Source organism: Lactuca virosa, chromosome 2, assembly GCF_052849685.1.
Source record: "Lactuca virosa cultivar CGN04683 chromosome 2, Lactuca_virosa_CGN04683_v6, whole genome shotgun sequence".
In the NCBI taxonomy this organism is placed as follows: Eukaryota; Viridiplantae; Streptophyta; class Magnoliopsida; order Asterales; family Asteraceae; genus Lactuca; species Lactuca virosa.
In genome coordinates, this window is record NC_136427.1 from 98,734,088 (window position 1) to 98,806,176 (window position 72,089).

At 36.8% G+C, this 72,089-nt stretch overlaps 2 protein-coding genes across 2 annotated transcripts; one reads left to right on the forward strand and one right to left on the reverse strand.

Moving 5' to 3' along the window:
- The first annotated feature begins 9,136 nt into the window (after window positions 1-9,136).
- On the forward strand, window positions 9,137-10,511 carry LOC145159327 (reactive oxygen species modulator-like protein). The gene is made up of 3 exons (XM_079078270.1): window positions 9,137-9,305; window positions 10,102-10,139; window positions 10,265-10,511. Exons 1-3 carry the CDS (start codon window positions 9,233-9,235, stop codon window positions 10,376-10,378), a joined length of 225 nt encoding a protein of 74 aa, XP_078934396.1. The 5' UTR covers window positions 9,137-9,232; the 3' UTR covers window positions 10,379-10,511.
- Window positions 10,512-13,818: 3,307 nt separating this feature from the next.
- On the reverse strand, window positions 13,819-21,937 carry LOC145159328 (PH, RCC1 and FYVE domains-containing protein 1-like). The gene is made up of 9 exons (XM_079078271.1): window positions 21,400-21,937; window positions 19,790-19,876; window positions 19,581-19,670; window positions 19,191-19,271; window positions 18,865-19,059; window positions 16,665-18,770; window positions 15,891-16,037; window positions 15,291-15,694; window positions 13,819-14,309 (listed from the first exon to the last, which is right to left on the reverse strand). The coding sequence occupies exons 1-9, from the start codon at window positions 21,475-21,477 to the stop codon at window positions 14,177-14,179; spliced, it is 3,321 nt and encodes a 1,106-aa protein (XP_078934397.1). The 5' UTR covers window positions 21,478-21,937; the 3' UTR covers window positions 13,819-14,176.
- Window positions 21,938-72,089: the final 50,152 nt, after the last annotated feature.

Below are 72,089 nucleotides of genomic sequence, written 5' to 3' on the forward strand. Positions count from 1 at the left end.
TTTAGCCGACATAACTTGAATGAGAATTGAATATTTCATTAATAGGAGCTCAACGATATAAAGATAGTCGAAAACGGACGTCGGATGAAAAAGTTATGAATTGAATATTTCATTAATAGGAACTGCTTCCTCACCAAGGCTTGGCACCAGATGATGACACCTGGCCATGAACGCCCAGCTTTCAGCAAGGTAACGCCTCACGTTCGCACTGGACTCAGCCTATAAATAGAGGCGCAAATCACCCCAAAAACTCACACCTTTCCCATTCTTTCTCTCTCAAACGCCTCTCTTAGCCCCTCCCATTCCCTAGCACTTACCGAGTGCTAGAGGCGAGTCCCAGAGGGCCAGAAGGCTCCGAGAAGAAGAGTTTTCAACTCGGAAGTTCTGCCCCCGCAGAGCCCAGTTCCTAGCCAAACCTCCTACTAAGTGAGTTATGCTTACCCTACTTTAAGTATAGCTTATGTTTAAGTTCAATATCGTTATTATGAACCTATAATATATATATATATATATATATATATATATATATATATATACACATATATGATAAAATATAATATACAAAGTGTTATTACAATATCTTTTAATTACTCGCGGTACGGGGAATCTGGTTTGAATGGTCGCATAGGGTTGTTGGATTTCAGAAGTGCTATAATGCCAAAATGGTCCCGCCCTCCGGTGTTTCATGTATGGCCCCTGTCTGTACATAGTGGTTGAAAAGTATTGTTTAACAATTATAAAACAATATCGCTCGTAAGTAGTCGCAATAGATATTAGAATAAAATCTAGCGGTAATGATACTAGGTTTCGCCGAAGGAAACTAGAATTGTTAGAAGCGAAGCGTTGCCCAAGTTTGGAATCATCACTTTAACAAGTGAGTGCATAGTTACTTTCATCTTACACATAGACATGAAGTATTTAATATAAATTACGTGCTATGTGTGCATATTATCTGTGTTCTTGTTATCTATGTTGGATGAACAAAATATACATGTTTTATTCGATTTAAACTGTATACATATTTTATACCTATTATTATGATGGGTAGATTAAAGATGAAATGAGATGAGAGATGAAAGATGAGATGAATGATGAGATATGAAAGATGAGATTAGTGATGAAAGATGAAAGATGATATATCACACCCCCAAACCAGGACAGCGGAAATGTCCGGGGGCGGATGACGTCATTGTACAGTATCATAACAATTGAATATGAATGAAACATAGCATTCCAAGCGACATACATTGAAAATACACACTTACATAGTTTACATTTTGTACTTGTTCATCAGTTACACAAAAGTGACAAGAAGTAAAATTTCATGAAGTCGCACCACTTGATCTCATAGCAGAGCTGATTACCTGTTACTGGTTCCCTGAGAATACAAGTTGTTTTTAAAAGCGTCAACTAAAAAGTTGGTGAGTTCATAAGCATTTTTGTATAAAAATGGTTTTGCACTTGTTTAGAATAGTTCTCGTAGTACTTTCAGAAAATCCGATATTTTCTATGAAAATGATTTGTAAGTCTTGTTCCAAAACTGTGAATATATGCATGCATGTACTTTGTTATCTTTTGTTTGTAAAAGTAAAGCGAACGTTCCCAGAAAATCCAATATTTTCTGATGTAAGAAAAGCTATAGTCTTAAACCCTAAGACTGGAAGTGTAAGAGGCTGGATATTTGAAAAATGATTTGCAGTTTTATAGTTTAATAAACCAGTGAAGTGTAAGCTTCCCGTAAACCAAAATCGTATTGTTAATCCCTATGTGAGTCGCTATAACCATGCTTGATTGTGACTGATATGCCTGTCATGACGTTCTTCAGGCGTCGGTTTCGGTAAGATATTTGTCACCCTAGACTGGCCCCATCTAGCTGTAGTGAACAGCTCAGGTATGGGGTGTCAACCCCGTATAGATCTATACACAATTACCTCGCTCTCCCTCCAGGAGACTGTAGTTATAACTACAAGTATTACGGTGTATGCTAGGTAGGTACGGTGAAGGAAAGTCTCGCAAGAGCATTAACAGATTTACGTGAACTATAACTCCCTTTTACTTGCAAAATAAGATAATTATGCCTTTAAATAATTATGTGTACTTTTGAAAAGTGTGGTTTGTGACCTCCAAACTATACCGATTATAGTTTATTATGTTTGTTTGTCAAGACAATTTATATAATCATATATATAAATACATATAAGTTAACATATGTAGATGTTTTAAAAGAATATATCATATAAACTTACATCTAACACAAGTATAAGAACTTTTAGTATGATAAAGACAATTTCTAGTTTTTGACTTTTCTGTCCATGTTATTAGAAAAATTATAGAAAAATAACCGTAAGTCAAATTTTGGATCCGTAAGCTCTGAGAGTTTAGAAAATGAGTCTACTTTGTTCATAATTTTTATTATAATTTTTAGTGGTCTCAAACCAGTGTGAAAATGTTCATCTTCACAGACTGGTCCGAAATCATTTCTGAAATGATAGGCGGTTTTGTAAAAATCGTCAAAAATTGTAGAAAAATCGTATGAATGCGTGCGAGTAGTCTTTAGAAAGGTATAAACCTGAAATATTTGTATATTTAACGGTTTTGAAAAATATTAAGTTTAAGATGGTCAAAACAGTTCGTGAATAGACCATAACTTTTCTATTGAAAGCTGATGTTTAAGTTTAGATTATGTTTTGGTGTTGTAATTTGTATTCCCCCCTAAAACTTGAAGAAAACATGAAAATGTAGGGGTATGAACTCACCTTGGTGATTTTCAAGCCTAGTTTCTTGGTAAAAGCTTCAAGAACTTCTTGGAAGGATTAGTGTTCTAGGAAAACTAACACACGAAAATGTGTGTAAACATGGTGATTTTAACTTAAGAATGCACAAAACACTTAGGATACACGAGGATGCTTACCAGAAATTTTAAGGATGAAATTGGGTTTAAATCTTCTTTGAAACTTGGAAGAGAATTCTTGAGAGATAAGGAAAGGTTATAGGAAGAAAAATGAAGATATGGTGGGATGAATTAAAGTGGACGTTTTCAAGATAGGGAGGTACAATGAGTTGATGCTTGCTTGGTAATCTGGTGGATAATAACATGGGTATTTGTTGGACAATTTGTGGTTATCCGTGAGTGCATTGGAATGGAGGAAACTTCCCATCATAAAGTCACTTTTCTTGTCTTAATCTCCTTATATGACCGCAAACACCTTTATACACTTTAATATGAAATTGTTTTTGGCCTGGGTGCTTCCTAGGATGGTGTTTTCGGCTATAGTGGGGGTCCTTAAGTGGTCTAGAAGTGTGATTTCGGCCTAAGTGGGCCTCTCATGGAGTTTTCGGCCATAATGGAATAACTTGGGGGTGATTTCGGTCCTTAGCTCATCCATTAAGGGATGATTTCGGTTCTAACCTTCTACATATGTTGCTTTCGGTCCTAATCCCTCTATATAAGTTGATTTCGGTCTAAGGGTGTTCTAGGGTGGATGGGGTACTTGGCTAAATATTATTTAAACCATGTTCAAATTTCATGATTTCCATTCCCACCATTTGACTAGTTTTGCTCTATTAAACTTGTTTACTTTCGAGGGGTTATTTATCATATGGTTTTCAAAGTTTAAGTATACAACAACTTACATAAAACTTGCCCTTCATGGCTCTCAGTGTTCTAGGGCATCAGGTTATGTTGTGAATTCATTCGTGTAAGGTTAAGGTTTAGACCTTGCTTGATCCAAAAAATTTCGAGTTGTCACATGATATAAATGATGAGAGGTGAAAGATGATGATAAGCGATGACCCAGTCATCTAGAAGAGTATAGATGACAACCACAGACTATTCTAGACAGTCAAGTGGAACACTAGCAGGCTCGCAACCTGTAGGTGTTGTGAACGATGTGTTCACCAAATGTACTCAAAAACCCAATTGACATGTATTATGGGTGGACTCCTTAAAATAATATTGTCAATAAAAGAGATAAACCCTGGCAGCTATTGATTTAGTGTCACACCTCGAAACCAGAATGGCGGAATCGTTCCGGCGTGGAGGACGTCATGTTTAGCATCACAACCATTGAATAATAGGAAACATAGCAAGTCAACCAATACAGTGGATACATATATAAGTAAAATGTTTACATTAGTTTGAAACTTGTTTTAAGTACATCAAAAGTATGTAAAAATATAAAAAAAAACATGACCCTTATTGCTCCGGCTTCTCTAAATCCAAGGAGTACCTGTTTACTGATTTCCTGAGAATACAAGCAGTTTAAAAGAATATCAGCATAAAGCTGGTGAGTTCATAAACATTTAGTTTTGGTGGAAAAGGTTCTTTGATTCTTTTGAAAAGTGTTCCTCAAGAAAATCCCATATTTTCTTATGAAAAGTAGTGTTGAAAGAGTATCTATTAGTAGAAGATAAACCATCAGTTTTAGAAATGCCAGTGTTATCTTGGGAAAATCCCATATTTTCCTTAAAAACAAGTTATCCGTCCTAGAGGTAGAGATGTAAGTTTAGAAATCCCTGATTACTATCAGTGTGTATATGAAGGTAGTTTTATTACTAAAAATAAAACAAATGAAGAGTAGAGTCTGTAAACCAAAGTTAGTTTATACTTATTTTGCGAGTCGTATAACCATACTTGATATGACCTAGAGACCTTTATAATGTTCTTCAGGCGTTAAGCTAAATGACATTTGTTCACCCCAGGCGTGCCCGCCTAACTGTAGCTAGCAGTTCAGGTGTGGGGTTGTCAGCCCCGAATAGATCTATTCACAAATCTCACGCTCTCCCTCCAGGAGACTCTGGTTATACTAAAAGGATTTATCCCTGTACACCTAAGGGTACAGTATTGAAGTAGCGCCTCACAATTCGGTATAATCTAGTTTACTAGCGGGAAACAGTATAAAACAGTAATTATCCTTGAATAAATGTACTTTATACTTCTGAGAAAACATATAACATAAACTAAATCTACCATAGTTTATATATATATATATATATATATATATATATATATATATATATATATATATATATATATATATATATATATTCATCCATGAAATCTGATTTGGTAGAAACTGCCTAGAGGGTTATCCCAAACTATACCCATTATAGTTTATTAGAGTTGATATGGAAAAATGCTTTGTAAAACCTTTCTGAAAGCTATGAAGTTAGATTTCCAAAATAACAGTTTCCCTTATGCTCACCATATTACAAAAGGGATAAAGTATCCGAGTATGTTATTAAACGTGGAAATCGTTGGACTGTATTAATAAGTTTAAAACTTAATAAAATACTTTGAGTTTGGCTTGTATCCCCCACCTGAAAACATTAAAAACACGGAAAATATAGGGGTATGAACTCACCGTTTGACGTGTGATTCGAATGTAAGATCGTTAGGGATGTTGAGTGTCAAGTGCAGCCTCGAGCACAAACGGACCCTATTTAACATATAACGATACATGTATGGACATAATTAGTGTATAATACAACTAATCATGATAAGTGACACCCTACGGGACTAGGAAACACTTGGGATAACTGTTACAATCACATATGATTGTATGAAGGGAGTGTAAGGCCACACAAAAGAGTGTGTGGTCAGAGTGTGTGGTCAGATTGTGCGGCCAGAGTGTGTGCGGTCAGAGTGTGCGGCCACACACTCATGAAAACACGCAAAAATGGTGATTTAGGGTCAGATCTAGTAACCCTGAGTGTTTGCGGTTCCATTCCTGTAGTATAACAAGAGTTTTAAGGCCTAGATGGGCAATAAACTAGGGTGTGCGGCCACCAAGAAGGTGTGCGGCCGTACCCCTTCATGATCATGCTAAAGTGGTCGACTTTAAGGTGAATCAAGGCTCAAATCATGAAGTCTTTCAAGTATAGCAAGCTAAAAGGATGGAATACTTACATTTTTGAAGTCTTAGAAGTGTTTGTGGATGATAAAAGTAGAGAGAGAGAGAGGTGTGTACGGTTGAGGAGAGGGGAAATGAAGTGAAAATGAGCCTCATCTATATATAGATAACGGGTGTGCGGCCACACACTCGGGTGTGCGTCCACACACTCCTCTTGATGGAGTGTTTGGCCTTTTTGCAACCCCAAATCTTAAACCAACCCATCCCTAATTCAAACTTTGGTTGTACAAGGCTTTAGATCATTCAAACAGGCTCAAAACAATGCTAAAGATAGCTGAAACGAGTTTAACATTGATAAAGTTTGACTAAGGTACAAGATAGAAGTTTCGGGTTATCACATTTAGTGCCCTATAGATGAACATCGGCAGCTATGAACTTAGTGCCTGTTAAATAAATCCTGGCAACGATGGACTTCGTGCATATTCCTTAGGACAATCATTAGGAATGAATGAGTGAGTGATAGATGATTCTTAGGGTAGATCCTTAAGAAATAAAGAAGATAATGGGGATGGGTAATTGGGTTAATTGTTTGATGATGAAACATGATAACTTTATTATTGTGGGTTGAAACCTTATGTACTCGCCAGGTTTCCCAACCTGACCCACTCGGTTTATTTGTATCACAGGTGTCGATACGAAGCTATATTACATTGAGAGATTAAAGGAGATGTAAATCACTAGTGTAAATGAATGTAAGGTCTGTTTATGCTTATGTTTATGTATTGATGATGACATCCAAAAGTTTTAATATAAACAAAATACATTTCTTCGTAAATGCTTTGATAATATTGTTATCATGTTTTTCTGGGAACAAATTCCGCAATATTATTCTTCAAAAAGAATACTCTGATTTTTAAATAAGCATAAATAAAGTTTTTAAAATGACCGTGAATTTGGGGATGTCACAGGATGTTACATGTTGGGGGAGTTAAGGGCCACAAAACATACATGTTGGAAACAGTGACCGACTGCGATATTGAAAACATGAAAAAGTAAAATATGACGAAACTTATTTAAATGTGAAGCATTAGTGGATATAAAAAACGACTTAGGGTAAAAACTACAAAAACTTGCAAATTTAAGGATTTTTATAACATTTGACGTTCTTTAAAGGACAAATTGCAAAAAAATCACTATATTACCACAAAATTTTAATTCTGACACCGAGTTATTTTTTTCTCAATTATGTTACTATATTTACAATTTTGTTGCAATATCAACCAAATGACCTGTTATCCTTGTTCTGCCCGATAACCACTTTCTCCAAATTGCAATAAAGTCATTAAGTTTACCAAAATTTCGATTTTGACACAGAGTTTCAAATTGCAAGAAGTCACTATATTACAAAAAAAATTCGATTTTGATACTGAGTTTTTTTTCTCAATTATGTTATTACATTTACAAATAGTGTTGCAATGTCAACCAATTAACCGATTCATGAGATGTTATTGTGGTTTAGAAGTTCGATTTAGAATCTTGATTTGTACAACAAATAAATGAGGGTCGGTCTAATGGTTCAAACTCACTTACAAGTTAGTGAAAAGGGCATAGTCACCCTTTCTGGAGATGTTATTATGGTTTAGAAGCTCAATTTGTACAAAAAGTAAATGAAGACCCATGTAAGGTCGATTTAGTTGTTCAAACTCACTAAGCATCTCCTAGATTGACCTTGTAAGGGTCTTTATTTACTTATTCTACAAATTGAGCTTCTAAACCACATTAGCATCTCTTGAAAGGATGAGTACGCCATTTTCACTGACTTTATGTGAGTTTGAACCACTAGATTGACCTTATGACGCCATTTGTGAAGAAATACTCTAATGAAAATTAAACATTATAATAAAAAGTGTCACCTAAAAGGGTGAGTACGCCTTTTTCACCGACTTTTAAGTGACTTTGAACCAATGGATCGACCTAAAAAGATACGTGACATTGGATTCAATGCAAAACCTATATTTGAAACTCAATCCTACCACATAAGATCAATCTTACGTGGCTTTCACATCACAATATTGTCATGTCATTTATTTACTAACCTACTAGATTGATGGTAACCGATCAATTGGTTTAGAAGCGAGTTTGTAGGGATCTTCATTTCTAAGGGTCTTCATTTATTTGTTGTAAAAATAGATCGACCTTGTAGGGGTATTCATTTATTTGTTGTACAAATCAACCTTGTAGGGGTCTTCATTTACTTGTAGTACAAATTGAGCTTTTAAACAACAATAAAATCTCTTGAAATGGTGATTATTCCCTTTTCGCTGACTTGTAAGTTAGTTTGAATCATTGGACCAACGTTCATTTATTTGTTCTACAAATTGAGCATCTAAACCATAATAACATCTCTTGAATCGGTCAATTGATTGATATTGCAACAAAATTGTAAATGTAATGACATAATTGAGAAAAAAAAAACTCGGTGTTAATTGAAATTTTGTGGTAATATAATGGCCTTCTTGTAATTTGAAACTCGGTGTCAATCAAAATTTTGGTAAAATTAATGACTTTATTGTAATTTAGATAAAGTGGTTTAATAGGAGAACAAGAAGAACCGGCTATTAGATTTATATTGCAACAAAATTATAAATATAATGAAATAATTGAAAAAAAAATACTCTCAATGTCAAAATCAAAATTTTATAATAATATAATAACTTTTTTATAACTTGACATTCTTTAAACTGTCATAAATATTTAAAATGACTAAGACCACATGGTATGAGCCATAACGAGAACGGGAGATGCTGGTCTGGATGCCCATAACGCGGTCTTAATGGGGGGAACACCGCCCCCTAACTCGTTGCATCTCGTCGTGGCGAGTCTCGTGGGCGTTGCGACGAATTGAAACGGCATGATTTTATACCGTTGGTTTTAATGACCGTTGCTGTTGCATCTTGTTGCCCATTTCCCCACTTGGTGTTATAACATCATTTGCTTATGTGACATGTGAGGTGACACAATTTGGTGTTGCACCTTGTTGCCCACACCCAAAGCTCTAAAAGTAATTATTAACTTTAAATTACGATAAATATTTGACGAGATCTGGCAATTTCAATTAAAAAATACAATTTTTTAAAATATTCTCTGAAAACGGGTATTGATTTTCTCACCATATTTCGATTTCAATATTGAAATCACAACTTTTTTTTTTTTTTTTTTTTTGTTTAAAAATCTGAAAAAAATAGGAACAAAAAAACAGGTTGGTGTCAACCCTCGTATATAAAATCTGTTTCTGAAAGTCTAAACCTAAAGCTTCTCTTCCTTGTCTTCACACCTTCATACACCAATCGCACTTCTAGACGAGAGAGATAGAAAGAGAGATGGCAAGGGACAGCTGTCTAGCTAGAATAACCGCCGGAGTCGCCGTGGGTGGTGCTGTTGGAGGCGCTGTCGGTAAAATCTACTTTCCAACCGCTATTCCTCATAAACCCTAATCATCTCCAATGTTATCTTGTCTTAATCCGTCAAACTCCATCGAATTAATCTTCTCTAGCTTACTGAATGTGAACTTTTTAATCTAATTCACCGTTTCGAGGCCTGATACATTCAATTGTGTTAAGAACTTTTCAATTAATTTGATACTTCGTTTTTAGCATATGTTCCTAGGGATTGTATCTGTGTTTCATGATTGAGGACTGGAAAAATGTTCATTCCTTAGGTTTATTTCATAGGTCTCCACGAGTTCAAGTAGAACCCTAACTATTTGGCCTATAAAATGCAGTAATCTTTGTATTTAGTTAGTTGGATTTGCTGATAGGTTCTTGTAATGTTATGTAGTCCATAAATATATACTTAGGAAGCCTTCTACCCCTTACCAAATATCCATATGAGGTGCTTAGGCCCTGTTTCCTTTTCACCATTAAGTGATTAAGTGGTGTCTCAATGAAGTGTTGTTGGATAAATATATTTAAGAAAATGATTGCCACTTTAGGAATAGGAAGAAAAAAATTGATGAGGGCAAATTTGTAAAAGTTTAGGACATAGTGGAGATGGCCTCCTTAACAAGTTCTATTAGTAGAATGTATGATATAAATCTGTTAAGAAATCTGTTTTACATTGCAAAAACTTACATCTAGATTCTAGAAACGTCTTTTGTTTTATGTTTTGGAGACATGTTAGTATTATATTATTATTAAGCAATTGTTTATATATCTATTCTGATTGTATATATATATGTATTAATTTCCAGGTGCTGTTTATGGAACTTATGAAGCTGTTAGGTACAAGGTACAATCTTATCATTCTTCTTAAACCTTTTAGGCCAGGACATAACAGGTTTCCTTCCTCTGTCAAAAGACATAAATACCCTCATCCTCATGAGTACATTGGCATTTTATGAACAATATTTACAGGTTCCAGGACTTATGAAGATCAGATATATTGGACAAACAACACTCGGGAGTGCTGCCATTTTTGGTCTTTTTCTTGGGGCTGGGAGCTTGATACATTGTGGGAAGTCGTATTGAGAAGAGTTCTTTTGATATTTGAAAATAATAAATATTAGTTGCGACTTTGATAAAATCTTATTGCTCATATGCACATTTCTCTTATTAACTTTGAAATTAAAAGTCAAGCACTTTTATTGCCTTTTTTTTTTAATCTGTATAACCAAGTTTGGATGAGTTTGAAGAGTATTGCATTGACATGGGGTTTAGTTTGTTTTTTATATCAACAAAGTTTTCTTGTATTGTGCATGATGTGCATTGGAATTGATGCCAATAGGACAAAATTGCAATTTTTTTTTCTCTCAGAAAAGGTAGAACAAGATGAGACAGAAATGTAACTTGGAATTTAATTTGATTTTGTTCATGTATTTGGTTGCAAGTGAATATAGAATTGAATTTTGTTGGGGGTAAGATTTAAAAATTTGACCCATGGATTCAACATTTCAAGGTTATTCATTATGATGATGAAAGTATTTTTTTTCTATACAAATAAGAAATAATCTCTTTCTCTTTTAACATTAAACATCAGTGAAAATTGGAAGTTAATTTGATTCTGATTATTCCAAAAATTGCAATTGTTGAATGAGACGTAACTGAATTAGAAAAGTTTTTTTAGAACATTCATACCAATGTAATGTTATTTATCTTTCAGTCTGTCACATTAGTTAAAAATAATTATTTTTACATTTCTGGTGCCATATCAACAACTTCTTTTTAATTTTTAACAAGTTATTTTATAATCAATTAACATAAATATATTTATTTCTAATTTAAATAAAAAATAATTATTAAAATATATATTAATAAATAATACTTCTTCCGTCTCAAAATTATAGTCCATCTTTCCTTTTTGATTTGTCCCAAAATAATAGTCCACTTCTAAAAATAAATAATATTTTTACCAAAATATCCCCTTATTATTACTTAACCAACTAAGCATTTAATGGAACATTAAATGCAAAGTAAGGACAAAACTGTCATTTTATTATATAAAATTAGTGGTAATTAATGCTTTTCTTAATATGTGTGTTTTTTGTCTGTGGACAATAATATTGGGACGGAGGGAGTAATAAATTTTGATATTAGCTTTATATATTTAGCATTTAAATAGTTAATCACAAAACAAACATTACATTAATCCGTCATTTACTCATTTTAAATCTCTTACACCAAATTCATTTGGACTTATTTATTTGTAGGACTTATTTATTTGTAAGTGTAACGTATAATAATAACTTCAAAGATACATGTCGCACTCAAATACAGGAAGAGGACTTTTACGAAATTCCAAGCATATATATTTGAGTTAACATCATTATTTATATAATCAAACTAATTAATATATGATAATGAATCATGTTCATTTTCGACGTAATATGGATGATGATACAAGTATGTCAACGTTTTAAAGTATATTAACCTTTTAATTTATTGTAGTTGTATTAATTTATTTTATAAAGTAAATAGTAGTTAAAATAATTATTAAAATTAAAAGTTAGTTGATTTTTAATATATAAATATATTTATATATAACAATAAAGTAATCAAACAAGTATGTGTAATGAATATTTAACAAAAAAGATGAAGACTAAAAGCGAAAGCTTTTCAACAATTGAAAGGAGTATCATGATGTTGCTTTCAATAAAGGTCCACATGGAATATGTTTTTTCATAACTTCGTTTTAACATATCCTTTACATGTTTTGTACAACATCATTTTTACACATTTTTGTATCGCATTTGCATGTTATTAACTCTATAAAATATAGTTTTTAGATTTCATTTACACTTGATTGTTTTCAAAACAACCCCTCTATAAAATGTGCAAAGCGAAGTGAAAAACATGTGGAAAAATGAAATTGTAAAGAATCTTGTGAAAAAGTAACAAATTTAAAAACATGTGAAAAAGGAATCAAAAAAATAAGCTCTAAAAAAGATGATGTAAAAAACCAGGGCCGGTCCAAAGATATAGTGAGCTCAGGACCAAAAGAAAAAATAGGCCTCTAAAGTTGAAAATAGACAAACAATTATAAAATTCACTATTAATACTAAAAAACAAAAATATGGCCACAACATTACAAAAACAACTAATTTAAAAAAAAATATTTTTCCTAGTATTTTTAGATAAGTTTATTTTTTTTTTCTTTATATATATATACCATATATTCTAAGAATTCTGGGCCCATTAGAGACATGAGCCATGGGCGACCGTCCGGGTTGCCTATCGTCTGGACCGGGCCTGTAAAAAACCTATAAAATATGAGAATACAAGTTTGTTAAAAAAAACACATAAAAACAAAGTTGTAGAAATGATAACTTGTAATGATTCAACGTAAACACTAAACAAAAAAAAAAAAAAAAAAAAAAAAGGTTAAAGGACCTTAGAGATTTAAAAAAAAAATACTTAGAGAAACCTGTTATAAAGATATAACATAAACAAGTGAAACAAGTTAAAAAAGACTTTAGAAAGTCAACAAAATGTAAGTAAATAAATAAGTTGAAGGAACAACTCCAATATATTTTTTATGTGCGGCTGCATTTAGGTATTTGGGATACGGTATAGCCGTTGATGCAGCCGACGAGTACTTGAAAGCATCTGAAAGCACCGCAGTTGAGTGTGTAGATTGGCTTTGCGCATGTATGTATGAGGTTTTCACAAAAAATATTTGTGTAAACCTACTCCACGTGATATTGAGAGATTATATTTGGTTCATGAAGAGAGACATGGATTTTCGGGTATGCTATTATACGCATGTGGCTTGGAAAAAATGTCCAAATGTGTGGTGCAGTCAATTTATTCGATGTGATATAGGTGAGCCAACTATAATACTAGAAATTGTTGCATCTCAGGATTTGTGGATATGACATTCGTTTTGTGGAGTTGCGGGGTCTAACAACGACATTAATGTTCTTGGTCAGTCTCCTCTTTTCAACGATATTTGGACCGGCAAAACACCTGATATGCCGTTCATGGTGAACAGACATTCATACAAATACGATTACTTTGTGATAAGATATACCCTGATTATTCTACATTTATTATTAATGTAATGTTTCAATCTATGCTTTTTTTTTATTATTATTTTAAAGTTGTATTTTTATTGTATTTTTGAATTAAAAAAAAAAACAAAAATAATTTAAAGTGGAGTGGTAGTGATGGGTCTCCCACATGTTTAGTGGTAGTTAGTGGTGATGATATGACATCCACCACTATAATGGTTAGTGATGGGTATAACAGATGACCTAATAAAAAATCAGCTTAGGGTTCATTTTGATCATCTCTTTACCATTTAAAGACACAAAGCGATTTGATCTAACTTTGATTTTGGTCGGTTTTAAACCAATTTCAGTTTTCGTCATAATATTGATTTGAATCCAAATTCTAAAAGTAATAACGTTCCAATTTCAGTATTGGACTCTTTACCCATACATCAAATACAAAACACTAGATACAATACAATATACAAACATAAAGATAAAGATTTAGAATAGAATAGAGAATGCATGCATACTCGGTAAAAATATAAGGCAAACTATGTTATCTTGTACTCATATTATGAATATACACACTATCGGCTTTCAAGAAGAACCCCAATACCTACTACCAAACTGCAAAACAAGTCGACCAAAAAAAAAAAAAAAACACCATCACAACTAAAGCTCTATCTAATATTGCTCTTGCTTGTGGTTAACAAATCCTTGAAAAGCTTCCAATCAATATGACCACCATTTGTTTATGATTTTGGTTAATGCACAAATGCATGGGAAAATCGGGAAAATTCATTTACATATCGTCATGATCATGATATTCCTATAAATGTCAATGTGCTAAATCTTCATTTCCGATTCTTACGTTTGATTTATCGACCATTCGGACGTTATATTGTTCGTAAACTCTTGTTCGGTTTTCCGCCCACCATTGTTCCGCTTGCTTCTCGCTAAATCTCTTCCGGCTGGATTTAATCGATATTTTATATCAGTGTCTTTCGTTTATTTGTTTATTATAGCATTTTACTTTCGTTTCTTTCTGTTATAATATTGTACTATAGCAATGTTATCTAAATACAAAGCAAATTTCATTGCTATATAATTGAGAAAGATTTTTCAAAATAAAATGTCCTAATAAGAAAAATATGAAAGTACATTGCTCTAGTTGGTAGGATTTTTTAGAGTAAATTGTATTGATAAGAAAAAAAGATTGGTAGTATAATGTTGCAATAGAAAGAAATGAAATTAAGACGTTGCATTTAGCACATGGAAAACGACTTCATATAGAAACTCGGGGAAATACTTTTTAAACATCATTTATTTAGACATCACTTATGCATAGCGAAAAAGGAAACATGGACATTTAGGTCTGTATAGGAGTAATTAGGTTTATTTCGTGTCCTTGTATTAAAGCTTTTTGTGAAGATTAAGTGAAGAGTTAAATGCACATTTATGCAACATAGTGTGTTTTAGACGAAATATGCAATTATGTTTCATTATAGGACCAAAATATACAACCACTTTATTAAAAAATGTTTCACCTTTTTACCGTATTTTACAAATTTATGCAACCGACAAACCTGAATTATTTAACAGGTAAAATATTGCATCTTTTGGTCCTAACGCGAAACATGAATTGCATATTTTGCATAATAAGTAATAACCACATTATTGCATAAATTGGAAAAAGAAAATGTTTATTTTGTAAATAACTTCAGAAAACCGTTTAATTGTATATTTCATACCATAATGCTTCTTATTCATAAAACAATGTTTCACCTTTTTTACCAATTTAAGCATTTTACTAATTAAATATTGCATCTTTTGGAATTTTGTATATAAACCTTATAAAAAGGAAACGTTGTTGCATAAATGCGCATTTAACACGATTAATTTATAGAAAATAAGCCGCTTTAAGAAAAAAAAAAAAAAAAAAGCATGCATACCTGAAGCGGACTCGTTTAAGATCTTTGACACCTCCAGGTAAGGATGTGAGAGTAATATAAACACCAGGTTCATCTTGCTCAACCCATTCCTCTTCACCCTGTCCCTGAGGCTGAGATTCACCATCTTTGCTTCTGCTACTGTTTCTAGTGGCGGCATCTGGCGGTTTGTGGCGGTTGTTGGTGGCAGTTGGTTTTATGTTTAACGGGCTGTTTGAACCGTTGGAATCTGGTTCTTTTGGTGGTGGTGGTGATGATGATATTTGACCGTTGGGCTGGTCAAGAGGAGGGGCATTTGGGGAAATGTCACTGGAAGCAAGATTGATGGATCCCAAGGAAGTGAAGGAAGGAGGAGATTTTATGTTTCGGGCAGCTCCCACGGGCAGCCTTTCTGCCATCTCTTTAAGCTGTTATTAGATATAAAAATATTAGTTATACAGTTTAAAACCATAAATAGTTAAACCTTATGATTAACTATTTAGGGACCTTAAGAAACCCATCTAAACGTGCTTTAAGAACAAAAAAAGTATTGGACCATATTAATAAATATTGACAAAGCACAGGGACAATTTTGTAATTTACTCTAAAGCATAATGATCTTACTTGGGCTGTAAGTGACTTAATCACTTCTTTTGCAGCTTTACATTTTGAGCTCTCTTCCCCTGCAATAGCTATTGCCTCCTTTAGCTGTTTAGATGTTCTTTCCAGCTCAATCTCTTGAAGTTGTGCTTTACGAGTAAGATTTTCCACCTGAGATTACCGATTTTGCAGTTAATAAAGATCCTCTTAAATTTTCTCCTGTAATAGCAATGTACTTACATTTCTTTACACATAATATAACAGCAACCTACTTTACACTTCCTTACCCATAATAACAACTTACTTACATTTAGGGTAAAGTGGCTTGATGGATAATGGATAAAGTCATTTATGCATTAAAAAAATAATCTTTTTTAAACAGTCTGAATGAGACTAAATGACCATTTCATCCTTACATTCCATTTTTTTTCACAATATTAAGTTTTTAATGTTAGATGAGTTATAGTTTAAATGACCATTTTATCCTTACATTCCATCTGGACAACTACATAAAGCCATGTTTTTTAGCTTAACCCATCAAGTCATTCTATCCGGTTTAAATCAAGTAAAAAATGAAACAGCCATATATAGTGGTCCAGATTAAGCGCTTAACCTATCAAGCTCATTAAGTCAAAAAGAAACAACCCTTTATTTACTGATACTATCGATATGTAGCAAATAAAGTACATTGCTCATAGTTGTAGCTAAAACATAAGTGCATGGTGAGTAAAAAATATTAGTAAGTTTCTATTATGGGTATAAATAAAGTGCATTGATATTATTGGTTACAACACATACCTGTGCTCTTAGTTTCACAACTTCTTGGCTGATTCCATCGTTTGTTCTTTTAGCATCATCAATTACAATCTTTGGAGATGATAATCCACCCAAAGTCGGAATCGGAGTAGTGGAACGAGGAGGACTCTGGCGTCTAGAAATCGGAGATGTGGCCCGCGATACAATTCTTGAGCCGGGAACCGAAGCAGAAAAGAATTTTTTTGAAGATTCAAAAACCGGATTTAACGACTTTGGAATATTAAGTCCACCCCATTGAGAGCTTCCATTAGGTATAGGTGACACCCGGCTACTATTAAACTCAAGTTTCTTGTTACGTTTTGATGTCCGGTTTTCAAACGGTCTCAACGATTCCATCGATGAAAGTCGCGCAAGTCGAGGCCGGAAACTCGATTCCGACTTATCTTCTTTGTTGTTTCCCTCGTTCATATTCAAACCCTGATTCCCATTCCCGTTCCCGTTCCCGGTTCCGTTTCTAACGGATGATGACTGTGACGAGGAGTCAAAGTCGTTGACTTTTTTCAATTTATTAAAGCAATTATCGCATACGCGATAAGGTTTATTTGGGTTTAATGCCATGGAAGCTCGTAATGACTTTTTGCTGCTACAAGAATGGCAGTAAACGAGTCCGCAGTTGTAGCAATTGTGACGTTTTCTTTTGAAATTGAAGGGGAGGTGGCAGCCGGAGCACATGGACTGATCGGATCCTGAGACCCATTTATGAAGGCATACAGCAGCGGTGAAATTAGTCCCACAAGCTATGCTTTTTACTTGTTTGTCTTTTAGAGCTTCCACTAAAGTAGGGGCATTTCGGTCATCTATATCTCCATGGCCGAGTCGGCCATTAGCGCCCTTACCCCACGTGTAAACTTCGGTTCTCGAGGTTAAAACCGCAACGTGATATGCCCCACAAGATATCTCCTCGACAAAACTTTTTGAGAGTTTGCCGTCGACACGTGCCGGGAGTTTTCCGTCGGCCTGAGGATTCCCGAGTTGACCGTACACATGACTTCCCATTGTGTAGACGTGACCGGAGGTTGTTAGCGCCACCGTCATGCTATGCCCACATGAAACTTGGCAGAAATTGGGATCGACGAGTGCGGCGACGCAAGTGGGTACGAGTTTTGTTTCTTTATCGCCGTGACCTAGTCGACCTTTATCGCCGTCGCCCCATGTAAATAATTTCCCTGAAGAACTTGAATTCCCGACTATGACTTCCACGACGGCGGCGGTATGCCAGACACCGCAAGCGGCTCTAACGGTTCTAAGTCCTTTAAGAGATTCGACTTCCCGAGGCTTCGAGATGCTTTTCCGATCTCCATGGCCTAAAACACCGAACGTCCCGTCACCGAAAGTGAAAAGTTGGCCGGCGGAGGTCACGACGGCGGTATGCCATGGTCCGCAGGCGATGAAGGAGACGTGTATACCCTCTAGAGGGCCGTTTACTCGTCTTGGAACCCAATGATTCACTTCATTCCCATGTCCGAGTACCCCGAAATGTCCGTCGCCCCATGTGTATAGATCGCCGGAAAGTGTCACGGCACACGTGTGATACTCACCGCATGCCACGAGCTCGATGTTTGTGTTGCTAAGAGAATCGATAAGTTTTGGGTGCAAAACGTCGGAATCGACGCCATGTCCGAGTCTTCCGGTTGACTCTTCACCCCAGGAAAAGATCTCCCCTTGTTTCGATACTAACGCAGCATGTCGTCCACCACAAGCGATATTTTGAACATCGAGTACCACAGCAGATTCTAAAGGCTTCGGTAGTAAACAGTCGATTTTACCTCCGTTTGAATTCCGGCCACTGTCTCCGGCGATCTCGCCCCAGAGAAACACGTCTCCCAAGGCGTCCCCGTCATCGTGACCGGAGCCTTGACTTGATGAACTAACGGCGCTTGATAAGCTGACTCTAAACGCATCGATTCCCGTTGCCCTAGTGTGGCCATGGATGCTATCGGAACCTCGAGATGACAATGAATGGACAGAACCGGTGGCGGAATCTGAGAAGAAACCTTTGGGAGGAGGAATCTTGTAGAAGTTGACGTCTGGAATGTTTTTTGGAGGGCTTCCGAATGGAGACTGGAGGGGGATCTGATCAATTAAGTCCTGAATTGGCAAATATATAACATGAATTATAATTTTGTAATACATACACATCTACTTCGAAGTGAATGTAATGTTGTTGTTAATTGTTATGTACCTTTTGTGAGCTATCACCACTACCAAATGGGGAGTGTAAAGGCGAGCTTCTGCGTGTGTAGGTTCTGGGACTATTAGCTTCAGATGGGATTCCATCACTTCTTGATTCTGTTCTCCATTTTCTTTGATGGCCTCGTGATATTAATGCCTTAAGACCACTAAACCAAACCTCAGCTTCATCTTTATCCTTACAGATCTAAAAGATAAACAATCCAATCCATCCACCAAGCACAAAAAGATTAATACAAATCACAAACATATGAAAGTACATAGCTATTTCTTGCATTTATTCTATAAAAGAATCAAGAAATTGGATGAAAGTCTTACCAAATCCAGAGACCTATCGTTATATATTAGAGAAAATGATTGATACTCCTTCTCGGGTCGTGGGTACCTTTGAAAGATTGGCTAAACAAGAGAAAGACAAATAAGAAGCAAAATCACATACATGACAAATAAGGTTGAATGCCAAAAAATAGTAACATTGTTTCATTGATTTGTTTGTTATGACATCCTATTTTCAATTCTTCCTATTAATAAGACATGTTAAAAAAGTACAATGCTGTAACATGAAGTAGGATGTTATAATACACAAATTAATGGAGGTACATTGCTGTTTCTTGAATTCAGCCCTAACAAGTAAGACTAAAATTTTTGAAGATGAACATGAAAATGTATAGTTTAGAAGTGTTGTTTTCTGAAAAGGAAACAACTTACAGTTCGTTGCCCTGAAACAATTCTGGAGACATGACTAAGTTTAAGGATCTTTTCCTCTTTCCCAGAAAACCATATGAGAACAGATTCATCCTGAAACATCAGAGAAAATCCAGATTTATTTTGAGTAGTAAACTATTAAATACTTCATTTAATTTATATACTTCATTGCTATTTCATAAATAAACAACAAAAGATGGTGTCTAACTTACATTAGCCAGCCTGAAGGGACAAAACTTAGGTTTTCCTCTTCTGCCATATTTAAGAAGATAAGCCCCTTTCTTCAGAGCAGTAATGGCCTGTAGCAAACATGAGCCATTAAATGAATATAACAATAATGCACTTAGTTGACCAATTGCAATCCTCATATTTGGTATAAAAGTAACAAATCATGATCTTGTTACATTATCATACTCTAATTAGTCTAATTAAGATAAAGTTTTCCCACATAAAGAACGTGTCATGATATCACATTATCACATATGAACTTTTAATTCAACTTCTAAATTTACCTGAGATAAATCTATAATGTTGCAAGTGTTCACAGTATAGACTTATTTATAACACAAGCTTAACTAGTATGGAAATAAATAAAATGCTACTTATTAAGTTTAATAACAGTTCTACTGCGAAAGAAAGGACTATATTTTTGCGTGTTCATGAGCAAATTTTACACTCCCTCAATAAAAAACCACTACAAATCCTATCTGATACCTTCTAAAACATGTTCTGGTACTTTTCAAAAAGTAAGTCCATCTAAAATTTAGCATGACCAATAAAGGAAAATAGGATACTTGGTACAAGTAGAGTACTAAAAACATCATTGACAGTAATGAACTAATGATCCATAATTGTAGACATATTTAACCTAGGTTTTCAGTTACAGACCATGTGTTTGTATATATGTTTTCTTTTCCAGTTTCCACCATGGTTGACATTTAATCTTCAATGTTTACTACTATAACTAGATGTGCACTTAAATTGCTTACAGATTGCTATATCTTGAGTTATAAGTACCACCATCATTATATAGTGTAAGATGAAAAGACATGTAGTCTACACTAGGCATGGTAAACATTCCTTCTTTTGCATTAGATATATGGAACCAGAATCCACGAATTGCCAAAAATGCAACAGTCAAACTCTTATTATCTACACTTTCTTTCCAAACCTAATGAAAACAGGGACACTTCTCTAGTATTACACACATCTTTAAAAGCAACTTAGATTGATAGAGCATAATGCAACTCTAGAAACATCCATCTTAACAATGTTGCTGAAAAGGCAGTGTGCATTGATAGCAAAAATAGAAGGAAACCCTTCCCACAAACATAATGGAGGTCACCTCTGGCAGTGTCTACATTGGCTTGAATTAAATAGATAGATAAGAATAACAGTTAACTGACTTAACCATATCAACTTGTTGTAAAGCACAGGAAATGAAAAGGGGAAAAACACAAAGTTCACTAGAAAAAAGCACAAACCCACAAATTATCTGCTACATTTCAGAAACAAAGTCAAATCGTTACAAACAGAATAAACATTGTTATAGTTCTGATTTCAAACCTAGCGAATTCTTAGGTGATTATAAGCTGTATGTGTTTAGATACCAAAAACGCAAATTAGATACCAAGCCACTGCATCATGGTTATCTCTTGAAACATACACATATTAACTTCACACAAAGCCCTAGATACACAAATAGCAAGTGATCGATTTGATGTTTTTGATTTCGTCTCTGTTACTGCGGATGATTTGTGAACAATTATTCCAAACCCTACGAAACATGCAGAAAATTCTAAAATAATTACAACTAATTTACCTGTTCAATGTCCCTTTCAACTTGGCCACCTGTCCTACTAGCCTCTGAAGTCATCCTCGGAGTCTGCATCATCATCATCTGAGACTACGGAATCCCAAACCTAACTAAAGCTTCTACAATAACAATCAACCCCATCCTTGTCCTTAATTAAACGAAAATCATTCCCTCATTCATCAAATTCATCCCAACCCCTTTAATTTATTCACATAATACAAAACGCAACCAGCAGAGAAGATTGAAAATCAATTAATCGCAGTATCTAACAGAAGGTCTGCTGAAATCGAACGACTCTTGAGAGTTAATTTGCGATAGATTCGATCACAATGAGAGGGGAAAAGTTGCGTAATTTGAATGGCTTTGACGGCTGTAGCTTAGATCAGGCTGACGAATATGAAGTAAATGACTGGTTGATCTTGTAATCAGCTGTGCAGGAATGAGTTCAGACTGCAGGAAGAGAGAGAAGATATAGAGGCACCTTTAACTACAGGTGTTAGAGAGAGAGAGAGAGAGAGAGAGAGTTCGTTGGGGGTGCTAAAAAGGTTTGAGTAGAGTAGTATCTGAGTAAGAATCAAATTCCATCAAAATTATAAATCATAAAAAAAATATTGATTTTATGAATCATAAATAATATTTATTTTATATCCTTCTTTAAATTTAAATGTTTTTTTTTCTTTTTGACATCTAAATCTTTGTAAATGAGTTTTGATTTTTAAAATTTGAACGTTTGTTTCATGAGTCGGTGCGAATGTACAAAATAAAAAATAAGGTATGCAAGTCATTAAAACAAAAGTAGTTGTATGGCTAGTTAATATCTAAATTACAAAAGAAGATGTCCAAAAAAAAAAAAAATCATGTGGGACCCGTATTTTACAGGACTTGTTTTTATACGGGATATTTTTATAATGTTTTTGGGTTTAAATACGGGACATGACTGGGATGAGAAGTTTCATCTCAAACTTCTTGGCCTTCAAAATAATTATCCTATATTTAACTATTTGATTTATAAAAATAAATTTTAAATTTAGAATAGTCATTGTGTAATATATGATTTGAATTTAAATAATAGTGCAATATATAAGTTTAAATGAAATAAACAAGTTAAAAAATAAAGTAAATAAGGGTTAATAGAGGATTTCGGACAAAATGTGGCTAATTGAGGATTTAGGGGAAATGGGGATGGTCTCGGAATTACAGGGAAAGATTAAGGGTGGAAAACGGGGGAATACAGATTGAAATTAGGGGAAACATACAAATTCCAAGGTGGAGTAAGAAGAGGCTACTTCCGTCATCATTTGGACCCGTTAACATCCCTAAAAACTATAATAAATAACAATAAATTTTATTTTTAAAATATAAATATTGCGATTAGTTTCATTTTCACAACCTATATTAAATTGTCGATTAAGTATTACGTTGTGATGGTTAAAAAAGATAATTATGTTTTTTTTATTAAAAACAATTAATATGTTACACAAAATGGTGTTGTAAACATAAGAAATGAAGCTTAAGTTGAAAACGTTTATATTAAAAGATCTTAATGTCCATGATAATTACTATATATTCATCATAATAAAAAAAGATCAAAATTCTACATATACATTAAACAAAAAATTACACACCACAGCCCAAACATAAAAAAAATGAAAATATTAGGCATTTACCAAATCATACATTTTTAATCACAAAGTCATGCCAACACCTTTTCTCTTGCAATCTCAAGACCTTCATCAACCTTCTCCTTGACAATCCAAACTCCAAACTTTTCATGAATGTAATTTCTTGCTCCACACACTCTTGTAGTTGTAACATTCGTTTCCAGATATTTTCAACTTCGGCTTACTATATATAAAGTTTGCATTTTTGGTCCTTATGCGGGGCGTACTCCATGGGTACGCCTAACATAACTCATTAAAAGGTGGCAGGACTCCTTTGAGTAGCATGACGTACGCAACAGGTACACAGGGCGTATTTATGCAGACCCTAAACCCTAATTTTTAGGGTTTGGAACTTATTTAAAGGACCTTAAGTCCTTGAGGCCTCCCTCAGCACCAGCCCCCACTATTCCAAAGCACCATTTCGAAACCCTAGCCACCTTGTGAGGTTCTTGAGCTTTTAGAATGATATTTTGTGTATTTTGTGAGCAAGGCGATCATTGGTGGAACTTTTGGGAGTCCATTGTTTGTAGACATAAATTTTGTTGTTCATCTAGCTTCTTCATAAGGTAAAAAGCTCCCACCTTGATGATTCATTTGCTAGATCTTGTTGGTTGGTGAATCCTTATGTGTTTTTGGTCTCATGGCTTTGGTTCTTGTGAGTATGAGCTACTCCATAACCCTTGAGCATTTTTTTAGTCATTTTCGAGGTTAATAAGTCATAAAAATCAGATCTTGAAGGTTGAATTCCACCCATAAATGAATTGTTGGTCATCATGTGAAGTTATTGTAACACCCGTTTCAATGTACTTTTCATTTTGACCCTTGGTGTGTAAATAGTTTGCAAATTTGGTCCCTAGGGGGCATTGTTGCCATTTTCGGAAAAGTGGGAGTACGTTGGGTGTACTTCTCGTATGTTGGGCGTACGCAACTAGGGGAAAAACCCTAAACTTTAGGATTTGGACCCTATTTAAGCAACATTATGACCCATGATCCCCTCATTTCTCGGTCTCCATTACCCTTTGAACCTCATTTCGAAACCCTAACCCCTCTAGAGAAGATTTGACCCTCGTTGTGTGTGTGTGTGTGTGTGTTGGTGAGATTTGAGGAAGAAGAGTTTTGAAGAATGAGCTTTAACGAAGGGAGCGCTTGTATATCCAAATTTTACTCATCGTTTCCAGCTTCATTGAGGTATAAAGTTTGGAACTTGCTCATTGTATGCATAGTTCTAGTATTATGGAGTTTTGTTCACTTTTTAGTCCCATGAATGAGATTTAGTGGGATCCTTCCACTCAAGAAGTTAGGAGTTGCTTCTCTTGATGTTTTTGAGATCTCTAGTCCATAAAGTTAGCATCTTGATGGTTGTGGATCAACCATGCATGTGTTTATGTCCATTTGGTGAAAGTTAATGACTTTATGAATACAACGTTCCCCAAGGCTTGGATTTGAAGTTTGGACGTCTGGTTGTAAGCATTAAGTGCTTAAGGGAGAACGTGCTTAATGCCCCGTGTACGCATTCGAGTCCCAGATCAGTCAAGCCAACTAGTACGCCGACCGTACTTGTGGTAGGCGCAGTATACCAGGCCTTGTCTTGGGCTTTGTGGTTTGGGCCATATTTGGACTATTAGGGTTTTGGGCCTTGTTGGGCCACTAGCCTTTCTGACTTTAGGCCATTGTTAGGCATTGGGCCTTCTTGGATTTGGGCCCATATTGGGCTTTGGGTAACCTTTAGGAATTGGGCCACTATTGGGCTTTTAGTGCCATTGAGTTTGGGCCTCAGATATTAGGCCAAATGAGGAAGGGTAAATTGGTTTTTTTACCCTAGGTGTTGGACCAATGAACTAGATTCCCAATTATGGTTTATGACCCAATTATTAATTGGGGTTTTATTTGGTTGGTTAGTGCGGGGATTCTCTGGTTCAGCACCCCGAGCATCTATTGACTGACAACAGACTGAGGTGAGTTTGCTCACTATACTGTAGGACACTAGGGATTGTATGTGCTTTTAGTCTTTGTGAGTCATGTTGTATGTGTTGTATGAATGTGTGCTTGTTTGCTATATTTATGTGGGGTGAAATAGACTCGGTACAGTCTTGTATTGACATATGAATTGAAATAGAATCAATGGTGAAATAGACCCAGTACGGCCTTGAGATGGCATATGAGTTGAAATAGAATCGGGGATGAAATAGACCCGACACAACCTTGAGCTGGCATATGAGTTGAAATAGACTCAGGGGTGAAATAGACCCGGCACAGCCTTGAGCTGGCATATATGTATGGTATGCGGTATTTTGGGGAACTCACTAAGCTTCATGCTTACGGTTTTCAATTTATGTTTCAGGTACTTCTAGATCGAAGGGGAAGAGCTCGGGATGATCGCGTCGCACACACCATGACTTTTCACTTATTTGACTCTGATGTGTTTTGGAAGATTATGAATACATTATGATTTCCCTTTGGTTTTACTAAACATGTTCGGTTGATGTTTTAATTAACATGAAAACAAAAAAAAAATTGGTTTTGAATTTTGGGACGTTACAAGTTGGTATCAAAGCCTTGGTTTGAGGGATTCGAGCATAGTCTCGGGTATGTCTGAACTCAAACTGAGGGTTTGTGCGGATTTTCATAAAAAGAAATGCTTTATAAAAAGGAGTTTTCTAATAAAATAAAGGGGTTTGGTGCATGTAATCGAACGAGCTCGAGTAAGTTTTCCTAAAATACCCATACATGTTTTGTGTAATGCTTTGAATTGAGAATTTGTGAATCGTATGCTATATTAGGGCTACGGATTTGCTCAGGATTTGCATGATAGAATTCTAGGAGAGATGCCTTTATATGCCTACTGTATGAGCCTGTGGACTTGCATGCTAGTACTGATCAGTCAGTGATAGGATGTCATGTTTAGATTATGCCCTGATTCCGATTAATCAATGCTCGAATGCTGCTTGCTTTGTGCTTTTAGGAGTTTTCATTAACATCAGCTAACTAGTAAGCGAATATGCTAAATTACATATTAATGAGAGTAGATAATTTTAGAAGGTTAGGTTTAAACCTATTACACATCTCTTGTTTGAGCCTAACCGTTGTAGTGTGATACCTTTCATTCGAAGAATTATCTGGTGTCGGTGGTATGCAATTGTATTCATAAGATAGTTAGAGGGTGCTAAGGGGAGTTCCTTCTGCAGCTGATGGCGGAGAGTGATGTGGTAGTAGCCCTAGGAAAACCTAGGAGGTGATTCAGTGCCGAGAGCCTTGCTTTGTTGAGGGTTGTTTGGATTGTTAGGGAAGTAACTTGGGGGGATTCGAAGTGATCCTTGAGGAAAGTACGGATAGATGTGGAAGGTAGTATGGGCCCGTACTATTGGAAGCAGAGGATCCGTACTCGAGTCAAAGAGTCATGAAGATAACATGAAGCTTGTATACTATGGGATTCTTCGAGTATGTTCTGATGGTTTATTTTCAGTATGGTGATCACTCGAGGAGGTTCTAGTGGCGGCACTGGTGCCGGAGATGGTTTGGGTTCGGGCTCTGGAGCCGAGTTTATGGATGATCAGATGCGGGAGTTTATTTCAGCAGAGATTACCCGCAATATTCTTGACCAGACACATGTGATATTTGGTACGGTCAAGGAGGGTATCTTGGAGATTCTGGATGAGTGCTTGGGCACTTTTGGATCTGAGATGGTGGCAATGATGGGAGCTCGCACTTTGAATTTCTGTGAGTTCCGGGCATGTAGAGCTCCGGAGTTCTTCGGGAATAAGGACCCGATTTCGAGCAGGCTTTGGTTAGCAGATGCCACGAACGCCTTCCAGACTAGCTGTTTCCCCGATTTCGGGGGCAAATGTCAGACTTGCTTCTTGTCTTCTGAAAAGACGTAGCTCAAGATTAGTGGGAGGAGGTTGGGCACGCCTTGGGAGGCTAGGCGGTTGAGTTTATGACTTGGGAGGATTTCGGGCTGAGTTTGCACTGGTGATTGTGGTTCAACAGTTGGCGAGGGAGTTTTCAGGACCTTCGCCAGACTATTGAGTCAATAGCAAAGATCACTGTTATATTTCGTGAGAGGACGTTGCTAGTTCTATAATATGTAGCGGATGAGGAGATGAAGAGGGCGAGGTATCACGATATGATGAGGAGCGATATCAGGCAGTTTGTGAGTATATCCAGTTGCAGGACATATGAGGATATGATGGCGAGAGCCAGAGAGAGATTGACTTGGAGATGGAGAAGAAAAGGAAGACAGATCAGGTTTAGGGCTCTGAGGGTTCGGTCAAGAAGTCCAAGGTTTTTTATTCGAGATTTAAGGGCTAGTAGGGTCGGGGTTGCTGTGGCAAGTCGCATGACAGAGCTTGCAGAGGAGGTGGTTCTGGCTGCTACAAGTGCGGCACGACTAGGCATTTTAGTCAGGATTGTACAACCACCACCCATGGATCGAGTCTGATTTGTTTCCATTGCGGTTAGAGGGGCCATAAAAAGGCAGATTGTCCGAGTTTAGCAGCAGTGGGACCAGTTGCAACACCTGCTTCAGCGACCTTGCAGATTACGGATGGCCGTCAGGGCAAGACCGAGGCGCCTGTTATGAAGAGTAGGACATTTCAGCTGACATCCGAGGAGGCTCGTACAACACCCGACGTGGTGATAAGTATGTATCTTTTCCTTATCTCTTTATTTATGTTGGTTTTCCTAGTTATATCTGTGTGTTTTGGTTTTAGGATCGTTCCTTGTGAACGATATATCTGTTTTGGTATTGTTTGATTCAAGGGTTACCCGATCCTTTGTATCTATTCTGATCAGCAAGAGGTTTGTCGATGCTCCGGGGGAGCTGGGTTGTCCATTAGAGGTTGAGATTGCTGATGATCGTCCTGTGCGGGTATCGAGGGTTCATTGGGGTTGTGTTCTGGAGTTGTTCAGTGAGCAGTATCCGATTGATTTGGTTCTTATTCCTCTGCGTGAGAGCAAGGTTATTGTTGGGATGGATTGGATGAGCCCCAATGGGAAAATGATTGATTGCAAGCATCAGTTGGTGCGTATTCGGAACCCAAGTAGAGGAGAGTTGGTAATTTATGGAGAGGGTGTTCAACGTAGGTCAGTTCTATGTTCAGCAACTAGGGTCAGACATTATCTTCAGTAGGGTTGTTCCGGATTTGTTGCATATGCGATGGATAACCAGGAGAAGGGTAAGGCGACTGTGGACGATGTACCGATTGTTCGAGAGTGCCTAAATGTATTCCCTGAGGATTTGTCTGGGGTGCCTACGGAGAGGCAGGTGGAATTTCAGATTAACTTGGTTCCTGGTGCGGCTTCGATAGCCAAGGCACCTTATCGGTTAGCACCTCCAGAGATGCAGGAGTTGTCTAGCCAGCTGCAGGAGCTGTTAGACAAGAGATTTATTTGGCCGAGTAGTTCGTTATCGGGGGCACCGATCGTATTCGTGAGGAAGAAGGATGGGTCGCATCGGATGTGTATCGACTACCAAGACCTGAATAAGCTAGCGATGAAGAACTGTTACTCACTCCCGAGGATTGACGATTTATTCGACCAACTTCAGGGTGCATCTTGGTTTTCAAATATTGATCTACTTTTAGGTTATCATCAGATGAGGGTGAGAGAGGGGGATACGCAGAAGATAGCCTTCCGGACTCTTTACGGTCATTACAAATTTGTGGTGATGCCCTTCGGGTTCACCAATGCTCCAGTCGCATTCATGGATCTCATGAATCGCGTGTGCATGCCTATGTTGGATAGGTATGTGATTGTATTTATTGATGAAATCCTGGTCTATTCTAAGACATAGGAGCAGCATGAGGAGAACTTGAGGGAGGTATTGGAGACTCTGAGGAGGGAGAGACTGTATGCAAAGTTCTCCAAGTGTGAGTTCTAGTTGTGTGAGGTGCCGTTTTTGGGGCACCTTGTCAACCAGAACGATATTCTGGTCGATCCGGCCAAGTTCGAGATGGTGATGAGGTGGGAAGTTCTGAGGTCTCCACCTGATATTCGGAGTTTCCTTAGATTGGTGGGTTATTATCAGAGATTCATGTAGGATTTCTCCAAGATAGTGGTTCCTTTGACCCGATTGACGAAGAAGACTATCGCGTTTCGTTGGGGGCCTGAGCATCATGCTGCTTTTGAGACTCTGAGACGAAGATTGTGTGAGGCGCCCATTCTGACCCTACCAGAGGGCGTTGAGGATTTTATAGTGTACTGTGATGCATCAATCATAGGTTTCGGATCAGTGTTGATGCAGCGGGGTCATGTGATTGCTTGCGCTTCGAGTCAACTGAAGCCACATGAGGCGAATTACCTTATGCATTATTTGGAGTTCGGGGTTGTAGTGTTTTCCCTCAAGATTTGACGACATTACTATTACGGGGTCCTCTGTACTATCTACACAGATCACAAGAGCATGAGGTATCTAATGGACCAGTCGAATCTGAATATGAGGCAACGTAGATGGTTGGATTGTTGGATTAAGTGTCTAAGCCCATAACTATAATTGGTATGTACTTGAACCGAGAGTAGCATGGTCCATTTTGGGTTGAATTCACCAGAGCAATTTGATAAGATGGATATTTGAGAAAGATGTTATTTGTGATTTATTAATATACTATAAGCATAATATATTAATTGAGAAATCATATTATTTAATTAGTATTGATCAAGAATTAATTTGGAATTAATTTAGTGATCAAAAGAGACTAATTAAATTAACGAAGACTGATTAGATAAATCAGTGATATTTATAGTTTGGGCTAATGATCCATATTTGATTAGGATGGACTAGTTCTATGTGGGAGTCCATGTAGAGTTAGTCCAAAGGGCTTATCATATGGATCATTGGATTAAAGGCCCAAGGAAGTGAATTAAGGTTTACAAGTTAGACCCTAGGAATTCCAAACTATAAAAGTAACCCCTAGACTCTAAAAATCGACACTTGTGATCATAGATGAAACCCTATCCGAATTTGGAGCTTCATAACCTCTCTCTCAATATCCTCCATCTGTTCATTGTGTTTTGTGAACCATTTGAGGCATCACACTTGGGGTGCTAAGCTCTTGAAAGGCAAAAACTCTAAAAGCTACAACAAAGGGGTAATAACTTAACTTGTTTTTATGTTTCAATATTAAATTTGTATGCTAGTTATAGGTTTCCTGCTTTGGATGATTTTGTTGCATGTATAACTAGAGAAAACTTAGATCCAAAGCATTAGGTTGTATATGCACCATAGGAGTGTTATAGTATGTAAAAACCATCAGTGGTATCAGAGCCATGAGTGTTTTATGTTATATTGATGCATTGGTTAATTGTTCAAAGTTAAAAAAAAATTGAAAAAAAGATGTCTGAACAGTGGACTCGACGAGTCCTATGAACTGACTCGACAAGTCGAGCATCATTCAAGCCAACTCGACGAGTCCAATATCCAACTCAACGAGTTGGATCATCAGGTTGCAATTTTTTGGGTTTTTTTGCCAGAATTGGATTAGGATCATTGCCTTAAACTATTTTGTATCATAAAATCTGTTTTTTCTGATATGATGGTGATCATCCTCATCCAATTAAAAGATAAATTGTCAAATTATAAAATAATTACTAGATTATATGATAAACTAATTATTTGTATTATTTGATTTGAATTGTCTTGCTATATGAGTTGCATTAGGTCAAATTGGCAAAAGATAAAAATATTTGATTATTTTACTAGTTTAAAATTTGATCTAAATGTTTTTTGAAGAGTTACATAACTTGCCATCAAGTTTTGGAACTCAAAAGTTTTTTAAGGAGTTACAAAACTTGCCATCAAGTCTGGAATCCAAAAGTCTTGAAGAGTTTCATAACTTGCCCTCAAGTTATGGAATTTGAAAAGTGTCATTCATGAAACATTAACTCCTTAAGTTATGAAATTCAAAAGGTTTTGAATAGTTACAAAACTTGTCCTCAAGTTTTGGAACTTGAAAAGTCTCACTTATGAAACTTTAATTCTAAACTCTAGAATTTTAAAAGTCTAAAATTCAACTCTTATGGTTTTATTAAATTAAGTAAGTGTTTAATTAAAAGAGAGAATTAATAAATCCATAATGACATGGTTTAAGTTTAATTAAATTAAAAGTCTAATTTATTTATAGCTTAAACCACCTAGTATTTTAAATGTATAAAATACACCCTTATACTATATAAAATTAAAAGTCTAATATATTATATATGTATAAGTTAAAAAGTCAGTCTTACCGTCAGTAGGCCTCATTCACGAAGCTGGTCTATAAGGGGGGGGGGTGTAAGGAATTTGCCTATAAAATGGTGATTGAATGGGTGTCTACTCTCACCCACCACTTCCTTGACCGGTGGAGGGTCATTAGCCGAACGGGTTTGATAGGACATTTAAACCCACATTAAAAGTATAATGAAATATAAAGTAACTAAACCTTTTATAAGTTCTCAATCTTAGTTACTTTAGGAAAATGTGAATTTGATGCTAACCCATAAAATTGGACATTGCACCTTATTGGTCAGTTAGTGGAGTGTGTGTGGTTAACCGGCACACTAATGTGGACTAATGAAGGATGGCAATGGGTTTCTCGTAAATTATCATTGATCAATGGAGCGTGTGTGGTTAACCGACACATTGATTAGGTGATAAATGACATCGAGACTACCAAGCTAGTTTGCATGGTTATTCACGCCTTGTTTGTGATCCTCGGTATCCCAGTCACAAACTTGAAGGGCATAATCGAGATTAAACATGCCATTGAAAAATTCAATGAATCTCAAAAGATCTAGGAATTTCATTTAAAACCTAATCCATTTAAAATTTCGTTTTCGTGGTGGAATTGGTAAATCGTCATTTATCTACCAACAAATATTTTGCAATTGGATTGCGGCATCCCTCTTCCGAATTGCAGAATATTGTGTTGGGTCCTAGCCTTAATATTCCATTTTGGGTGTTATATTAAAGACTTAAATCAACTAACTTAAATTTGTCCCTTTGTAGATGTCTAGTTCTGACAACTATGGTCAACCTTATCCTTTTGGAAAAAACTTTCCTTATAAAGATGATATTCCACAAGACGATCGAGGTGAAAGATTAATCCCTTCTTCGTGTTGTAGTGGAACTTCTCTTCCTCCACCTCCTCCAATTATTCTCCCTGACCCACATGTTCGTCGACTTGAAAAGTTCAAGGTCACTCAGGCCCTATTGGCAAGCAAACATGAAGATGGAAAGTCTGTATGTGCTCACGTCTTGGACATAAAGCTGCATATTGACAAGCTGGGAATGTTGGGTGTCATGTTCCCAAGGAAACTGGCTGTTGACTTGGTTCTTCATTCACTTCCCAAGTCATATAGTGAGTTTTTTAAAGACTACTATGTGACAGACCACGACGTGACCCTTATCGATCTTACTTATTTGCTTATTGCTGCCGAATCGACAATGATTTGGCGCACTGGTAAAGCAAACTTGATTGGAAGATCTACTTCCCAAACTTCCATGGACATTGACAATGGCGACATTGGAAGTCCATAAAAGCTTTCTCTTCCCAATGGAAAGGGATTGGCCAAGGTCAAGCCAGTTGACCAAATGGTAAAGAGAAAGGCTAAGTCTGTGATTGTCCCGTGTACCATTCCGAGAGAGTCTGTTTGTTTCTATTTCCAAGAGAAGGGGAATTGGTTGTGAAGCTGCCCTGACTACTTGAGAGATCTAAGAGATCGTAAAATCAAATTGTATGGTTCTACTTCAGGTAAGTTCACTATCTAACTCTATTAAGTTCCTATTTATTGATTCTTAATATATGATGCGATAAGATTGCATTTTGATGTTTTTTAGGATCGAAGAAAAGAAAGGAAGCTTAAAGGAAAAGCAAGCCAAGTCTGATCACGAAGAGATGGATTTCGATCGCATGGTTCAAGGATCAGATTTTTGAGTCGCTGCTTAGGAGTTATGATAGATTGATTATAAATAGATAACAACATAGTATTTCAAGGGTTTTAGTATACTACAACATCCTATGGTGCACATACAACCCTAAGTACCTTGGATCTATGTTTTCATTAATTATACATGCAAATGGTTTCCAAGGCATTAAACCTATAACTAGCATGCATTTGACATAAACCATATAAGATACTAGTTAGGGTAACATACCTTTTATGTAGCTTGAAGTCTTGATGTATTTGGCCTTAAGAGATTAGCCCCAATAGTGTGGAAGCCTCAAATGAAGTCACAACACATCATGGACAAAGGAAGACATTTGAGAGAGAATCTTCATACACCAAAAACCATCCATATGAACTCCAAGAACATTATTCACCTTTTTGGCTATGTACTCACCTATTTATATGTGGGATTCCAAGGGTCATGGGTATAACCCAAATCCATACCATGGGTTTTATGATCCATGGTTCATGTGGCCCAACTCTTTATGTATCCATACATAAACTTGGTCCAACATGGATCATAAGCCCAACACATATAAATATAACTAATTACCATAATTAGTCCCTATGGATTTAATTAGTTTCTTTTGATCACTAAATTAATTCCAAATTAATTCTTGATCAATACTAATTAAAACATATGATTTCATATTAATATATTAGAACTTATAATATATTAATAGATCATATATATATATATATATATATATATATATATATATATATATATATATATATATATATATATATATATATATATAACCTTCTCTCAAAAGTCCATCCTAACAAATTGTCCTAATGATATGCAACCCAAATGGACCATGCTACTCTCGGGTCGAGTACAGACCAATAATAGTTGTGGGCTTAGACATCTAATCCAACAGTCTCTCACTTGGATAAGTCTAAAACTATTATTGCAAGTATGACTCCAAAACCCGACTAGCAATCGTAGCTCTTAAAAGCCGCTATCGAACTCTGACCTGGTCAATGATATGTCCATTAGATAAAGGATCATATATTCCTCCATTCTAGATATCATATGGACTGAGACATGGATTATAATCATTCTCTCTGTCTATATGTTGTTTCCCGATTTCTGATTTATGACGACTGACTAATTAAACAAATCAAATCAGCCCAGGCCCGGCCGAGCACTTACGTTTGTCATCACTAAATCATCGAGGGGCCCACATATATCCCTTTTATCCCTCCAAGGATAAAAGGAATGGATAAACTTCGACTCATATGCTCGTACTAACTACTTGTTGAATCATACACAAAGGCACGTTTTATAACATCAAGTTACTGATGCGTTTTCATACAATCAATGTATAATCAACTCATAGTCAACAACTCATATCTCTAGGTTTGAAGAATATCAGATATTATCGTCTCATGATCACTCGTGATAAAATCAATGAAGTGATTTAAATGAGCGTGGGTTTAATCCAATACTCGAATCTTATTCCAGGAGCACTCATGAATGTTGCATCAACTTTTGCTATGTCTAAACACCTTAGACATCTGCAAGCCCAATTCATGACAGTCTTGATTCATACCTACTTCCAAAGTATGATTGACTGTGGACAGTTTGAATAACCTTAGTTATTCGGGAAGTCAAAACATGCAAAGTGAAACACAAGAATAACACTAATCCTATATGGCCCCAAAACTTTTGAGAGTAAAGAAAACACCTTTTATTTAATCACCATATTGATTACTCATTATTCATTGTATAATGTTTCAGATAATCAACTTAATACTTGAATTAAAACAATAGTTATGCCATGCTCCAAGCATGCACACTATGTTTACATATGGTCCTTTCTTTGTGGAATAGATCAATTGACAGCATTTCAATGATGCTCATTTCACAATTCTAAATCCTTTTCGTAAATGTAAGAATACCAAATTCTTGCTATTTACCGAAATCTGTTAAATTCTAAACTTATATGCATTGACCCTTTTGTAATGACTATACACAAAAGCCACAAAGACTCGGAAATAGACATTACAAAGTATTCCAATGGAGAGCAATTCCATGGAAACGAAGTCTCACATTTAAACTACATTCCTTTGAACATACTTCTTGCATTAAGTTTTCTAATCTTACACAGATTTGAAGAACAACTTCCACCTATGGAAACATTTCCATATTCCCATTTTTTACTATCACTTCTGAACAAGATTTTGCCTCTTTTCAGAATATGTCAATATGGTCTTTCCAAAAATTAACACTATACTTCCAACCGTCCATGAACAACCAATCTTTGGTAAACCTCAGATTGTCCTCGACAATTGCTTAATCATTTTAGTCATATCCAGTTCTAGTCCTTTTCCCTCTTAATGCCCTAGGCATTTGGAAAAATTAGAACGGATGAATATTATAGCACATGTAATCGATCCTATATCCAAAGCATATGGGACACGATTCATGATGTCTCACATAAAGACATGATACTAGACCAGTCTTTTGCTATAATATTTCTATTTCTATTTGCCATGTTCACATAATTCAAATTATGAAAAGGGATGTCGTAATCATAATCGAATTTTAGATTGCAAATAATGTAATTATGACTAAATTTGATTAAAAAATCACAATCTAAGCTTTTAGAATTGGAATGAAGTATAATTTCCTCTCCCTTAATTATAGCAAAATAACTTTTCAACCCCTGCAACTTCACGAATTGAAACCTTTTGTTTTCTATAATTAACATTGCTAACTTGCAATACTAAACATAATAATCATGCTCCCACTAACATGATAATTATTAGCATAACACTTATGCTCCCACTAGCTTTGACATGTATCCAGAAATCAGGTGGACTTCTAGAAATCAATACTTATTGACTTTCTTACCAAAGTTCAGATTTCTGATACGAGATGCTTCGATAAGACTTTATCTAAGCTTCCCAAAATCATACGCCTTTCCTTAGATAGCTCACATGTGTGTCTAAACAATTTTAGAACTATGAAAAGGGATGTCGTAATCATAGTCTCAAATGTTTAGAGCTTTGCCATTGCTCACAAGTCCATGTTAGTGTGCCGGTTAACCATGCACGCTCAACTAACGACTTTGAGAATGCAAAAATATCACAATTGCTATCTACTTAAAATCTACTTAGTGAAAGCGTTTCCTCACCATCATTTTCATGAATCGAAGAGAAACCTTATGATACATAGATTTTTATGGTGTATGTGTTCCTATCCATGTGAATTTGTCAAAAACATAACCATAAGAGGAGGTTAGTGACAAATCGAAACTCATATGGACTGAACTTGTTCGATCTTAACTTCTTGCCACCTGGCAGTAGAAGGGCCTACCATTGCTTCCAAGTAGTTATGCAAACAACTGAGAACTCATAGAACTCACATGCATAGTCAACTTAACTGGAATGGGCACAGAAACAAGAATATGTCAACACGATAGGTTACAAACCTCAAGTCGTGTGCTAGTGATAAACAACATGTTTTATTCTTGATTAGTTCTTGAAACTTTTCAAGATATTTTAAGACTCCCACTGACCTATTGACATATAAGATTCTCTTGTCAAGAACCATTCCTTGACAAAGCAAATATTCAAGAGTTAGTGCGGATTCTTATCAAGACAAACACTTCACACAATTGGTCTTAGTTGGTCTTTGTTTTATTCAAAACATCACAACTTACCAATTTCAAATGTACAAGCGTAGAAAACATTTTACTCTACATTTGATAAGTGTTTTAACCTTCTTAACATTATGTCACTCAAGGCTCGATCTTGGAGTGTTACTCTAAGACTCAATTTTGGAACGAAGTATGATTCATCTTTCCATTTAACCATTTCAACAATTCACGATTCCTCTTCTTAGTCAAACAAATGCACTAAGATGTCCTTAGAGGATCAATTGTGAGATGATGATACTGAAGTACTCTCCCATCTTTTCAGATTGGAGAAACTTTTATCTTTCTGCCTAATTTGATTCTTCTCATTCGTCCTGCCACACATTGAAACTTTTCCAATGTTTCATAACTATACTTAAACTTGTAAGCACAACCATATTTACTAAACTTTAGTAAACCATGACGAATAGTATTATCGTTCTTTGTGGTGGACCTGATTAGCGAACAACCTAGTGTACCCGATCTCCTAGTCCTTCACTTGATTCACATATACATGTGAACAAGGAATTAGTCTTAATTTCCCAAAGATGAAAATTCTCATTCATCATATAATGCAAGTTGCATGATTCCAAGTTTCTATCCAACTGAAACTTGGGTGATGAGAATCTTTCAATATTTGGTAAATTATGACATTACCACAAACGAAAGAATCAAATCCATTTTCCAATATTGCTATCAATGGAATCATATAAACAACTATTTTTTCACAAATGCCATTGTAAGGATATTTAAAAATAAATAAAATCAAAAATTTTCTTTTTATTCTAAAATCGCGGAAAAAACTTATCCTTACAATGGAAATACAAATGAAAACATGTTGTTATCTATTCCTAAGCAATCTATCATAACTCTTAAGCAGCAGCTCAAAATTCTGATCTTTGAATTATGCGATCAAAATCCATCGTCGCGATCAAAATCAGCTTACTCTTCCTTTAAGCTTCCTTTCTTTTCTTCGATTCTACAAAACATCAAAATGCGACATAGTCACACCATGTAATAAGAATCTCCAAATAAGAACTTAATAGAGTTAGATAGTGGATTTTACCTGAAGTAGAGTCAAACATTTTGACTTTACCATCCTTATGATCTCTCAGGTAAATAGGGCAGCTTCGCAACCAATGCCCTTTCTTTTGGAAAAAGAAAGATATGGACTCTTTAGGAATGGTACACGAGACTATCTCAGACTTAGCCTTTCCCTTTACCATTGGGTCAAATGACTTGACCATGGCCGATCCCTTTCCATTGGGAAGAGAAATCTTTTCTGGACTTCTAATGTTACCATTGTCAATGTCCATGAAAGTTTGGGAAATAGATCTTCCAATCAAATTTGCTTTACTAGTGCTCCAAATCATTGCTAATTCAGCAGCATCAAGCAAATAGGTAAGATCATTAAGGGTCATGTCATGGTCCGTCACATAGTAGTCCTGGAAGAACTCACTATGTGACTCAGGAAGTGATTGAAGAACCTAATCAACAACCAACTTCCTCAAGACTTTGACACCCAACTCTCTCGGCCTGTCTATATGTGACTTCATCTCCAAGATGTGAGCACACACAGACTTTGCTTGCCAATAAGGCTTGAGTGACCTTGAACTTGTGGGCTAGGGAGAATAATTGGAGGAGGTAGAGGAAGTGAAGTATGATTTCCAGTCCCATTAATGTGCAACAAAGGGATTAATCTCTCACCTTGATCGCCATGTGGGATATCATCTTCATTAGAAAAGCTTTATCCAAAAGGACAAGTAAGACCATAGTTGTCATAACTAGACATCTATGAGGGAGAAATTCAAGTTTAGTTGATTTAAGTCCTTAATATAACACCTAATATGAAATATTAAGGCTAGGACCCAACACAATATTTTATAACTTGGAAGAGGGATGCCGTAATCCAAGCTACAAAATATTTGAAGGTAGGTAATTGACGATTTACCAATTTCCACCACGAAAAACGAAAAAGAATTTTAGGTCTTAAGTGAATTGAAACTCCTAGATCCTTTGAGACTCATTGAACTATTCAATAGCATGTTTAAATCTCGATTGTTCCCTTCAAGTTTGTGACTGGGATGCCGAGGATCACAAACAAGGAGTGAATAACCATGCAAATTAACTTGGTACACTTAATGTTACAACCACCTAATCAATGTGCCGGTTAACCACACATGCTCCATTGATATATGATTAACATCAAGCTACCCTTTGCCACACACTGTCAGTCCCAGGTTAGTGTGCCGGTTAACCACACACGCTCCACTAACGACTTAACAGGGTACAAAATGTAATTTCATGGGTTAGCACTAAATTCACATTTTCCTAAAGTAACTAAGATTGAGAATTAATAAAGTTTAGTTACTTTAGACTTATCATTATACTTTTAATGAAAGGAGAAATAATGTCCTGTCCTACCCGTTCGGCTAACGATCCTCCACTAGTCAAGGAAGCGGTGGGTGAGAGTGGACACCCATTAAACTACCATTTTATAGGCAGCAACCTTATACCCCCTTATAGATCGGCTTCGTGAGTGGGCCTACTAATGGTAAGACTGACTTTGTTCTTATATATATATATATATATATATATATATATATATATATATATATATATATATATATATATATATTAACTATTAATATTTTAATAGTATAAGGGTTGAATTTTAACTTTTAAAATTCTAAGGGTTTAACTTGGAATTAAAGTATTCATGGGGGGAAACTTTACAAATTCCAAAACTTGAGGGAAAGTTTTGAACAATTCAGAAAAAATTTTCAAATTCATTACATATGAGTTTAATATAGGTTTTAAAAACTTTAATGAAGAGACTCTTGAAAATCCATAACTTGAGGACAAGTTATGGAGGTCAAAAAACAATTTATGGAAAAAACTCTTCAAGTGTGTAACCTATGGCTTTTAATTAAGATTTAACACAAAAACTTTTGGTTTTACATAACTTGAGGACAAGTTATGGAATCCATTAAAGGCCATTTAGATCATCTAATAAACTAACAAACATGTCAAGAAAACTATGATCTAGATTAAACTCATATGAACAAGACAATTCAAATCAAACAATTTTCATGTAATTAGCCTAACCATTAAACTAATAAAAAACATGAAACTTGTAACGCCCCGTTCGAAAAGTACTTATTTATGAACTTCTGAGATTAAGAGTAAGGGCGTTTCGGTCTTTTATGGGCAATGGGTTTTATTCGAGAAGGTTTCAGGTCGGGGAGTGTTGCTAGAAGCATAGGGCTTCTCGCCACCTTTTCGTGGATATAAAGTTCGTCGGAAGCGGACTTAGAATAAAGGAGTTATGACACTTTGAAGATAGTGTCAACAATGGTCCCTAAAGGAAATATCTGGCAAAGGGGTCCTAGGCATGCATGGAGTGCATGCGTGTAATTGGCTGGGTACGCCCAACGTAAGCTAGGTTACGCCCAGCGTAGAGTGGATAAATGAACGCGGATGTTGGGGGCGTACGCCCAGCGTACAAGATGTACGCCCAACATACGTCCAAAGTCTTTAAACCCTAATTTGAGGGTGAGCCACTATATATAGAACATAATGGCTTCAACCCTAGCCCCCATATCAGCCTCCCTAACCTCAGAAGAAACCCTAGAACGTTCCAACCTCCATTTTTAGAGATCTTGGCCTTGGAAAGCTCATCTTGGTGGTTTAAGCTTGGAAGAGGAAAAGAGGAAGTTGTCAAGAAAGGAGTTGGGTGGCTGGAGCTCGTAGATCTGGGAAGGCATCATCTTCTGGAGCCCTTTTGAGGTATAAAGTCTCTTGCTTGTCATCTATTTTGTGTAGATCTTGGTGTTATGAAGTTTTGACATCATTTCTTGTCCTAAAACCCCAAAGTGATGCATGATGTGAGTTGGTTGAGATTAGTTGTCCTTTCAGACCTTAGGAGAGGTCTTGAGTGAGAAAAATAAGGTCCCAATGGCTTTGGTTGTCTCATGTATGATGTAGGTGGGTCTTAATGGATTAAGACCTTGAGTTAAGAGCTTTATGGACGTCCCAAGTGATAAAGTTTGAGACTTTATGGATCCTAGGCGTGTTTGGTCGATGGATCTGAAGTTTGGGCTTAAGAGCTTAAGCCATTAAGAACTTATGAGGACTTTTAGTTCAGCGAGTTTACGCCCCACGTAAAGTGATGTACGCCCAGCGTACTCACCATTCTGCCTGTACGCTTAGCGTACATGGGGGGTACGCCCCGCGTACTCTGTCTGTATGGATCGTGAGTTTTTGGGCCGTGGTTTGGGGCATGTTTGGGTATTTGGGCCTTAGTGGGCCATCAAAAATCATATTATATGGACCAAGGAATATATTTTGGGCTTAGGGTGAGGCCCATTAAGGGATTGGGCCCAATGTAGCAAATTGGGCCATTAGTGGGTCACTAGTGGGCTTGAGAAGCTTACCTAGTGTTGGGCCCTTCATATTATGGTGTTGGGCCTTAGTCATGGACCAGATTGGGTTAAGGGTAAAATGGTCAATTTACCCTTAGAAGGATATTGTTTTGGGCTAAGTGTTTTTGTGGCATTGATAGTTCGGGGAGCTAGAGGAGCGGCAGTGCGGGGATTGTCAGTTAGCAGCCAGAAGGGTACCAGCAGTATTTCGGCAGTCGCAAGGTGAGTTATCCTCACTATATCGACAGGGTCTACGGCACCAAGGCCGGCCCTTTAACGGATGGAAATCCGGGTATTGATTGTTATGTGATTGTTTTGCTAGATCTGCATCCTGGTATTTAGGATGGTGTTATGTTAGTGAGCTGGTTAAGGTCGGTACCCGGGATATAGGGTAATGTTATGCTAGTGACCGGTTAGGTCGGAATCCTGGTTAGGATGTTGATATGCTATGTGATCTGTTAGACTGTTGTCTGGTTGAGGGTTGTTATGTGATTATTTGTTTTATGTGCACATGGTTGTTTGACGGGGGTTGGGTTGAGGCGGGTCCTGCTTAGTGCTGTAGGCCAACATACCCAGGGCGGATCGGACATTCCGAAGGCCCAGCGAGCGGCCCGGATAGGCTGAAGGCCCCGAGAGGGCGGACCATACGTGCCGAGGCTCGGAGAGTGGACCAGGCCGACTGAAGGCTCGGTGTGGGCGGACCAGTCATACTGTAGACTCAGAGAGTGGACCAGGTGGATTGAAGGCCCGGTGCGGGCGGACCAATCACACTGTAGACTCGATGTACATGGTTAGACTCGGAGGGTGGACCAGGTGGACTGAAGGCCCGGTGCGGGCGGACCAGTTACACAGCAGACCCGATATGCGTGGCTGTTCCATTTGTGATATGATATGAGTATGTTATGTGTGGTTGGTATTTTGGGGGTAACTCACTAAGCTTTCGGGCTTACAGTTGTAGTGTTATGTTTCAGGTACTTCAGGAGATCGTGGCAAGGCGAAGGCGTGATCGTACCGCTCCTCATGTTTTACGATTTTTATGATATGGTTCTGGGGGATACTCTGATAATAAACCATTTTGAAAACGAGATGTATGAAGTTAATGGTTTTTGAATGAATGAAAATGTTTTAATTTGACTCAATTTTTATGGGTGTTACAAAACTTTTGATAATTATTTTTTGAATTGGATTAGAATGATCATTACCACATCAAAAACAGGTTTATAAGTTCAAAAACAGCTTAAGGTAATGATTCTAGTCCAATTCCAGCCTTAAAAGTCTAAAATATGCATTCTGGGCCTCCTACTCGTCGAGTGTATGAACCTACTCAACAAGTAGGATGAATTTACGCTTGGACTCGGCGAGTCCCCCAGTGGACTCGGCGATTCCACAGTCCAGAAAGCCAGAATTTCGAATTTTTCAGCAATTGCATCAAGTATAATTGAAAACCAAGCCTAGGCTTTGATACCACTCAAGGGTTTTAGTATACTACAACATCCTATGGTGCACATACAACCCTAATTACCTTGGATCTATGTTTTCACTATTTATACATGCAAATGGTTTCCAAGGCATTAAACCTATAACTAGCATGTATTTGACATAAACCATATAAGATACTAGTTAGGGTAACATACCTTTTATGTAGCTTGAAGTCTTGATGTATTTGGCCTTAAGAGCTTAGCCCCAATAGTGTGGGAGCCTCAAATGAAGTCACAACACATCATGGACAAAGGAAGACATTTGAGAGAGAATCTTCATACACCAAAAACCATCCATATGAACTCCAAGAACATTAGTCACCTTTTTGGTTATGTACTCACCTATTTATATGTGGGATTCCAAGGGTCATGGGTATAACCCAAATCCATACCCATGGGTTTTATGATCCATGGTTCATGTGGCCCAACTCTTTATGTATCCATACATAAACTTGGTCCAACATGGATCATAAGCCCAACGCATATAAATATAACTAATTACCATAATTAGTCCCCATAGATTTAATTAGTCTCTTTTGATCACTAAATTAATTCCAAATTAATTCTTGATCAATACTAATTAAAACATATTATTTCATATTAATATATTAGAACTTATAATATATTAATAGATCATATATATAACCTTCTCTCAAAAGTCCATCCTAACAAATTGTCCTGATGATGTGCAACCCAAATGGACCATGCTACTCTCGGGTCGAGTACATACCAATAATAGTTATGGGCTTAGACATCTAATCCAACAGTATTTGCATTGTAAGGACAAGTTTTTCCGCATTTTTTATAAATAAAGAAATTTTGATTTTATTTTATATTTCCTTGAAATGACATATGTGAAAATTGTTGTTTATATGTTTCTATTAATAGCAATATTGAAAAATGGTTTGATTTTTAGTTATATCAATTGTGGTAGTGTCGTAATTTTCTAAGTAAGGAAAGATTCTCATCGCTTAAGTTTCAATTGGATAGAAACCTTGAATCATATGATGTATGAAAATCTTGGTATTTTGAAATTAAGACTAATTCCTTGTTTACATATGTATGTAAGTCAAGTGAAAGATGAAAGGATGTAGTACACATTGATGAGTACTGGTCAGGTCCACCACAAAGGACGATAAAGTATATTCGTCATGATTTACTAAAAGTTCAGTAAATATGGTTACACTTACAAGTTTAAGTGTAACTCTAATACCTTGAAAAGTTTTAATGTATAGCATAATAAAGAAAAATTAATCAGGCAGAAAGATAAAAGTTTCTCCAATCTGAAAGGAAAGGAGAGTACTTGAGTATCGTGTTTTATGATCATCTTAGTGATTATCAAACCATGTCACAATTGATCCTCTAATGGCACCTTAGTACACTTGTATGACTGAGAAGGGGAATCACAAATTGTTGAAATGGTTAAATCAAAAGGTGAATCATACTTCGTTCCAAAATCGAGTCTTAGATTCATACTCCAAGATTATGCCTTGAGTGACATATCTTATGTAGCTTTATAGCACATTTGTAATTGGTAGTTGTGATGTTTTGGATAAAACAAAGACCAACTAAGACCAATTGTGTGAAGTGTCTGTCTTGATAGGAATCCACACTAACTCTTGGATATTAGTTTGTCAAGGAATGTTTCTGTTGGGTTTTAGTATACTACAACATCCTATGGTGCACATACAACCCTAAATACCTTGGATCTATGTTTTCTCTATTATACATGCAAATATGAAGTTTCCAAGATATTACCCTATACTAGCATACAAATATCATATACTTGGGTAATAAAATAGATAGAATACATACCTTTTTTTATGTAACTTGTCTTCATGAAGCTTGAGTGCCTAGTGCCCCAAGTGTGACACCTCAAATGGTTCACACAACACCATGAACACTTGGAATAACCTTGAGAATAAGGATACTTTGGTTCTCTCTAGTGAAATCGGCCTTGCCTTTTTGTGTACACACACTAGTTCCAATTTCACCAACCAAGGACATCTTTATATAGTGTGGAGATTAGGGTTACACCCTAATACCCATGACCTTTCATTTCATATGATCCATGGGTTAAACACTCCATGGACTATCCATGAAAGCTTAGACCAACCTAAATGAACTTGGCCCATCACACACATATATCTTAGAGTCCATATTTAATTAGTGCACGATTTCTTGAGCCATGAGATTCTTTTATATGGTAGCTATTAGGGTTACACCATGTAACTCATAACTTTACCCATTCCTTATGCTCCATGGATTTTAACCTCCATGGAGTATCCATGGGTCACCCCATGGACTTAGTCCAACATAAGGAATCTTGGATCACAAGCCCACATATATAAGAATGAATGATTTACACAATCAACCCATATATTTAATTAGTCTCCTTTTGATCACTTAATTAATTCCAAATTAATTCTTGATCAATACTAATTAAATAACCTTATTAATATATTAGAACTTATAATATGTTAACCAACCTTAAGTGTTATTTCTCTCATTATAGTCTATCCAAATGCATGATGCCATGCAACCCAAATGGACCATGCCGGGTCGGGTCAAGTCTTACCAATTATAGTTATGGACTTAGACATTAATCCAATAGTTTCTTGGCAAGAGAAACTTATATGTCAAGTAGTCAGTGGGAGTATTAAAGATGTTGAAAAGTTTCAGGAACTAATCAAGAATAAACCTATTGTTCATCTCTAGCACACGATGTCACACCCCCAAACCAAGGATGGCGGAAACGTCCGGGGGTGGAGGACTTCATGTATAGTATCATAACAACAATTGTAATAGTAATTGAAGAAAACACAACCAACATATATATAATTGAAAAAGTGACATCATTGTATGAATTACATGTTTACGAATCAATTACAATATGTTGACAAAATATGAAATAGTAGACGCCTTAGCGCCCCATCCTCAAAAGCACTTGGTTACCTGTTTAATGATTTCCTGAGAATACAAGTTGTTTGAAAAAGTGTCAACACAAAGGTTGGTGAGTTCATAAGCTTTTGTTTGGTATTATTAAAAGCCTTTCGTTTGTAAAAGTAGTATTTGTGTTACAAAATCCAATATTTTCCTTAATGTGTAAATGTAGTCTTAAAACCCAAAGACCGAAATGTACAAGTAATTTGTCATATTTATAGTAAAACAATGCAAGTTTAAATCGACATAAACTCGTTAAATTTTAATGAAGTTCCCGTAAATTCCAATGTTTATTAATATTTTATGTGAGTTTATTATAACCATACTATGACCAAGGTTGCCTAAAACGACGTTCTTCAGGCGTCGGAAATGTTATGACATTTGTCACCCCAGACCTATCGGTCTAACTGTTGCATGCAGTTTAGGTGTGGGTTTGTCAAACCCAATATAGATCTATACACAACTATCACGCTCTCCCTCAAGGAGACTCTGGTTACAATACAGGACTTAATGGTAATTTGAAGTAAATGTCTCACAAAGTCATTAACGGAATTACGTGTTATGAAAACTTGGTACCGTATGGTCGTACCTTGCTTAATGAAAATATCCTTTGTATAAATGTACCCTTTTTAAATGTATGTGTTATGTAATGTATCATAAACTATACCTATTATAGTTTATCAACCAAGGGTAGTACGTAGTAATGTATGCAAACTATATTCAAAATAGTTTATTAAATGTTTGAATGTATCGGTTGTACTTTGATTATAATCACTTGTTATTCTTTATATTTTATATGTCCAAATCCATTTGTAAACTGATGTGAGTCTAAATATTAAGATAAAATGTCATATATTGCAATAACATATAATCACATAAAGATATACACCTTGCTCAACATATTACAAGTTGAAATGAAATTGACAACAACTTTTCGTTGAATACAGTTTTTGTTACTGTTCTTAGAAAATTTATAGAAAAATATCAAGGCTCTAAATCCAAATCCGCAAATTCTAAGAGTTTGGAATATGAGTCTAGTTTATTCGTAAGTTTTATCATGATTTTTAGTGATCTCTAACAGAGGTGAAAATATTCATAATCACAGACTGGTCCGGGTTTGCCTCTGAAATGACAGGCAGTTTTGTAAAAATCACCATAAATTGTAGAAAAATCATATGGAGATGTGCAAGTAGCCATTTTAAAGCTAAGAGTTTGAACTACTTGCACCTGGAACAGTTTTGAAAACTAAAATATTTAAGTTGACCAAAACAGTCCGTGATCGAAGTTCATCTTTTCTGATGTAATCTGATAGAAAAAGTTTAATTGTGTTCTTGATGATTTTACTTGTATTCCCCCCTTAAAACTTAAGAAAAACATGTAAATGTAGGGGTATGAACTCACCTTATGTGGTTTCAGTAGATGAAAGTGAGAGAGAGGAAGTGTTCAACCCAAGAACACTAAAAAGATGTCTTGATGATTCGAGAATCTAACACCGAATAAGATGGAATTTGTGTAAGATATCAATGATTTGAGTAGAATGGAGTGTAATAATTATATGAATGATGAAGATACTTACTAATTGAAGAAAGAAATCCCTGAAGAAAGCCTTGAAGTTCTTGAAGTTGAGAGAAAAGATGAGAGAATTTTGGAGAGTGTCCTTTGGTTGCAAAGTGTAGAATGAAAGAACTTTATGGAGAATGAGGAGAGAGGATCAATCCTCCAGCTCTTAGAACATGGGAAGAGCTGGAGATTGGGTGTAAAGGTCCACTAAGGAGACAAGGGGTAGTGGGAAAGAGTGGCTAATCATAGAGTGAGGTGGTGGTGGTTTGCTTTTGCCATAAATTAAGGAAAAGCAAATATTCCCTCAATAATTAGTTCAACCACTAATTCGTTTAATATATTTTTATAAAAACCCTGGAGATTTATATATTTTGGGGCCTTAGTTTATAAAATAAAGTTTTGGGTGAAAATCCCACGTTAAAATAATGAAAAACGGAGTTAAAACGAAGTCGTAGTCGAAAAACCGGTAAAAAGGGGCCGTCTGCGAGACCTCTCGCATGGGCTGTCTGAGAGGCTTCTCATGCGAGGCTTTTGTCCTGAGAGGCTTCTAATGAGAGGCTTCGGTCCTGAGAGGCTTCTCATGAGAGGCTTCGGTCCTGAGAGGCTTCGGTCCTGAGAGGCTTCTCATGAGAGGCTTCGCTTCTAATAGGAGGGTTTTGGTTCCTTAAGGTTATTTTACCCGTTTTTACCCCGTTTCAAGTGGGTTTTGACCCGGTTAAGGGTCGGGATGGCCCGAATGATTACAAAAAGTTAAAGTAACTTTTGAGAGAGATTTGGGAGAGATTTTAAATAGAAAGAGATAGAGTGAAAACGATTTAGAGAGGTTTCGTTTGTGATTAATTTGAGTGTCCGGCTTCACAACGCAAGGTTCGTAAACCCCGTTAAACCGTGTTTTGGTGTCGTACACACTCCCGATGAGTGTGCAATAATGTTTTATCGTTTTGGTTCAATGTTTACTTAGGAAATTCAACACACGAACTTTCCAAATGATGTTTCTCTCATTAAGATATTGCATTGTACAGTAATTACATAGTGTAAACCCTAATATACAAGGGTTAATTTAGTCGATTGGTTTTGACTTGTTGACTTTGTTTGACTTTGACTTGACTCAATTTTGACGGTTGTCACATCATCCCCCCGTTAGAAGGAATTTCGTCCCGAAATTTGCATTTGACTGGGACATCAAGAGTTTGGGAAAAGATGTGGGTATTTTTGTTTTATTTGATCTTCGCGTTCCCAGGTGAACTCAGGCCCTCGTTTAGCGTTCCAACGGACCTTCACGATGGGAATACGACTTTGTTTCGTTCGTTTGATTTCCCGATCCATGATTTCGACTGGTTCCTCCACGAAGTGGAGATTTTCGTTAACTTCGATTTCGTCGAGTGGTATTACGAGTGTCTCATCAGACAAACACTTCTTTAGGTTCGACACGTGAAATGTGGGATGTACTTTGTCGAGTTCCTGAGGTAATCGAAGTTTGTATGCTACTGGCCCAATCCTAGCAAGGATTTCGAATGGCCCGATGTACCTTGGATTTAGTTTCCCGCGTTTGCCGAATCGTATCATTCCTTTCCAAGGGGAAACTTTTAGTAGTACACGATCACCCACCTAGAATTCCAAGGGTTTGCGTCGTTTGTCTGCGTAACTCTTTTGCCGATCGCGAGACGCTTTCAGTCTTTCTCGAATTTGAACGATCTTTTCTGTGGTTTCCCTTATGATTTCAGGGCCAGTGAGGGTGCTATTAGAGACTTGCCCTCTAGCTAGTTGTGTATCCCCCACCTCAGCCCAACACAGGGGTGATCTGCATTTGCGACCGTAAAGAGCTTCGAATGGAGCGACTTTGATGCTAGTATGATAGCTGTTATTGTAGGAGAATTCGATAAGCGGTAGATGGGTATCCCATGCTTTACCGAAGTCTATCACACAAGCTCTTAACATGTCTTCCAACGTTTGAATGGTTCGTTCGCTCTGTCCGTCGGTTTGTGGGTGGTAGGCCGTACTCATGTCAAGCCTAGTTCCCAATGATTTTTGTAGAGACTGCCAAAACCGTGAGGTAAATCTACTATCTCTATCGGAGATAATGGATATCGGCACACCATGGAGTCATACAATCTCTCTGATGTACATTCTAGTCAGCTTCTCCATCTTGTCGGTTTCCTTTATCGGTAGGAAGTGTGCTGATTTGGTCAATTTGTCTACGATTACCCATATGGTGTCAAGCCCGCCCGATGTCTTAGGCAGCTTGGTTATGAAGTCCATGGTTATTCGTTCCCACTTCCACTCAGGTATATCCGGCTGTTGTAATAGCCCGGATGGTTTCTGGTATTCGATTTTGACCTTGGCGCAAGTCAGACACTTGCTCACATAGGTAGCAATCTCAGCTTTCATGTTCGGCCACCAGTATAATTTCTTGAGGTCCAGATACATCTTATCTGACCCGGGATGGATGGAATATCGAGTCTTGTGTGCTTCATTCATGATGACGTCTCGGAGTCCACCGAACTTCGGTGTCCAGATTCGATTCATGAGATAACGTACTCCATCATCCTTGACTTCTAAGTTTTTATCCATTCCCCTTAACGTCTCTCCTGCCACCTTTTCTGGTTTCAAAGCTTCTAGTTGAGCTTCCTTGATTTGTATGGTCGTGTGGGAATGGATCGTCATTGTTAAGAATTTTACTCGGCGGCCCGAGTACTCCTTCCTGCTTAGAGCATCAGCCACTACATTGGCCTTGCCCGGAGGATAACGAATTTCGCACTCGTAGTCATTCAGCAACTCTACCCATCTCCTCTGTCGCATGTTGAGCTCTTTCTGATTGAGGATATGCTGAACACTTTTGTGATCAGTGAAGATAGTGCATTTCGTGCCGTAGAGGTAGTGTCTCCAGATCTTCAAAGCGAATACCACTGCTCCTAATTCCAGGTCGTGCGTAGTATAATTAACCTCGTGCGTCTTAAGCTGTTTTGATGCATACGCGATAACCTTCCCTCTCTGCATGAGCACACATCCGAGGCCTTGATTCGAAGCATCACAGTACACTACGAAGTCCTCGGTTCCCTCTGGGAGAGACAAGATCGGTGCGCTGCATAGGGCTTGTTTTAACGTTTGGAAAGCAGTTTCTTGTTTATTTTCCCACTTGAATATCACACCTTTCTGCGTCAAGGTGGTGAGTGGTTTCGCAATCTTGGAGAAGTTTTGTATAAATCTTCGGTAGTAGCCAGCAAGCCCAAGGAATTGTCGAATTTCGGTTGGCGTCTTGGGTGCTGACCAATTCTCGATTGCCTTGATCTTGGAGGGATCCACATGTATGCCTTTCTCACTTACCACATGTCCAAGGAAATCCACTTCTCTAATCCAGAATTCACACTTAGAGAACTTAGCATAAAGCTTCTCCGCTCTTAGTGTCTCTAGCACTTGGCGTAGATGTAGGCGATGCTCTTCTTCGCTTCGCGAGTAGATCAAGATATCGTCGATGAATACGATTACAAACTTGTCTAGGTAGGGTCGACACACTCTATTCATTAGGTCCATGAATACCGCAGGTGCGTTTGTTAAACCGAAGGACATCACCACAAACTCGTAGTGCCCATAGCGAGTTCTGAATGCAGTTTTGGGAATATCTTCTTCTTGAACTCGTAGCTGATGGTAACCTGACCTTAGGTCGATCTTTGAGAAGAAATTTGCTCCTTGGAGTTGGTCGAAAAGGTCGTCGATTCGGGGTAGAGGATATCAGTTCTTGATGGTGAGTTTGTTTAGTTCCCGATAGTCGATGCACATGCGAAAGGATCCGTCCTTCTTCTTTACAAAAAGGACTGGTGCTCCCCAAGGTGAGAAGCTTGGTCTGATGAACCCTTTGCTCAAAAGCTCGTTCAACTGACTGGACAACTCTTGCATTTCTGTTGGTGCGAGGCGGTATGGAGCTCTGGCTACGGGGGTAGCTCCGGGTATTAAGTCAATTCTGAAATCGACTTGTCGTGCGAGTGGTACACCAGGAAGATCTTCTGGGAACACATCCGGGAAGTTACACACTTCGGGGATGTCTTTGATGTCTTTTACGTCTTGTTTCTTGTCTACTACGTGGGCCAAGAAGGCGTGGTACTCCTTCCGGAGATACTTTTGGGCTTTGATGCATGAGATGATTTGTAAATTCGCACTAGGTTTGTCACCATAGATGAGAAGGGTTTCGTCATTTTGTAGATTGAGGCAAACGACCCTTTCGTAACATAGAATGTCGGCACGGTGAGGAACTAACCAATCCATCCCGATGATTACGTCGAAGCTTTTTATGGTGACCGGCATCAGGTCAATTTTAAATGTATGGTTGTCTAGAGTGAGAGTACACTCTGAGTATATATCGCTAGTGCGTTCTACTTTCCCATTTGCCATTTCTACTACATAAGTATCCTTTAGTGATTGGGGATTTTGTTCAAGTAATTGTTTATATTGGTGGCTCACGAAACTCCTCTCCGCTCCACTATCGAATAGTACGCATGCATAAGAGTTATTGAGGAGAAACGTACCGGTAACCACCGTGGGATCCTCGACTGCTTCCCCATGTCCTATTGCCAGGACTCTTCCTACTCCACCATCATTAGGGGCTTGTGCTTTGGGGCAGTTTCTTTTGAAGTGACCTGCGTCTCCACAGTTGTAGCAGGTTCGGGTTGCCCCCGTACTGGCGACTTGGTTGATTGGTCGAGCCGGCGCTTTACAGAAACGAGCAGTGTGTCCCTTCCTGTCGCAGTTGTTACAGTGCATCTCCCTACAAGCACCATTGTGGTGAAAGTTGCACTTGTTGCACTTGGGTAGGGTTCCAGCATATGGCTTCGGTGGTGCAGTAGTGGCAGCATTAGTGGCAGCATGGACAGCAACAGTTTGTTGCTTCTTAGCGGGGTCCTGTGCTGGTTGGCTCTTCTTTTGGTTCCAGAACTTCCTTTTGTTGTTTCCCCCTTTTGATTGATAAGTGGTGGTGGTTGTAGTATTATGACCGGCTCGGTAGTCAACAAGTTGTTGTGCCAGCTCCCTGGCACTGTCAAAAGTAGTTGGCCTTGAAGCCAGGACACTACTTTGCACTTGGGGAGACAGTCCCCAAAGGTATCGCTCCACCTTTTTCTCCTCCGGAGTAACCATTGTTGGGCAGAGGAGAGCCAATTCATTGAATCGGGTGGTGTAGGTTTCAAGGTCGGAGCCCGTCATCCTGAGGTTCCAAAGTTCTTGTTCCAGCTTTTGAATTTCACCTCTCGGGCAGTACTCCTTCATCATCAAGGTTTTTAGTTCTGCCCAGGTTATGGAGCTAGCCACTTCGAGAGTAAGTGAATTAATCCGGCAGTTCCACCAAGTAAGGGCCCGACCGGTGAAAGTGAAGGCTGCGAACTTAACTTTGCTCGCTTCGGGGCAAGAGCACACCTGAAAGACTACTTCGGTCTTTTCAAACCATTGCATTAAAGTGATGACTCCCCCGCTCCCATTGAAGTTGTCGGGTTTGCCATTGGTGAAGTCTTTGTAGGAACACTCTCTTGCACGCCACGTACTGTCTCCGTGGTTAGAGTTTGTAGCACCCGATCTAGAACCACCAGCTCCGTTTGTCCCTATCTGCGATATTGCGGCCGCTACGGCTGCTGTTACTGCAGCCTGGAACATCGCTGGATCAAACTGTGGAGGCAGCGGCGGAGGAGGTGTTGCTGTGTTGCCGGAAAGTCTTGGTCTTCTCCTTGGCGGCATGGTTCTGTCATAAGTCGTAAACCAGTGTACTTTTAGTAAAAGTATATTTATAGGAAGAGAAATCTTTTATACATAAAGTATATTATTACGTTGTTTTCCGGTATGTTTACGATACATACGATTTTATACTTTTAATTGACCGAATACATTGGGTTATGAGGTAAAATGAAAGTATAAAATATTTTATTTGAGTTTCCTTGTTTCCAAGTATATGACTGTTTGTAAAAGTTTCACATATACTAATTTAGTCGGGACCTAATTAATATATTATATTTTAAAATGATCTTTATCGGTTACTTAATTAGTTGCAAAGTGCATACCAGTCATATGTGATTAAGATATAATAGTCCTTCGAATAGATGACCCTAACTCCAAGACCACAACCAAAAAAGGACAGGAAGTGAAACAAAGATACATAAATTCTAAGTCTATAGCATCTTAGTTACATATGACCTTAGCACATCCACTTAGCAGCTATTGATCTATAAATAAAGACCTATTTAATTCTCAGATAATTTATTATAGTAACACAAAATACTCCTATAGTATTTGTAAATGTTTAGTTTTGAGTTCTTAAAGTATCCTTTGTAGTGTGTTATTAGGTTTGTTAGATTTGTTGCCCATCCTGACCATCCCCCGGTATATGCAAGTCAATTCCCGGACAGATATAGTTGATCAGGCTATATCCTTCCCAGATTTAATCCACATATACTAAGGCATACTCAAAATGTTCAACTCTTCTTCTTTTGCTTTATGTTTTCGCTAGTTATGATACCATGCGAGCATGTAATGTATGTATGTATACTTTAATCAAGAAAATCATTTATTTTCTAAGAGTATATTTATTTGAAAAATGCACAAATCAGAGACTATTAGTCCCAATTGTGTTTATAGTTTGTATATCTTATGTGGTTTGATATACTTAATTCACTATAAACTGTGCTCTGATACCAATCTGTCACACCCCCAAACCAAGGATGGCGGAAACGTCCGGGGGTGGAGGACTTCATGTATAGTATCATAACAACAATTGTAATAGTAATTGAAGCAAACACAACCAACATATATATAATTGAAAAAGTGACATCATTGTATGAATTACATGTTTACGAATCAATTACAATATGTTGACAAAATATGAAATAGTAGACGCCTTAGCGCCCCATCCTCAAAAGCACTTGGTTACCTGTTTAATGATTTCCTGAGAAAACAAGTTGTTTGAAAAAGTGTCAACACAAAGGTTGGTGAGTTCATAAGCTTTTGTTTGGTATTATTAAAAGCCTTTCGTTTGTAAAAGTAGTATTTGTGTTAGAAAATCCAATATTTTCCTTAATGTGCAAATGTAGTCTTAAAACCCAAAGACCGAAATGTACAAGTAATTTGTCATATTTATAGTAAAACAATGCAAGTTTAAATCGACATAAACTCGTTAAATTTTAATGAAGTTCCCGTAAATTCCAATGTTTATTAATACTTTATGTGAGTTTATTATAACCATACTATGACCAAGGTTGCCTAAAACGACGTTCTTCAGGCGTCGGAAATGTTATGACATTTGTCACCCCAGACCTATCGGTCTAACTGCTGCATGCAGTTTAGGTGTGGGTTTGTCAAACCCAATATAGATCTATACACAACTATCACGCTCTCCCTCAAGGAGACTCTGGTTACAATACATGACTTAATGGTAATTTGAAGTAAATGTCTCACAAAGTCATTAACGGAATTACGTGTTATGAAAACTTGGTACCGTATGGTCGTACCTTGCTTAATGAAAATATCCTTTGTATAAATGTACCCTTTTTAAATGTATGTGTTATGTAATGTATCATAAACTATACCTATTATAGTTTATCAACCAAGGGTAGTACGTGGTAATGTATGCAAACTATATTCAAAATAGTTTATTTAATGTTTGAATGTATCTATTGTACTTTGATTATAATCACTTGTTATTCTTTGTATTTTATATGACCAAATCCATTTGTAAACTGATGTGAGTCTAAATATTAAGATAAAATGTCATATATTGCAATAACATATAATCACATAAAGATATACACCTTGCTCAACATATTACAAGGTGAAATGAAATTGACAGCAACTTTTCGTTGAATACAGTTTCTGTTACTGTTCTTAGAAAATTTATAGAAAAATCATCAAGGCTCTAAATCCAAATCCGCAAATTCTGAGAGTTTGGAATATGAGTCTAGTTTGTTCGTAAGTTTTATCATGATTTTTAGTGATCTCTAACAGAGGTGAAAATATTCATAATCACAGACTGGTCCGGGTTTGCCTCTAAAATGACAGGCAGTTTTGTAAAAATCACCATAAATTGTAGAAAAATCATATGGAGATGTGCAAGTAGCCATTTTAAAGCTAAGAGTTTGAGCTACTTGCACCTGGAACAGTTTTGAAAACTAAAATATTTAAGTTGACCAAAACAGTCCGTGATCGAAGTTCATATTTTCTGATGTAATTTGATAGAAAAAGTTTAATTGTGTTCTTGATGATTTTACTTGTATCCCCTACTTAAAACTTAAGAAAACCATGTAAATGTAGGGGTATGAACTCACCTTATGTGGTTTCAGTAGATGAAAGTGAGAGAGAGGAAGTGTTCAACCCAAGAACACTAAAAAGATGTCTTGATGATTCGAGAATCTAACACCGAATAAGATGGAATTTGTGTAAGATATCAATGATTTGAGTAGAATGGAGTGTAATAATTATATGAATGATGAAGATACTTACTAATTGAAGAAAGAAATCCCTGAAGAAAGCCTTGAAGTTCTTGAAGTTGAGAGAAAAGATGAGAGAATTTTGGAGAGTGTCCTTTGGTTGCAAAGTGTAGAATGAAAGAACTTTATGGAGAATGAGGAGAGAGGATCAATCCTCCAGCTCTTAGAACGTGGGAAGAGCTGGAGATTGGGTGTAAAGGTCCACTAAGGAGACAAGGGGTAGTGGGAAAGGGTGGCTAATCATAGAGTGAGGTGGTGGTGGTTTGCTTTTGCCATAAATTAAGGAAAAGCAAATATTCCCTCAATAATTAGTTCAACCACTAATTCTTTTAATATATTTTTATAAAAACCCTGGAGATTTATATATTTTGGGGCCTTAGTTTATAAAATAAAGTTTTGGGTGAAAATCCCATGTTAAAATAATGAAAAACGGAGTTAAAACGAAGTCGTAGTCGAAAAACCGGTAAAAAGGGGCCGTCTGCGAGACCTCTCGCATGGGCTGTCTGAGAGGCTTCTCATGCGAGGCTTCTGTCCTGAGAGGCTTCTAATGAGAGGCTTCGGTCCTGAGAGGCTTCTCATGAAAGGCTTCGGTCCTGAGAGGCTTCGGTCCTGAGAGGCTTCGCTTCTAATAGGAGGGTTTTGGTTCCTTAAGGTTATTTTACCCGTTTTTACCCCGTTTCAAGTGGGTTTTGACCCGGTTAAGGGTCGGGATGGCCCGAATGATTACAAAAAGTTAAAGTAACTTTTGAGAGAGATTTGGGAGAGATTTTAAATAGAAAGAGATAGAGTGAAAACGATTTAGAGAGGTTTCGTTTGTGATTAATTTGAGTGTCCGGCTTCACAACGCAAGGTTCGTAAACCCCGTTAAACCGTGTTTTGGTGTCGTACACACTCCCGATGAGTGTGTAATAATGTTTTATCGTTTTGGTTCAATGTTTACTTAGGAAATTCAACACACAAACTTTCCAAATGATGTTTCTCTCATTAAGATATTGCATTGTACAGTAATTACATAGTGTAAACCCTAATATACAAGGGTTAATTTAGTCGATTGGTTTTGACTTGTTGACTTTGTTTGACTTTGACTTGACTCAATTTTGACGGTTGTCACACACGACTTAAGGTTTGTAACCTATCGTGTTGACATATTCTTGTTTCTATGCCCATTCCAGTTAAAGTTAACTATGCATGCGAGTTCTATGAGTTCTCATCTGTTTGCATAAGGCAAAGCATCTTGATCAGTTAAAGTTCATTGATCAGTAAGGGTGAGTTGTTGAACAACCTAGAAGCAATGGTAGGCTCTTGGGCTACTAAATGGCAATAAATTAAGACTGAACAAGTTCAGTCCATATGAGTTTGAATTTGTCATAGACCTTGTCTTATGATAATGGTTGGGAATGACAGATTCACATGGATAGGAACACATACACCATAAAATCTAAGTGACATAAGTGTTGGATTAGGTGTCTAAGCTCATAACTATAATTGGTATGAACTTGAATTGATAGCAGCACAGTCCTTTTGGGTTGCCCTCAACCTAGCAACTGGACAAGGAAATTATGAAAGGAGAGATATTAATTTATAAGATTAATAAATTAATATATAAATGATTTATTAATATGTTAGTGGATTAATATATTAATTAGAAATCATTATGTTTAATTAATAGTTAGCCAGAAATTAATCAGAATTAATTTTGGGGTTAAAAGAATTAATTATAGAGTGCAGGGACTAGTTTGCAATTAACTAATAGTTGAGTGGAAGGATCCAGAACCTCCTTGGAAGGAGGTGGACGAAATCCATAGGGGAAACCTAGAGATTTCGTCCAAGGGGTTCTAGATAAGGCCCTTGGGCTTTGCTTAGGCCTTAAGCAAGGAGCATTAGGGTTTTCCCAAAACCCTAGATCCCTCAGCTATTTAAGGAGCCTCCTGGCTCACATTTTCGGTCACTCCTTCTTTGAAGAAACCCTAGGGCCAAAATTGCATACTCTCTCTACCCTCTCTCCTTCTAGTTTCCTTCTTGCTAGTTCTTGGGTGTGATTCCATTAGAGGCATTACATTTGTGGTGCTAAGCTTCCAAGAAGATCAAGATCAAGATCAAGAGGATTATCAATTGTTTGCTATAACAATTGAAAGGTATGTAACTCTTAAACCCTAGTTTACTATTTTCGAAAATAGCCTCCTCCTCTAGGGTTCTTGTTTTGCAATTCAAAGTTGTATGTTTAATAGTTAAAACATAGATCCAAAGTAGGTTGCATGTGAACTTAGGAATTGTTTTCTAGTTTATTTGTTTTATCTAAAACCCATCAGTGGTATCAGAGCCATTGTTTGTTTTAAATTGAATTGCTATAATTGTTGAATTGCAAATTAGGGTTTATAGCTATTAAACCCTAAAGGCCAAATTTTTGAAATTAGGGTTTTGGATAAAAGGGTTTTCGAAAACCCTAGCCTCCAAAGAACCCTAATCGAAATTAGGGTTAGGGTTTTGAAAACCCTAGCCTCCTCCCTTGTAAATTTCCAAATATGCTAGAAGTTTTAGGGTTTCTTGTTTTGGATAATTGTTACTTGATTAGGTTAATTGGATAATTATCCTTACCCTAATTTTCGAAATTTAGAGGGATAAGGATTAGGATTAAATTAATTGATTAATTTAATTAGATAATCCTTACAAGATTTAATAAATTGATTAAAAGTTAATTAATAGATAAATATTAAATCTAGTAATTTGGTTTATTTTAAATTTAAATTAATAGTTTAATTTTCGAAATTTATATAAACCTTAAAGTTTTAAAAGGTTTAAAACATACCTTATATATGTATTATGATTAAATGTTTAATATTATATATGTATAAGAATATGGTCAGTCAAATCGCTAATATGACTCATTCACGAAGCTAGTCTATAAGGGGGGTATAAGGAAACTGCCTATAAAATGGTAGTTGAATGGGTGTCCACTCTCACCCACCGCTCCCTTGATTAGTGGAGGGTCGTTAGCAGAACGGATTTGATAGGACAACTACTTCTCATTAAAAGTATAATGCTATTAAAGAAAGTACTAGAGCATTATTTTACAAAATCCCAACTCTAGTTACTTTAGAAAAAATGTGAAAAGTATGCTAATCCATGAAATTGCACATTATGCTTTATTGGTCGTTAGTGGAGCGTGTGTGGTTAACCAGCACACTAAAAGGCACTAATAAAGAGTAGTAATGGGTATCTCATAATTGTCATTTTGATGGAGCGTGTGTGGTTTACCAGCACATCAATAGTTAATGATAAAGACAATGAGGTTACCAAGCACATTTGCATGGTTATTCACATCTTGTTTGTGATCCTCGGCATCCCAGTCACAAATAGAAGAGCATAATCTGAGATTAAAACATGCCATTAAATAGTTTCAATGTATCTCAAAAGAATTAGGAATTTCACTTCGTTTGTTTCGTCTAATGGTGGAATTGGTGAATCGTCATTCACCTACCTTTATGAAATTTACACTTGGATATCGGCATCCCATTTCTAAGTTGTGAATCCTCATAGTTGGATCCTAACCTTGATATTTTATCTTTGGGTTATTATATTGAGGTATCTTGAAATCTAACTAAAACTTTCTTTCTTTTCAGATGTCTACTCCTGGAAACACTTCTGCTTCATCCTCCTCCAACCAAAACTTCTCTTTGCTCAATATCTACTCCAAAGTCGTTATGGATGGCTCTAACTATAACGATTGGATGCGCAACATCAAGATGGCGCTTCGTTTTGAGAACAAAGAATATGTTCTTGAAAAGGAGCTCAAAGAGCTTGATGAGTCTGAAGCTACTCCTGAAGAATATGCTGCCTACAAGAAACATTACGATGATGCTACCAAAGTGGCATGCATCATGGTGGCAACCATGTCCCCAGAACTGCAAAGGTACTATGAGGACTACTGGCCTTTCGAGATGGACAAGGACCTTATGGAAAAGTACCATAAGCGAGCTCGTCAAGAAAAGTTTGAAGTAGTCAAGTCACTCATGGCTTGCAAGATGAAAGAAGGGGAATCGGTTGTGTCACATGTGCAAAGAATGCAACGCTACATAGAGCGTTTGGTCAAGCTCAACATTCACTTTGATGAGGAATTGGCCATTGACATGGTCTTGAACTCACTACCTGATTGTTATGGTCAGTTTATTCTAACTTACCATTTGAACAATACTGAGCAGACTCTGGCCCAATTGCACAACTTGTTGCAGATAGCTGAAGCAGGGATGAAGGGTAAAAGTATACCCTCCACACCTGCAAGTGCCCCTGTCTTGGCTATTGGACAGGGAAAGGGGAAAAAGAGGAAAGGTCCTCCCAAGCAAAACTGGAAGAGCAAGGCTCAAGCTGGGTCATCTAGCAATGGCCCAAAGGCTAAGCCCAATGGTTCCACTCCCCATGTTTCTGATCCAAAAGAGGCCGTTTGCTTTTACTGCAATCAAAAGGGGCACTGGAAGAGATCTTGCCCACAATATCTGCAAGATATCAAGGATGGCAAAGTGAAGCCATCTTCGGCAGGTATTTACACTATTTCTGCTAATAACTCATTATCTTCTCGTTCATGGGTCCTTGATACAGGATGTGGTTTTCATATCTGTTCTGATATGCAGGGGTTAAAGGAAAGTGAGGAGATAGAGCGAGGAAGGATAAACTTGATCATGGGAAACAGAAAGTCTTCACCAGTAACCAAGATCGGAGTTTATCAGCTTTTGCTTAGTAATGATGTTTGATTAGATTTGATAAATTGTTGCTATTCGTCTGAGATGACGAGAAACATTATTTCATTTCATGCATTATTCAGACAAGGTTTTAAATATTCTTTTAATGATTTGAATGGTTCAATTTCTGTTTATAAGAATGGTGTTTTTATGTTTGAAGCTTTACCTTGTGATGGGGTGTATGAAACAGTGACTTGTATTGATTGCATAGGAAATAGTGTACTTAATATTGACTTGTCTAATAGTGTAGACAAGGCATGCTTGTGGCATTGTCGTCTTGGACACATTAACAAGAAACGCATAGCCCAACTCCAAAAGGATGGAGTGTTGGAATCATTTGACCTAAAATCAGATGATATGTGTGAATCTTGTCTTTTGGGAAAGATGACAAAATCACCATTCACAGGGTCTTGTGAAAGAGGTGAAGGTCTGTTGGATCTCATACACACATATGTGTGTGGGCCCTTCAGATCAACTACAAGAGATGCTAATCGATTCTATGTGACTTTCACTGACGATTATAGCAGATATGGTTATATCTACTTGATCAAGCATAAGTCAGAAACCTTTGAAAAGTTCAAAGAGTTTAAGCATGAGGTCGAAAATCAATTGGGCAGGAAGATAAAGATACTTAGATCCGACAGAGGCGGGGAGTATCTTAGTATCGAGTTCAACGACTATCTGAAAGAATGTGGGATAGTCTCACAATTGACTCCTCCTAGGACACCTCAGTTAAATGGTGTAGCTGAGAGGCGTAATCGAACCTTGTTAGACATGGTTCGTTCTATGATGAGTCGTGCTTCGCTTCCTATTCACTTCTGGGGGTATGCCTTAGAGACAGCCGCCCACATCCTCAATCTTGTCCCTACAAAGAAGGTTGCCAAAACACCTCACGAAATGTGGACGGGGAAAGTTCCCTCGTTGGCACATATTAAAGTCTGGGGTTGTGAAGCTTTCGTAAGACGATAAACTCACGACAAGCTAGCAGCTAGAAGTGAGAAATGTGTTTTCATTGGTTACCCAAAACAGTCTTTTGGATATTTGTTCTACAGGCCTAGTGAAAACGTGGTCTTTGTAGCACGAAGAGGAGTCTTTCTAGAAAGGGAGCTCATATTCAAAGAGGACAGTGGGAGCACCATTGAACTTGAAGAAATTCAAGAGTTAGCCAATGAAGGAACCTTAGATGACACTAGCTCTCAACCAGAGGAAACAGTTCCTGTTGAACCAGTTGATAACTCATTACCACTTCGAAGGTCCACTAGGGTGAGTGTGCCACCTGAGTTATATGGTTTTCATATTACCTCAGAAGGTGACACATTCATAAGTGATAGGACACTAGTAAATTTATATGAACCAGTCACTTATAAGGAAGCAATGGCAGGCCCAGAGGCTTCCAAGTGGAAAGAGGCAATGGACAGCGAGATTAAGTCCATGTATGACAACCAAGTTTGGAATTTGGTTGATAGTGCACCAGGTCGTAAGACAGTTGGGTGCAAATGGATCTTCAAGAAGAAGACAGACATGGATGGAAATGTGCACACATTCAAGGCTCGACTGGTTGCAAAAGGTTTCACTCAAACCCTAGGGGTTGACTATGATGAGACCTTCTTGCTAGTAGCTAAGATTAAATCTATGAGGATATTGCTCGCCATAGCTGCCTTTCATGACTATGAAATCTGGCAGATGGATGTCATGACTGCTTTCCTTAATGGGAAGTTGGCTGAGGATGTTTACATGAATCAGCCAGAGGGTTTTGTTGATGCAAAGTTTCCCAATAGAGTGTGCAAGCTTGAGAAATCCATTTATGGATTGAAACAGGCATCTCGCAGCTAGAATCTTTGCTTCCATGAGAAAGTCAAAGAGTTTGGCTTCTCTAGAAGTGAAGATGAGTTTTGTGTGTATATCAAGGCTAGTGGGAGTATAGTAACTTTTCTGGTGTTATATGTCGATGACATATTACTCATTGGTAACGACGTTCCAACCTTGAGAGATGTTAAGTCTTGGCTTGGAAAGTGTTTTGCCATGAAAGACCTTGGAGAAGCTGCCTATATTCTCGGGATTAGAATATTGAGAGATAGAGAGAAGAGACTAATTGGACTTAGTCAGAGCACATACTTGGATAAAGTACTAAAGAGGTTTAGTATGGAAAATTCCAAGAAGGGAGAGCTACCTATCCTGAGCAATACCAAATTGAGTAAGACTCAATGCCCGAGTACAGATGAGGAAATAGATGACATGAGTCGTGTACCTTATGCTTCCGCTGTCGGATCGATCATGTAAGCTATGACATGTACTCGCCCTGATGTGATATTTGCTTTGAGCATGGTCAGTCGTTATCAGGGAAACCCAGGTAGAGCTCATTGGATAGCGGTTAAGAATATACTCAAGTATTTGCGAAGGACAAAGCACTGGGTCCTTGTACTTGGTGGCAATGATACTTTGAGAGTAGATGGTTACAGTGATGCCATCTTTCAAACGTATAGAGATAACTTCCGTTCTCAATCAGGCTGGGTATTTTTACTGAATGGAGGAGCAGTTACTTGGAAAAGTTCCAAGCAAGATACGGTGGCTGATTCTACTTGTAAATCAGAGTACATAGCAGCGAGTGAAGCGTCGAAAGAAGCAGCTTGGTTGAGGAACTTCATCGGAGATCTCGGAGTTGTTCCAACCATCCAGGAGCCTATGGAACTGTTCTGCGATAATGAAGGAGCGGTTGCCATGACTAAGGAACCAAGAGATCATGGTAAAACCAGACATATCGACAGAAAGTACCATTTTATTAGACATAGAGTAGAAGAAGGCCATCTTGTAGTAAAGAGGGTGTCATCTGAAGATAACCCAGCAGACCCCCTCACAAAGGGTCTGAGTAGGGCTAAGCATATTCAGCATGCTCGGAGCATAGGACTGAAAGATGATATTAGTTTTAGTAGTTAGATTAGTTTTGTTCTGAAACTTGTAACAAAGTAAATGTAATTGACTTTTGGTGATTAAATAATAAAGTATTATTTACTGCTTTTTGTCGATTGGTTGTTATTGTGTTTCATATTTTGCATGTTTTACTTCCCGAATAATTTAATTATTCAAACTCCACAGTCGCTCGTACTTTTGGAAGTAAGTAGTGAATTAAGACTGTCATGAACTAGATTGTAGATTGTCTGAGGATAGACATGGCAATAGAATTGCTGTAATGTTCATGAGTACTCAGAAATTGAGATTTGAGTATTGGATAAACCCTCGCTCAGAGTATTACTTCATGGAATTCATCACGAGTAATACTGAGACGATAATATCTTATAATCTTGAAACGAAGATATATGAGTTGTATTTTACAAAGTCGGTTATACATTGGTGATACGAAAACACATTAGTAACTTGGTGTTATAAAACGTATTGTCATGTATAATTTGATGAGTAAAAGATACAAGCATATGAGTCAACGTTTATTCGTTCCTTTTGCCCTAACCGGAAAAGCGATATCTGTGGGCCCCTCGATGATTTGGTGTTGACTTATGTGCTGGGCCCAGCCAGGACTAAATTGATGTGTTCAATTAGAAGTCCTACATCATCACAAATCAGAAATCGGGAAACATAGATTCTGGACAAAGAGATTGATTACATTCCATGTCTTATGTCTAGGGATATCTAGCACAACGAAGGATTATATGATCACTTATCTTAGGACACGTAACTGACTGGGTCAGAGTTCGGCAGCAGCTTTTGGAAGCTACAATTTGTTGGTCAAATTTAGAAGGCGTACTAGCAATTATAGTTACAGACTTATCCAAGTGGGAGACTGTTGGATTAGGTGTCTAAGCCCATAACTATAATTGGTATGAACTTGAATTGATAGCAGCACAGTCCTTTTGGGTTGCCCTCAACCTAGCAACTGGACAAGGAAATTATGAAAGGAGAGATATTAATTTATAAGATTAATAAATTAATATATAAATGATTTATTAATATGTTAGTGGATTAATATATTAATTAGAAATCATTCTGTTTAATTAGTAGTTAGCCAGAAATTAATCAGAATTAATTTTGGGGTTAAAAGAATTAATTATAGAGTGCAGGGACTAGTTTGCAATTAACTAATAGTTGAGTGGAAGGATCCAGAACCTCCTTGGAAGGAGGTGGACGAAATCCATAGGGGAAACCCTAGAGATTTCGTCCAAGGGGTTCTAGATAAGGCCCTTGGGCTTTGCTTAGGCCTTAAGCAAGGAGCATTAGGGTTTTCCCAAAACCCTAGATCCCTCAGCTATTTAAGGAGCCTCCTGGCTCACATTTTCGGTCACTCCTTCTTTGAAGAAACCCTAGGGCCGAAATTGCATACTCTCTCTACCCTATCTCCTTCTAGTTTCCTTCTTGCTAGTTCTTGGGTGTGATTCCATTAGAGGCATTACATTTGTGGTGCTAAGCTTCCAAGAAGATCAAAATCAAGATCAAGAGGATTATCAATTGTTTGCTATAACAATTGAAAGGTATGTAACTCTTAAACCCTAGTTTACTATTTTCGAAAATATCCTCCTCCTCTAGGGTTCTTGTTTTGCAATTCAAAGTTGTATGTTCAATAGTTAAAACATAGATCCAAAGTAGGTTGCATGTGAACTTAGGAATTGTTTTCTAGTTTATTTGTTTTATCTAAAACCCATCAATAAGGTTTCTCTCCAATTCATGAAAATGATTGTGAGGAAACACTTTCACCAAGTAGATTTTGAGAAGATAGCAGTTGTGTTAATTTCATTCTCAAAATTCGATTATGATTACGTCATCCCTCTTCATAGTTCGAATTGTGAGAAATGGCAAATAGTTTGGACATTCAGAACTCATTGTTCTAATTTCTGAAATAGTTTAAATACACATATGAGCTTTCTAATAAAAACTGTATGAGCTTAGGTAAAGGCTTATCGAAGCATCTCGTACCAGAAATCCGACCTTCGGTAAGAAAGTCAATAAGTATTGATTTCAAGAAGCCCAATTGATTTCTGAATACATGGCAAAGCTAGTGGGAGCATAAGTTTTATGCTTGTAAGTATGTAATTATTATGCTAGTGGGAGCACAATTATTACGTTAAGTGTTGCGAGTTAGCAATGCTAATTATGGAAAACAAAGTTTAAATTCGAAAAGTTGCATAGTATTAAAAGTTGTTTTACTATGATTAAGGGAGAGGAATGTAAGGGTCGAAGTTTAGTTGTAAGGTGTCGAAAGTTTTGTAATGTTATTTACAAAGGCAATGTTAGTTTCGAATCTGTAATGTCGAAGTCCTTTGTATTTTTTGTTTGCTTTCTGTTTCCTATAAATAAGGAAAGATACTTAGACTAGATAGAACTTTTCCCATGATTCTGTCTAAACTCTCTTTGTATCTCGAAAGCATAATTGAGCTGAAACTAGATCTTATTTACTCTCGGTGTTCTTACTTCTTGTTAATTTTGATCTCGTTTCATTACTCGATAAATCAAACTACTACAATTGGTATAAGAGCAGGAGTCATACTGCAATGATCTGATTTTCATTCTGTATCAATCGTATTTTGAATCTCATCTTGGATTTAAAATTTTCCGCACCATTGATACTGAAAATCATCCTTGATCTTCAGTCGTGATTCGATTCTGCAACTAGTTTATTTAATCGAGTGTTCTTCTTGTTCTTTCTGTCCAATTCATCCGTTAATTCTCATAGTTTCTGAAGTTTTTCTGAAAATTCGCCCGTACATTCATGGCGAATTTTAACATGAACACGATGACATCGTATTCTCATCTCCTTGGGTCGTCTACGAAGAGTCCAATGCTGATTCCAGAGTATTACGATCAGTGGGCTGATCGAATGGAGGATTACTTGAATGGCATAGATGAAGAGCTATGGAAATGCATTACTAATGATGTAATTCCACCTTCTTCTGTTGAAAGCATAGGTACTTCTTCATCAACTCCAAGTGTTACTGAACAAAATGAAAGGTTGAAGAAGCATGAGAAGAAATGCATGAGAGAGCTTCGTGGTGCTCTTCCTCCTATGGTGTATAATCATGTTCGCACTTGCACAACTTCAAAAGATATCTGGAATACGTTGAAGGAAAAGTACCAAGGGAGTGAGAAGACCAAAATCAACTCTGTCAAACAATGTCTGATTGAATTAAGAGAATTCAAGCAGAAAGATGGAGAAACGATTGAAATGTATTATGATCGTCTGAACGAGCTTATCTACAAGTGCAAAAGGTATGGAATCAAAAGGACTAACATGGAATACAACATTACTTTTGTTATGGGACTTCGCAAAGAATGGAGGAGTGTAAGTTTGATGATTAAGACACAGCATGGCTTCGATTTTTCTACCTTGAATGATGTTTACAACCAGCTAAAAACTCATGAAAATGAAGTGAATAAAATGACAGAAGAGTCAAGGATCAGTTTGGGTGGTCCTTTAGCTCTAGTTTCAAAGGTCAGTGGTGGAGAAAGTGAGAAGGAAGTTTCTGAGAATGAAGGTTCTGAGGAAGAAGGTCTTATTGTCAACTCGGACGATGAAGCTGTTGCATTTTACTCCAACAACAAGGTGAAGAAGTTTTACAAGAAGCCATTTAATGCGAAGATGAAGTCTGGAGAAATGAAGGGAAATTATTCTGGGAAGGTTAGTGATGAGAAGAGGTTTGAGAAGAAAGAGGTAAAGGCTGAGGATTCGAAACAAAAGAAGTAGCTGAAGGGTGATTCAGGGATAGATTGTCATTATTGTCATGGGGAAAACCACATGGCTAATGACTGTATGCTGAGAAAGAAAGAAGAGAAGAAGAATAAAGTGAAGGATGAGGCTTATTACTCTAAGAAGCTGGAGGAAGTCAGGAAAAAGTCGAAAAATCTTTCACTTGTGGCTAGAGGAGAAGATGAAGATAAGGGAAAGTATCAGATATGGTCATCAGGGTCTGATGACGAAGAGATGAGAAATCCAACCCACAGGGCCATGTATGCAAGGAATGAGGATGTCGAAGAAGAGAATGTGACAGGCAGATGTTTTGTTGCGAAGTCAAGAGATAATGCACCAATGACTGCGAATGTACGTTCTCTACTTCAATCCTTTAACATTCCTTCATCTGCATATGATTCTGTATTAACTGAGTTTGATGCTTATGTTACTTATGTGAACAATCTTGTTATTTCTGCTAGCAATGAGGCTAAGAAATCTAGTACACAATTACTAGAGACACAGAAGCAGTTGGATTCCAAGAAAATGAGAGTAAAATATCTTGATTTGCAAATTACTAATCTCATGTGTGATAGGGATAGTTTAAATAATGAGGTTCGCAGGTTATTAGCTCAAAGAAACATATATTGTAATTCAGCTAAGAGACTTTATGCGAAATTAACTGCTTTACATCACTCTTCTGATATAAGCAAAGAGCAACATAAGAAGTTATTACCATTATTAGCTTTCGAAAGAGAAAAGATTGATTGTGTGTCCTATTATTGTGAAAAGACTATAGCTGAGTTTGATAAAGTTCCTGATAATAGGGTTGCTTATGGAATTGTGAAAATAGATGAATATTTGGATGCTAATGAATTAGTTGACATTGTGAATGAAACCTTAACCAAGAGTGAACAAATAAAGATTTTGAAAAGAACTGAGAATTCGACATCTGATTCTCAATCTAATTTTGCTGACATTAAAGATAATTCTAATAATATTAGCGAAATTAGTGAAATTGAGGAAGAAAAATCTGTCGATTGTTCTCAGTTGTTTGTCATTAATGTCACGTCTTCTAGTAAAGGCAAAGAAAAATGTAATGATTCGTTTGTTAAGACTGACACTGATCATGCCTCCATTTCGAAAGTTTGTGATTTTGATAATGTGAGTGTTAGAGAAAGCCACACTGACAACAGTGATGATGAGCAGGAAAATGAGTAAATTTCGAAAAATAAAACCCCAAAAACTGATGATTCGAAAGAAAATGAAATTCCAAGATTTTTTGTTGATCAAGTGTATGGTGAAACAGAAAATTTCGACAAAGTGTTAGAAGAAAAGGGTGCTCATTATCTTGAAACAAATACGGTTGTTTATCCAAATTTCAAGTGTTCTGATGATGACATCTTTCCAAATCAAGTATTTGTTACTACAGGGAATGTTGATAACATCAAGCCTGAATTTAACAGATTGGTAGAAGAAGATAATAAGCAAACATCGAAAGAAGGTTCTTTCTCTAATCAAAGCACTGTTGAAAATAATCTAACAAAGAATTCATATTCTTTTCAAAGACAAAAACCTCAACGAACTTGGGTTGAAAAATCAAAAATTTCAAAAGAAGTTGAAACAAAAGTGGAAGTTGAATCACAAAGAGTGAAAATAAACTCAAAATAATTTAAAGATCAAATTGACAATTTTTCGAAAGAAAATGGAATTTCAAAGAGACAAGCACGAAAGAAAATCTTTTGGCAAATTGTTGAGTCATGAAAGAAACCAAATGATTTGAAAAAGAAAACAACTGGAAATACAATGTTTGAAAAGGTTAAGACAAAGTCTTCAACAAGTTCAGTTACAAAGAAAAATCCCGTTCTGTCTGAAAAGCATTTGTCTCAATCAACTTCAAACAAAGACTTTTCGAAAATCAAAATCAAGATACAAAGTTTTTGTCACGAAATCATAGTCACACATCTAATGAAAAGCCATTTTCAAATTCGTCAAATTCACCATCTTTGAAGAAGTCTAATTCTAACAATCAAACAAGGTTTTCCAATAATGGTTTTTCAAAATCATTTCCATCTAAAACCAATTCGTCATCTTTTCAACGTCGAAATTTTGCTCAACAAAGGTTTAGGTCAAATGTTGAAAATCAAAAGTTTGATCAAGTTCATTCACAATGAAATGTCAAATTCACACCTCAATAACCAAATTTTCCTAATCCACCAGCAAAACAAGCTTTCAAAGTTTCGTATGTCAAGGGTAGATCAACTGTGCAAAATATCGATCATTGGCTTGAATGCAAAGGGAAGTCTTATCAAACAGGAAAATACTCTCAACAACAAATAAAAACTGCTTATGAAAAGTATTTGAACGAAATGTCGAATGTCAGTTCATCATCGAAAGACTCGAAATCTTCAGTCAAGGCATGGCGCCCTGTTTCTAAAGAAAAAGCAACAAAGCTACAATGTGAGAAGAAAAAGGCGAAAGTCAGTGAAAGTCCTAAACTTTCGAAAAGTTATATTTCTGAGCGTTTACCAAATGAAGTGGACTTAATTGATAGTGTCAAATCTAGAGTTCATAATTGGATTTTAGGTTCTTCAATTCATAATGTGTTTCAAACTAATCATAAAGGACCCAAACAGATTTGGGTACCTAAAATTTTCCACTGATTGCAGGTTCTATGTGATGAGCAATATGATGAAAAATGGTATATCGATAGTGGTTGCTCTCATCACATGACTGGAAGGAAAGAGAATTTGCGTGATTATCGAAGTTTGGAAAATGTTGGAGTTGTAAAGTTTGGTAACAGTCAAAAGTGTCAAGTAAAGGGATATGGTAAATTCACAAATGGGAAGTTTACTGTAAACCGAGTTGCTTATGTCAAAGTTATTCAACATAATTTGATAAGTGTTTCACAACTTGTTGTGGGCACTAGAAATCAAGTGGTGTTTAATGAAGAAGGAAGCATTATTTCGAATGTCAATACAAATGAAGTTTTGCTCAAATAAAAAAGGAAGGGAGATATGTTCACTCTCGACATAAAGCCAATTATTGGCGTTCCCTATGTGTGTTTACTTTCGAAAGCTTCATCTGATGTTAGCTGGCTTTGGCATTGACGTCTTTCTCACTTGAACTTTCGAAATATCAATAAATTAGTGGTAAATGATCTTGTTCGAGGCTTACTAGCTTTAAAATTTGATAATGATACTTTATGTGTAGCTTGCGAACAAGGGAAACAACATCGTCAAGGACATCTAATTGTCATCGATTCAAAAATTATCGAATCATTGGAACTTCTTCATATTGATCTTTGTGGACCATCAACTGTTGAAACTCTCAACAAGACACAGTACATTTTAGTCATTGTTGATGATTTTTCTCGATTTACTTGAGTTTATTTTCTCAGGTTAAAATCAGAAGTAGCTCAAATAATGATTGATTCTATCAAAAAGATGGAAACAAGTTTGAAGAAGAAAGTTCGAAAAATCAAGAGTGACAATGGTGCTGAATTTAAGAACAATGTTCTTCATTCATTTTTAATAGAACAAGGAATTTCGCATAATTTTTCTTCACCCTACACACCTCAGCAGAATGGGGTGGTTGAAAGGTGAAATCGTTCTCTTTGTGAAGCTGCAAGAACGATGCTCACATATGCGAATCTTCCTCAATATCTTTGGGCAGAGGCAGTCTCAACTGCATGTTTTACACAAAATAGATCGTTTATTCATCGAAGATTCAACATTACTCCTTATGAGATTATAAATAATCGAAAACCTAATGTCAAATTCTTTCATGTTTTTGGTTGCAAGTGTTTTATCATGAATCTCAAGGATAATCTTTCGAAATTTTAGTCCAAAGCCGACGAAGGAATTTTCTTGGGTTATTCTCATAGTTTGGTTGCATATCGAGTGTTGAACATACGAACTCGGAAAATTGAAGAGACATTCAATCTTACTTTCGATGATTATTACATCAAACAAGTTGAAAAGTATTTTAAACAAAAACCAATACTTAATGAATCAAAAGATGAATCTAAAAGTATTAATTCATCTGATTTTGATTATGATTTAATTTTTGGTGTTCCAGATAGGGCTGTTGATGCTGAATTCAATGCTCCAAATAATCAAATTCCTGAATCATTAAAGCATTCTGACCTTTCGACAATGACTCAAGATGTTGTTGATTTAAACTCGACAACACATTCTCCTGAAAATAGCGAAACTATGCACAACGATCAAGTGGAGGGGGAACACTTGAATTCATATTCTCATGTTGATGGGGAGCATTGTTTCGAGGGGGAGAATAGGAGAATGAATGATGATGTTGAGGGGGAGCAACCAGCAAATGAAATTGTCGATGGGGAGCAACCATAAATTGAAATTGTCAAGGGGGAGCTAAATGTGCCGACTAATAATCAATATGAAACTTTTCATGATTTAAACGATAATAATTCTATTGTAGGTTCAGAGAATGAAGAGATGTTCGAAGATGCACCTTTGGATTTTGATCCCGTATATCCACCATTGGAGAAATGGACAAGAAATCATCCAAAAGAACAAGTGCTTGGAAATCCACAAGATGGTGTGTTAACAAGAGCTCAAATTCATGAAAAGAATGAGGCCCTTAATGTTCATTAGGAGTTTTGCATGTTTAATGTCTTTATTTCGAAAATTGAACCAAAATCAGTTAAGGTTGCAATGTGACACTCAGATTGGGTTGTTGCAATGAAATCTGGATTGTCTGAATTTGAAAGAAACAAAGTTTGGAGATTAATTCCTAAACCAAAAGATGTTTCGATTGTTGGGTTAAAATGGATTTTAAAAAATAAAACAGACAAAGATGGTAATATTGTTCGAAATAAGGCTAGGCTTGTAGTTAAAGGTTATTCGCAACAAGAAGGTATTGACTATGAGTAAACCTACGCTGTGACAACCCGAAATTTCTATTATGTACAACCATTCACTTCAATAGGAGTCAAAACTGTTTCTGCTAATTTTCAAGCTTTTTGGAATAAGTTTGAGTATTTTAAGATTAGTACTTCAGGAGATAACAGGAGAGAGGATGCCCTAGGGTTTATTGTGCAACAATAATGTCCCAAAGCTCCAAGAGTTAGGAGTTTACGGCCTAAACAAAGGTGTTTACGGCCGTAAACCCTAAAAGAGGGTATAAATATGACACCTAGTCATTATTTATCACTTTTCACAATTTCTAG

Coding starts and splice junctions, on each gene's coding strand:
- LOC145159327 (XM_079078270.1), top strand. CDS start 9,233: ATGGCAAGGGACAGCTGTCTAGCTAGAATAACCGCCGGAGTCGCCGTG. Junction 9,306..10,101: donor TGCTGTTGGAGGCGCTGTCG/GTAAAATCTACT, acceptor ATTAATTTCCAG/GTGCTGTTTATGGAACTTAT. Junction 10,140..10,264: donor ATGAAGCTGTTAGGTACAAG/GTACAATCTTAT, acceptor CAATATTTACAG/GTTCCAGGACTTATGAAGAT.
- LOC145159328 (XM_079078271.1), bottom strand. CDS start 21,477: ATGATGATGATGCAGACTCCGAGGATGACTTCAGAGGCTAGTAGGACA. Junction 19,877..21,399: donor TTGAAAGGGACATTGAACAG/GTAAATTAGTTG, acceptor TGTTTGCTACAG/GCCATTACTGCTCTGAAGAA. Junction 19,671..19,789: donor GTCCCTTCAGGCTGGCTAAT/GTAAGTTAGACA, acceptor CTGATGTTTCAG/GATGAATCTGTTCTCATATG.